Consider the following 72,089-nt stretch of genomic DNA (forward strand, 5'->3'; position numbering starts at 1 on the left):
TGCAAGCTACATAGGACATAATCAATCCTGCTAGAATGTCGACCATTGTCAAAGGTCTTCGCCCCTTGCTTATCACCTGTCGTCCTCCCATTCAGGGCCCTCAAACCATACTCAAAACAGAGAGCATTGGTCCGGACAATAATCTCAGTCCACCTTTTGATTGGACTGAGGTCAAGCGCAGGTACCCCCCACAATTGGTCTTCCACAGCTTCGTTGCCCCACCCAGAATCAGGGTCTAGGAGCGGTTCAAAGGTGATATTAAAGTCCCCAGCTACCACTATACTCCTCCCACCTGAGTGCTGGTCGATAATGGAGACCAAGAGAGCCAAAACCTGGGAGCCTGTCCTATTCGGGTCCCTCAAATACAAATTGTAGATATCTAAATCGCCAAGGGTTCCAAATGTCACCCTGACTAATTGAATATCTTCGGACCCAGTAGGTATTGCAGAAGCCTTTGAAAATATGGCCTGTCGGACCCAGATTGTCAGTCCTCCCTTTGGACGTCCCCTTAGACCCTGAATTGCGGGGACATAAAAGTTCAAAAATCCCTGTAGGAACTGAGGCTCACATGTCCAGGTTTCCTGAAAAAGGCAGACATCAAAGTTGCCTATATAGCCTAGCCAATCCGGTGAATCCATTTTTGATTTTAAGCCTGCAATGTTCCAAGAGACCATAGACCCCCCCTCCCTTCCTTGGCCTTGGACGTGGGCAGAGTTCGCACACAACTGCACGAGTCCAGATTGTGATCCCATAGGAAGATCAGGGGTTGCTATAACTACATCTACTATCTTATCCACCCCGATAACAGGGGAGTAACGTAGAGGTTCGTTGAACTTAGGCCTTCCAACAGGGATACTTGGATTGGGAGGCGTAGTAAATAACTGCGGCCCAGGTGTCGGTCAGGCAAAAGCTACTGGGGGGCACAGATCATTTGCTTCCCAATTTTCCAGAGATGGACTAAGTCCTACAGGGCAAGAGTTGTAAAAAAACCCTAGATCATGTACCCTAATTTTTGACTGGTCGCAAGCCAGTCGGGAGCCACAAATATAATGCACTGTACGACTATCTCCAAAGTTGACAATAATGGAGTCCCCTGGGACATCTTTGGGTCTTGGACCTACCCAACTAACCCTTCTAGTAAAGAGGATCTTTCCATCTAAGTGGTTAGGTAGCGGTCTGTTCCTATTTAACCAAAACGTAACTTTGTTCTTTAGTTGCTGGTACGATTCCGAAACACCTTCCTGTAGTTCAGGGACTCCAGTCAGAACAGCAACATAGGGTGAACAGGCAGGGGGCAGATGAATATGAGTCCTAGGCAATATGCTGCTTTTGACCCCAGGTTCCGAGGACCTTATTTTGTTTATAGACTTTTTTCCAGCATTAACACTGGGCACACTCGAAAAATTGTCTCCCAAATTATCTATACATCGGTTAGTAAAGTTAGAGTTATCAATAACCTGTACCTTGGGGAGAGCGGCCTCAGGTAAAACCCCATGCACTACTTCATTAGCAGGGGATGCCAGCGGGGGAGTAGGAAGGGTAGAGGACACCCCTACAGGATTGTCCCTTGCCTTGGTAGCTAGTTTAATAACATTTTTAAGTGAGCAGAAATTATCCAGAACAGTTTGTTCTAATCTATCTACCTTCTCACTAACTAGCTTAACTCTTTCCAAAACGGGGAGAATCAGAGAACGGAACATTTTTTCTATTTCAAGAACCATATTACTCAACTGAGGCTGCTCACTATGGCAAGTAATATTCCCACCAGGAGATAGTGGAACATCTCCCTGTGTTGCCCCCATTGGAGATTTTTCCGTAACATTAGGGTGTTTGGCCTTCCTCCCTCCCTGGGACCCCCCTACTCGTTTCCTCTTAGCATTAGGGGGATTTACAATTCTTTTGCTAGCCCTAGTCTGTGGGTGGGTTAAAACTAATTTATTAGAGATAGGGGGGCTACGAGTTGTTGTCGCAAAGTCAACACGAGATTCCCCAGGGGCATCACACACGATACTGCAGGACTGCGATGTGGAAGGACTTATCCCAACATTCTCCTGCAGAGCTAGTTCGCCCTCGTTCTGGCCCACTATCTTCAAAGGAGATTTGGCCCCCGCCAAAATTCCCAAAGAAGAGCGTCTAGCTTGTGCTAACTCTACTGACAAGCGACGCTCAGTAATAGCCAGTTCGTGCTCTAGACATGATACAGCTCTTGTAATAAAATGGTCGAGTGTACCTGTCACAGACCCACCCCCGCATGTACGTTTACCTTTGGACGCCATTTATACTAAGCATACAATACCAGAGCCAATGCGCTCGTTAGCCTAAAAGGACAATTACCAGAAGATAAAATACAACTCCACTAGAACAAAATGCTAGCTGTACAGAATGGGCAACTATGAAGCAAAGCAAGTGGATGCAACAATCTCTTCCGAGACCAAACAAGGATGAGTAAGTCCTTCTACCTTGGATATAATGTCACAGCAGCGTTAGAGATGTTGCCCAGTCCGGTCAGGATCGGTCAGAGATGGGCAAGGACGGGCCCGCCCTTGGCCCGGGCTTCGCCCGGGCGCTGCCCGCGCGCGTCCCGCGCTGCGTGAGCGCCTGTACGATTTTAAGCAGGTCCGGCGCAGGGTGGCGTCGTCATCGGCAGGCGCCGGTACAGGGAATGCCGGGATTAGTAGTTTTCTTGAGCCGTTCCCCTCACGGCAATGAAGGTCCGCCAAAATACAGCCAGCGACCCCACAGCAGGCCGTTCCCCTCACAGCAGGTAGGTAAATGGCACAGCGTTCAACCTCTGATAGGAGCGTCCCGCGCTGCGTGAGCGCCTGTACGATTTTAAGCAGGTCCGGCGCAGGGTGGCGTCGTCATCGGCAGGCGCCGGTACAGGGAATGCCGGGATTAGTAGTTTTCTTGAGCCGTTCCCCTCACGGCAATGAAGGTCCGCCAAAATGCAGCCAGCGACCCCACAGCAGGCCGTTCCCCTCACGGCAGGTAGGTAAATGGCACAGCGTTCAACCTCTGATAGGAGCGTTTTTATATTAAAAATAAGGATTCTTTATATAGAGTTACCACAAGACAATTAAATAACAAAAATACACAATACTGTTACTTTAGATGGTAGAAGTTTGCTTAGTTCTCTTAAGTTCTTAAATGCGACACTTTAAGTCAATGTACCTTAGATGCGACATGCAGGGCAACGAAAGTGTTGCAACGATGCTGATGCGATGAAGTTTTTGGTGCAAAGAAATAAAGACGTGAAGATCTTCCAGATGCATTACGCTTCTCCGATGTTGCGAGAAGACTCGACTCGATGCTTCAGCTACAGCGGCGTCACCACTTTACGCGATGCGACGACAGCGGCCTTGGCAGCGGCACTCTTCTCCGACGTTTGCGAGACGCTTCCGCTCGATGCGATGCTGCTGCAGCGTCACCCCTTTACGCGATGCGACGACAGCAGCTCCGACGGCGGCACGCTTCTCCGTCTCGAGTCGCGCTTCCAGCTCCTTGCGACACACAGTCCCTCAGAAGGCCCAACAACAGCAGCAGGCACTTCCAAAAGACTCTGGGGAGCTGGGGGTGAAGTCCACTGGTCCTGGGACTTCGTTCAGGGGGCAAGCTCAGCACAAGCCCTTGGAGATCTTTTAAGCACAAGTTGAATTAAAGTCTTTGTAGTCTTTTCTCCTCTCCTTTCAGCAGCAAGGCAACCACTGCAGGCCAATCCCCCAGGTCAGGGACAGTACTCCTCCTTACAGCTTTCCCAGTTCCTTCTCCTCAGGCAGAGGTTCTTCTTGTCAAGCAGGATCTAATTTCTTGGGAGCAGGGTCCCAATACTTATACCCCTAATTCCTTTGTTCCTCTGAGGTAGAGGGGCCTTTGCCCAGTCCAAACCAGTTCTTGAGCACTTTGTTGACATGACTCTGCCTTTCTATTAACCCCTTCCATGCTCATGACGGAACGGTTCCGTCATGAGCCACGGTTGAGCTGTGCTCATGACGGAACCGTTCCGTCATGAGCCCGCCCGCGCTCGAACCCTTCAGCACCGCGGCGGAATTCGCCCAGCGCTGAAGGGGTTAAGGGTGCAGGGCAGAGACATCAGTCACTCCACAGGAGGTGGAGCCAGCATTGTGGTGGCAGAGCACAGCTCTATTCAGAGTCCAGGTGCACTCCTCCCACCCATCTGGATGTCAATCTCTCTATTCAACACCAGGCTACCTAGCCCTGCCCCTCTGGGTTTCCCCAGCCATGTCACTCACACAAACCAGACAGGCAGATACACATCATAGCAGATGTGGGCTGAAATGGTTAGGCAAGCAAATACCAATGTTCTAAAAGTGGTATTTGCAAACACAGAATATTAAAATAAACTTTACTAAAAGATGTATTTTATTATTCTGAGTTCAGGCATACTAAACTCGATTTTCTACCATGTTCCCTGGGTCTGTTAGGATCATAGGATGTAACAATTCTAACAGCCCATTCTGGCCTGTGGAGAACAGGTAGCCTTACAATAGTGAAAAACGAAAATGGCTGTAATTCACTATTAGGACATGCCACACACATCAGGGCTTGCCCTACCTTATGCTTACAATGCACCCTGCCCTTGGGCCTACCATAGGGGTAAGTAACATGAAGTTAAGGGAAGGTTTAGGGACTGGGAAGTGGGTACACTTGCCCAGTCAGCATGACAGTACCAGACTGCACGCAGGTTCTGCAATGGCAGACCTTAGACACATTTTACTATGCCGCTTCTGTGGGTGGCACAACCAGTGCTACAAGCCCACTAGCAGCATTTGGATTTACAAGCCCTGGGCACTCCTGGTGCACTTTACTGGGGTCTGATAGTAAACCAAATAAGCCAATCATGGAATCCAACCAACATATACATTCTAAATAGGGAGCACTTGCACTGTGGCACTGGTTGGCAGTGGCACAGTGCTCTGAGCAGCTAACACCAGCAAAACACATGAGGCACAGCGACAAAAAGTGGAAGGGAGACCCATGCCAAGGTGCCAGGTCTAACAAAGGTTTTAAGACTTTAGTTACATTATAAATCATTTGTTGATGGTACCATACTCATTTTAGGAATTGTGGTATGTTCTAAGGTGATTTTACCATGTGAAAAAGCCTTCTGCTGGGATATCATAAATCATGATTGAGAGAAAAATATTTTCTAATGCTTTTCCCACAGAGGTTTGGAAGGTGATCTATAAGCTAAACTGAGAGCATATTTTCTGTAAATTGACATTATCTTTCTCAGTGTTAGGCCTTCACTCACCTGAAAAAGCAGGGCATTCAACTTGAGAGATGTGAGGATTGTTCTCGTCTTCCCCCAAGGATTTACACCTGGACAGAACTGAATTTACAAACACAGCTTGCCCAGGGCAAATTCCTAAGGGAAAGGGGAATTGGGACAAAATAATAAACAGAAAAGACACTCCGAATCTCGGCTCGCTTCGGTTTTAAACAATCAGCCTTCTTTTGACCATGTGTCTATAATTTAAACAAACAACAGAAAATAGCATTAGCAAGGGCGTTTAAGAACTTACTGTAATTATTTCGAATTTTAGAACACGTTATGTGTTACCTTTCTTTATTCTGGTTTTGTCTTCACCAGAATATCTTTTATAATTATCAAAAGCAAAGTATCTTTCTACAACGACAATAAATACACCCTAGTTCAAATGCCTTGTCGTTAACACGATTGCAATAATTATTGACCTTTACCAGCTCAACACTAACACTCTTGGTCTTATTTTAATGTCTTTCTTTTCTGTACACAGATCCCGTGCTGAGAAGATTCTGCCAAAAACACCTGTATATTCAAGAATTAAGATAAGACTGTTCTTTCAGTTTGTTGCACGTCTTGCTGGATTGCTTAATAATATCCTGTGTAACTTTGGCCAAGTTGCAAGTTCTATTGCGCAAAATAAATGAAAGGAGACTTACTGGAATCCTCTGCAATGCCAGACGACTACTCACAGGTTTGTTTTCTCTGTTTTTGTTTCCTGTTTAGGTCGGGATGCCTTTTGATGCAACTCCGGAAGGACGAGGGCGAGTTTCCAGCATGAAGAGGGAAGGATTTGTAGACCGGACAGGAACCGCTTGTTCAATGCGGAAGCAGCGCCTAGATCATGGACGGGGAGACTCCGAAGACGAATCTTTGCTCTCTGGTGAGTGAAGAATCAACGAGCGTAAGCGCGTCTTCATGCTCGTTTAGGGTTTAAATAGTTTCCAGGAGGGTGGGGTTGTCACAGGGGAGAAAAGGAATTACACGTGCAGTACTTGCCTTGAGTGTGAGCATTCAAGCAACGTGACTCGCAACTGCCAATACGGAACATGTCAAATAACGTGCTTACTGAGGAGAGGCAGGGTAAATAAACAACGTGACTCAGAAGTTTTTTGCCAATTACGGAACGTGTAAAAATAACGTGCTTGCTGAGGAGGGACAGGCTGAATGAACAACACGGCTCATATGTCTTACAAATTGTTAACAAGCATTGGTAAATACATTGGCAAACATAATTATTATACAGCAGTAAATATAAACAAAACATTGTTTTACCATAACAGTGACCTTCATTGCAAGACTTCCTACATTTAGTGCAAACTGGTAATTATCCGTACTTAGTCACTGCTCTTCTAGATGGGTCTGAGCACGATTGTTGCAACAAACCCTAACAGTCGCTCCCCTCAAAGGCCGCCCCACAGGGCGAGGTTTTTGTGGGAATCGTAAATGAAATTGTCTCATTAATCGTGGGGAATGAACAAATGATGCTGGCTCCCATGAATTCTCTGTAGCATCAAATCCTTTCCATGCTATAAGATAATAGAGTTTGCCTTGCATTCTTTTTGCATCTAATATTTTCTGTACTTCATATTCCAAATGACCATTGACTTGAATGGGGGGAGGTGGGGGTTCAGGCCTGGTTTGTGGATTATAGGGTTTCAACAAAGAGACATGAAAAGCAGGATGTACTGAATTTTCTGGAGGTAAATCTAATTGAACCGTTAGTGGATTTATAAGTTTATTTACAGAGAATGGTCCTATGTATCTTGGTAGCAACTTTTTAGATCACATTAAATTCAAATTTTTAGTTGAGAGCCATACTTTATCTCCTAACTGATATTGCTGAACATCTACTCTATGCTTATCTGCTTGTTTTTTCATTGATTCTTTATACTTGTTTAGATGTTTTATAGCTCTCTCTTGAACGTTCAATAGTGTGGAAAGTCGTTCAGTAACTCCAGGAGTTAAAGAGGGAGTTACTGCTATAGGCAATGCTTGTGGATGATATCCTTGTAAAAAATAAAAGGGAGTGCACTTTGTTGTAGAATGTACATTATTGTTATAAACAAACTCCGCAACTGGTAACACCTTATCCCATTCAGTGGAAAATTCTTTCATTAAGCAGCGTAAAGTTTGCAATAATGTTTGATTCACTCTTTCCGTCTGACCGTCAGTTTCTGGGTGGAAGGCTGTGGAAAGAGCTATTTCCATCTTAAGACTTTTTCCCAAATTTGTCCAGAATTTAGAGGTGAATTGACTCCCTCTGTCCGAAAGGATCTTGGTTGGTAAACCATGTAATCTCACAATTTCTTTAAGAAAAATCTCAGTCAATTCTGCAGCAGTAGGAAGTTTAACCAATGGTATAAAATGTGCCATTTTTGATAAATAGTCCACTACCACTAATATACTTGTATAATTACTGGCTTTAGGTAAATTAGTTATGAAGTCTAAACTAATTGTATGCCAAGGACTTGGGGGAGTTGGTAACGGTTGCAATAAACCCCTAGGTGCTTTGTGCAAGAATTTATTTCTTGCACAAATAGGACAAGTATTGACATATTCTTTAATGTCGGAGATCATTGAAGACCACCAGTAATGTTTTTTACAATTATCCAGGATCTTTTGATACCCTGGATGGCCTGCTAAGATTGAGTCATGATGCCAGGTTATAATTTTTTCTTGTAAGTTCTTGGTTGGTACATATAACAGAGATTTATGATAAAACAAACCATCCTGTATAGTATTGTGAGGATTTTTTAACCAATCTTGGGTCTGTAGTTTTAAATGTTCCTCCCTGATAGTTTTTAGAAAATCTTGTTGAGTGATTGGTGCCAAGATCTTTTGTGGTGGAATTATGGGGGGGGTCTGATACTTCTTTTTTAGCCTCAGTAGTGTACCCATATCTAGATAAAACATCTGACTGTGTCTGCTTTGCTCCTGGTTGATAGGTTATAACAAAATCAAAGGCACTAAAGAAATTTAACCAGCGCATTTGTCTTGGTGTCAATGCCTTTACAGAACTAAAAAACTGTACATTTTTGTGATCACTAAATATAGTGACAGGAAATGTTGTTCCCATTAAATGATGCCTCCATTCTGTGAAGGCCAATTTTATAGCCAAGAGCTCCCTCTCAGCTACAGTATAATTCTGTTCAGCCGGCAAGAGCTTTTTTGAATAGTAAGCTACAGGATGAAGTTGCCCATCCTGAATGTCTCTCTGAGAGAGCACAGCTCCCACCGCCGTCTGTGAAGCATCTGCCTCAACAAAGAACGGAAGATCTGGGTCTGGATGTTTTAACAAAGGTGCAGAGGTGAATTTTTGTTTGAGTAACTCAAACGCTTGAGCTGTTTGTTCTGACCAGATAAACCTCTGCCCTTTGTGCAATAATTTGGTAAGAGGTACTACTGTCTCAGCAAAATGAGGAATAATGCGCCTGTAAAAATTGGCGAAACCCAAAACCTTTTGCACTTCTTTCACGGTTGTGGGTTCTGGCCAGTCCGTAATTGCATTCACCTTCTTTAGATCCATCATAATTCCTGCTGGAGATAAACAATACCCAAGGAAATCAACTGTATCAGTATTGAAAATACATTTTTCAAGCTTAGCGAATAAATGATTGGTTAACAATTTCTGTAATACTGCTCTGACTTGATGTATATGTTCTTCTCTTGTTTTAGAATAAATAAGTATATCATCAATATATACTATTACACAAACATCAAGAAATCCATGCAACACCTCATTAATAAAAAATTGAAATGCTGCAGGCGCATTACACAAGCCGAAGGGCATCACTGTATATTCAAATAAACCAAATTTAGTTTTAAAAGCAGTTTTCCACTCATCGTTTTCTTTTACTCTGACAAGGTGATATGCACCTCTCAAATCTAGTTTTGTATAACTATTTGAATGGCGTAATTGGTCTAATAGAACTGGTATCAAAGGCAACGGGTATTTATTTTTAATTGTAGCCTTGTTTAATCCGCGATAGTCTATACAAGCGCGGAGACTTCCGTCGGGTTTGGGAATGAAAAATAGTGGCGAGGATACAGGAGAGGTGGAATGTCTTATAAAACCTGACGCCAATAAATCATCTAGATAAGTTCTCAAATACTTAGTTTCTTCTTCTGTAAGAGCATAAACTCTAGAGTTAGGCAACGTAGCTCCAGGTATTAAGTCTATACGACAATCATATGACCTGTGTGGTGGCAAAGCACCAGCCTTCACAGGATCAAACACATCTTTAAAGTCCTGATATTCAGATGGTAAACTAGGAACATGTGTTTTTGTAGTTGCACAATGTACAATTGTCATAGATTCGTTTAGTGCTTCTTGGTAACAAGATTCTCGACAATGGGAAGAATCTAAAGTTACCGTTCGCAAAGTCCAATTAATTTTAGGGTTATGCAAGGTTAACCATGGTACCCCTAAAATAAGACCAAACGTGGGTGTGTCTATTAAATCAAAACCAATCTTTTCAGTATGACCATTTTGACAAACCATGATAAGAGGACTAGTTCTTTTTGTTATCATTCCTGAAGATAATGCAGACCCATCTACCGCACAAACTGACTCAGGCTGCGTTTTCCACTCAGTGGGTATCTGTAACTTTTCTGCCATCTTAATGTCCATAAAATTCCCAGTGGCTCCACAATCTAATAAGACGGGGACTGAGTGTCGTACATGGGTACTAATTATCAAGATTAACTGTATTACAAAATGTCGAGGTATTCTTGGTACCATATTAGTTGAAATATTGGAGGTCAATAAAGTCTTCCCACTCGTGCAAGAGACCCCCTTTCTTGACGAGTCTCTTAGTTTTCCTGCTCCAAAGAGTTTATCATGACAGAATTTACTTTCTTAGGCCCTTTTGGATTTATTGGACAATCTTTTGCAAAATGCCCAGACTTAGCACAATATAAACATAAGTTTAATTTTCTCCTTCTTTCCTTCTCCTCTACTGATAAGGGCCCCTTGATTGTCCCAATCTGCATTGGCTCGGATTCCGAAATTTTGGTATCAGATTCCTTTTTGTCACTTTTTAATACTGAAAACCTTGTCTCAAATCGTATTTTATCTCCCTTTCTTTCTCCTAAACGGTGGTCTAGTTTAACTACTAAATCCACAAATTCTGAATAATCCTCTGGAAGATCTACAATATGAGCCAAGGCATCCTTTAACTCATCTCGCAGACCTCTGTAAAACAAAGATGTGCACTTTTCCTCCGGCCACTGAGTTTCCATCAGAAGTCTATTAAACATGGTAACATATGTTAATAAGTCTTGTTTGCCTTGTTTTAAATTTAGCAACTCATTGTCGCTAGCTTGAATGTAAGTATGTCTTGCAAATAGTTTAGTCATGGTGCCTTTAATCTGAGGCCAATTATGTAAAATGGGGTAATTTCTGTCAATATAGGGTATAGACCAATTTGCTGCCGTGCCACCCAAATAAGAACGCACAAAAGCCACTTTTGTCGCATCAGTAGGATATAACTGTGGTTTACAAATAAAGTGCAATTGGCATTGACTAATAAACACATTAAACTTATTAGAATCGCCAAATAAGCGTTCTGGGGCTGCTAAGGGAACACCATTAGGAACAGCTACTGTAACTTGTACTGGTGGTGAATTAGAATCTGAACTCATGAACACTTTAGAGGATTTTGATTTACTTCCAAACACTGAAGGATCTGGATTTAGTGACGAAACAGGAGTACCCCATAAAGACTCTCTAGGCTTGTAACGAAGGACTTCTTGCCGTAAAATTGTATTCTCCTGTTTTAGCGTATTAATTTCCAATTGCATCTTCTGCAACATATCAGTTATAGATTTGTCTCTTTCCAAATCCTCTGCAAGTGCGTGCGCCATTGCTTGGCCATCAATCCCTTCGTTATCTGAATCCATATCTCTCAAGGAGAACCTTATTTATTGTGAAGGCTTACGCTTCTGTTAGGCCTTCACTCACCTGAAAAAGCAGGGCGTTCAACTTGAGAGATGTGAGGATTGTTCTCGTCTTCCCCCAAGGATTTACACCTGGACAGAACTGAATTTACAAACACAGCTTGCCCAGGGCAAATTCCTAAGGGAAGGGGGAATTGGGACAAAATAATAAACAGAAAAGACACTCCGAATCTCAGCTCGCTTCGGTTTTAAACAATCAGCCTTCTTTTGACCATGTGTCTATAATTTAAACAAACAACAGAAAATAGCATTAGCAAGGGCGTTTAAGAACTACTGTAATTATTTCGAATTTTAGAACACATGATGTGTTACCTTTCTTTATTCTGGTTTTGTCTTCGCCAGAATATCTTTTATAATTATCAAAAGCAAAGTATTTTTCTGCAACGACAATAAATAAACCAAAGTTCAAATGCCTTGTCATTAACACGATTGCAATAATTATTGACCTTTACCAGCTCAACACTAACCCTCTTGGTCTTATTTTAATGTCTTTCTTTTCTGTACACAGATCCCGTGCTGAGAAGATTCTGCCAAAAACACCTGTATATTCAACAATTAAGATAAGACTGTTCTTTCAGTTTGTTGCACGTCTTGCTGGATTGCTTAATAATATCCTGTGTAACTTTGGCCAAGTTTCAAGTTCTATTGCGCAAAATAAATGAAAGGAGACTTACTGAAATGTTCTGCAATGCCAGACGACTACTCACAGGTTTGTTTTCTCTGTTTTTGTTTCCTTTTTCGGTCGGGATGCCTTTTGATGCAACTCCGGAAGGACGAGGGCGAGTTTCCAGCATGAAGAGGGAAGGATTTGTAGACCGGACAGGAACCGCTTGTTCAATGCGGAAGCAGCGCCTAGATCATGGACGGGGAGGCTCCGAAGACGAATCTCTGCTCTCAGGTGAGTAAAGAATCAACTAGCGTAAGCGCGTCTTCATGCTCGTTTAGGGTTTAAATAGTTTCCAGGAGGGTGGGGTTGTCACAGAGGGGAAAAGGAATTACACGTGCAGTACTTGCCTTGAGTGTGAGCATGCAAGCAACGTGACTCGCAACTGCCAATACGGAACATGTCAAATAACGTGCTTACTGAGGAGAGGCAGGGTAAATAAACAACGTGACTCAGAAGTTTTTTGCCAATTACGGAACGTGTAAAAATAACGTGCTTGCTGAGGAGGGACAGGCTGAATGAACAACACGGCTCATATGTCTTACAAATTGTTAATAAGCATTGGTAAATACATTGGCAAACATAATTATTATACAGCAGTAAATATAAACAAAACATTGTTTTACCATAACAGTTACCTTCATTGCAAGACTTCCTACATTTAGTGCAAACTGCTAATTATCCGTACTTAGTCACTGCTCTTCTAGATGGGTCTGAGCACGATTGTTGCAACAAACCCTAACACTCAGTCATGTGAGAATGAAGTCTGACATTCTCAGTAAAACATGTACATCCAACAAGGGCAGAAACTGTCAGTTGATTCCTTTGTGTTTTACTGCAGCTTCCCTGAGTGTTCCAAAGAACAACTAGAGCGCTAACAGTCCTACTTATGATAAATGTATGGCACACCTGAAGCCATCTTGATTGGAATAAAGTGGTAACTCTTAAAACATTTAATTTAAAAAGGAACAACATGAGGGGGTTCATTTTGCCAGATTTACAAGCCCTGGGCACTCCTGGTGCACTTTACTGGGGTCTGATAGTAAACCAAATAAGCCAATCATGGAATCCAACCAACATATACATTCTAAATAGGGAGCACTTGCACTGTGGCACTGGGTGGCAGTGACACAGTGCTCTGAGCAGCTAACACCAGCAAAACACATGAGACACAGCAACAAAAAGTGGAAGGGAGACCCACGCCAAGGTGCCAGGTCTAACAAAGGTTTTAAGACTTTAGTTACATTATAAATCATTTGTTGATGGTACCATACTCATTTTAGGAATTGTGGTATGTTCTAAGGTGATTTTACCATGTGAAAAAGCCTTCTGCTGGGATATCATAAATCATGATTGAGAGAAAAATATTTTCTCATGCTTTTCCCACAGAGGTTTGGAAGGTGATCTATAAGCTAAACAGAGAGGATATTTTCTGTAAATTCACATTATCTTTCTCAGTCATGTGAGAATGAAGTCTGAAATTCTTAGTAAAACATGTACATCCAACAAGGACAGAAACTGTCAGTTGATTCCTTTGTGTTCTACTGCAGCTTCCCAGAGTGTTCCAAAGAACAACTAGAGCGCTTACTGTCTTACTTATGACAAAACTATGGCACACCTGAAGCCATCTTGATTGGAATAAACTGGTAACACTTAAAACATTTAATTGAAAAAGGAACACAATGAGGGGGTTCATTTTGCCATAGAAATTATGATTAGTGCTGAAGAAAGATAAATTAGGGCACATTTTGAGTGACTTCTCAAATCCTCTTCTATTTCATTAAAAAATTCTGACATGCAGACTGAAACATGCACTTTTAATACCAGCAGCAGACTTCCGTGGTGAACAGTAGCTTTACTACAGTGATCTAATGAGCAACTAGAGTGCTAACATTCAGAATTTATGGCAAATGTGTGACATATCTGAATACCTTCTTGATGGAATTAAAGTAAAAAACTGAAAGCATTTCCTACTGAGGAGACTGCAGTAGATGAGGAAATTAGGAAACTTCATAACAAATAAATCTCCCAAGATGGCCACCAGAGACAATAGAGCCCAAATGTAGCCCAAATATTACCCAGATGTAGCCCAAGTATAGCTCAATGACAGAAGGGTGCAAAACACTTATTTTGTGTGTTTTTGCAGTTTTATCTAGTGCAGACTTGTCAGGTATTGGAGTGCTTTACATAAGCATTGGTTACATCACACAAGAACAAATTCATTTTGGTTGTAGACATGGGGAGATTAAGTGATTTGACCAGAATCACAGAATTTCGAGCTGAAGCAGAAACTCCAACCTGGTTCCCCAGTTGCAAAGTCTGCAGCTCTGGAAGTAACACCACATCCTCTCCCCTAAGTGCAACATTTAATCAAGTGGTCAGCTGTATAAAAAAACATAAAGATAACAAATAATTTAAAAGTGCTTTGTCGCTATTTGAAAACTCAGAAAATATGTCCTCATTTTAGTTTTTTACAGTACTAACCATAATTTTGATGCAAATAAGACCCTCTCATATATGTAATTTCTAAAGGAAATGCTCTAGGTATTACTGTTTTGATTACATCAAGATGACATCAGGCGTTCAAAACTTTTGTAATAAATATAGAATGTTAGCAATCTAGTTGTTCATTAGGATACTGTTGAGAGGCAGAGGCCAGGGGCACGGACTCTGAACATTGAAGGCAGGTAGGAGAGTGCAGAGGCAACAATCTGACCACACTGGGCAGGCAGGAAGGGCCGTGGCAGCACAACAGACTATGGGGGCAGTGGAAAGGGGGGCAGGGGCAACAAACCAACAATACAGGACTGGCAAGAGAGGCTGTTGCAATATAATAGACCATTGTGGGCAAAAGGAAGAGGCAGTGGTAGTACAACCATACATGCCAACAGACCCGATTCAGCCAGGAAACGTCCAATGTTTTTAAGTTCAAATGGGCTTTATTTGATCTGTCTCCTGTTTACAATCTCCTCTTTTTCAATGTAACTCAAAGGGGAAAATCAATACCTCAGTTTTTTTTCAAAATCTCCGTCTTACCAAGTTCAAAATGTTCGCAAGTATGGTACATTGGATCATGGAAGGCAGGGGGAATTGGGGTAGGGACATGGACTTGGATAACAGAGGACAGGAGGGACATGGAGAGGTGCACCAAACTGACCCTACAGGGCAGGCATCAGGGTTTGCAGCAGCACAATACACCACACAGGGCATGCAGGACAGGAGTGCAGCACAACAATCCATAGAAAGCAATAGGGAGGGGACAGGACCATGCACATGGACAACAGTGAACAGAGGGGAAAGAGGCAATGGTAGCTAGCTGACCATAATGGACAGACAGGAGAGAAAGCTGCAGCATAACAGACCATAAAGGGGAGGAGGGGCGGATCAGGGGCATTGCAATGGAACAGACAAGCCAGGAGGGAGGGAATAGGGGTCTGCACATGGAAACAGAGGGCTGGGGGCAAGGGGGCAGGGCAGGAGCAGCAAGATACACCATGGAGAGCAACAGTGAGACTATGATGGCATACACACAGACCATGGAGGGAAGGTGGGAGGGGGTCAGGTGCAGCTAGCTGACCACACAGGGAAGATGGGAGGGGCTGTGGCAGCACAGAAGACCATGCATGGCAAGCGGGAAGGTTAGTGGCAGCACAATGGCTATGATGGGCAAGAAGGAGGGTGCAGGGGCAGGCACAAAGGACCATGGAGGATAGAAGGGAGGGTCAGGACCTGGGCACAGACAAGAGAGTTCAGGGGAAGGGGACTCAAAACAAACCACGCGGGGCAGGCAGGAGCAGTTGCAGCACAACAGAACAGGGAGGGCAGAAGGGTGTGGCAGTAAAATGGACCATGGAGGACAGGAGGAAGGGGATAGGGGCATGACATGTGGACAGGCAAGGTGGAGGTGTCAGGGACAGGTTACAGTCATCTGACAATGCTAGGCAGATTGGAGGGGAGTGGCAGCTCAACAGAACACTCAGAGTAGATAGGAGTGGCAGGTCCATGGAACATGGTGGGCAAAAAGGATGGATCAGGGGCATGCACAAAGACATCGGAGGGCAGGGGGAAGGAGAATAGGGGCAGCAAGCTAAGCACAGAGGCTAAGCAGGAGGTCAATGATGGGGCATAGAATTGGGCAATGGAGGGCAGGAGAAGTGGACTGGTACATTATGCTAAATGGAGGGCAGCGGCAGCACATCAGACCATGAATGGCAGGAGGGAGGAGGCTAGTCCATGGATTCAGACAACAGAGGATAGGGAGGAGGGGGATGGGACAGCAAGCTAACTGTTCAGAGAATGTGGGTATTAGGAACTTTATTGTTTTTAAAACGTGTGTCTGTGCGAACTACTTAAAATATGAATAAGTATGCAGCATAATCTCACTTTTATTCAGGAAGAAGAGGATGTTTGTGACTGTAACTCCGGGCTCACTTGGCAGAAACACCCCCTGACCCTCCACCCCCATCGCAAAATGTAATGCCCGTGAATAGGGTAGGTGAACGCAGTGTTATATAGAACATAGTCCTGAGAGCACGATTGAAAATGAAAACTAGATATAGTGTATGGTATAAACAATGCACCAAAAAGTGTGATATAAGATGAACCGGGCATGAAATATAATATGCAATACATTGTGCGCAATGACAGATTCATTGGAGAGTGCGAAATAGCACAGGCACTTGCGCGTGCTATGCGATATGCGCCTTGGAGTGTAATATGCACAGGGCAGTGTTGTGTAACCTAACTAGTCTCTAAAGTTGTAATATAAAATATGTGCTGGGGAGTGTAACGTTGCATATGCACTGTGACAAAGATATGGATCCCAGATTGTAATATGTATGGCATAGCGCTGTGCGTTATAACATAGGCATCGAGGAAGGCACATTAGTTGGGGAATATAACCCGTGCGAAGGCAAGTTTGCCATGACATATTCAGGGGCGGTGTTACAGTGCACATGGGCTAGAGAGTGTCATAGCAAATGCACTAGCTGGTGGAATACAACACAGAGGTGTGTGGCACTCGGCGGGCACTGGTGGGTGTAACACAGCATTGGGCTCAGCCAGGAGCGCGCTGTGAATCTCAAGTGAGGTTTGTCTCCTTTCCAGAGAGTAAAATAAAAAGTATTACACATCTGGCGGTGGATGTGTGTTTTATTAACCGTGAGGGGGGTTTCTTGCATAGTTTTGGTCGAATTTTTGTCGAATCCCCTGTGAATGGCTTGGTGCGCGTGTGTATTAAATGTCCCGTCAATAGCTACCCGTGTTTGTATAAATAAATGACAAGGGTGTCTACTTGGAGAGTACCCATCAGCGGGGGCGCCGGGATTAGGCACGGTAGGGCGTCAGGCATGTCAGAGCTTCACTAGCAGTGTAAATACATTCCACGTGGATTCATTGTATGCATAGTCGCCTTTTAATGAATATCACGCAAATCGTCATGGTGATAGGTACGTACGGTTTGTCCAGCATGTCCTAGGTGTTTCTATAAATATATTTTTTTTTTTAAATAATAAAAAACAATGGCCGGCCCCGGGGAATGGGGTCCCCGGGGCCATAAGTGGCCTGAGGAGGGGGGCAATGCAGCCCCCTCCTAAAGAATTAAAAAAAAAAAAAAAAAAAACCATGACCCGGGGGTTGGGGTCCCTGGGGCCGATTAAAGCCTTGGGAGGGGGGCCAGGTGGCCCACTTCCAATTTTTTTTTTTTTTTTTAAATTAGGAGGCATGCCTTGGGGGATGGGGTCCCCAGGGCCAATAAATAAGAAAAAGAAGGGAGGCCACACAGCCCCCTTCTTAAAAAAAATAAATAAAAGACCGGCATCATGCCAGAGGCCACGCCCCCTCCTTGCAGCACTCTTCAAACACGCCCCCTGGCGAGTTGTAAGTTGGGGAGTTAATTGCCCTTCAATACTGAGGGTCCCTGAGGGCCAACTAACCCAACAGGTATCTCCAGTATGCGCCAGTGAGCTGCGTTGCAGACAGGTGTTCTGAGGCCACGCCCCTTTTTACACCTCTTTGCAACGCAGCTCTGTGGCGCTTACTGGAGGTACCTAGTGGGCTAGTTTGACCCTAGGGACCCTTAGGATTCAAGGGGACTTAATCTCTCAACTTAGAACAGCCACAGGGCGCGTTTACACAGTGGTGAAGGAAGGGGACGGGGCCTGAGGTGACGTGTGCAAACACACCCTGTGGCATGTTTTCAATTGGGGAAATAATTCCCTTTCAATCTGGAAGGACCCTGGGGGGCAAATAGCACACCAGGTGCTTCCAATAAGCACCACTGTGCTGCGTTGCAGAGAGGTGGTGCAGGCCGTGCCCCTTTTTACACCTCTCTGCAATGGCGCTTACTGGACGTACCTGGTGGGCTATTTTGCCCCTAGGGACCCTCAGGATTTAAGGGGACTTAATCTCCCAACTTAAAACGGCCACAGGGCGTGTTTACACAGTGGGGAAAGGAGGGGAAGGGGCCTGAGTTGACGTGTGCAAACATGCCCTATGGCACGTTTTAAGTTGGGGATATAATTCCCCTTCAATCCTGAGGGCCCCAGGGGGCTAACTAGCCCACCAGGTGCTTTCAGTAAGCGCCACTGAGCTGTATTGCAGAGAGGTGGTCCAGGCCGTGCAACTTTTTACACATGTTATCAGTGATGTCATGAGTGATGTCTCTGACCATGTCATGAGTGATATAATATGTGATGTCATCAGCAGTGCATTGCGGGCGCGCGAGATATAGTTAACTGAACTAACTATAACGGGGGAATTTCAATGGTTTTGTACGAGTGAAAATTCCAGCTAACTATAACACCCCTAAAACCTATGGTTTATTCAGTGAATTTTTAAGGTTTTTTAAATGGTAATTCCTAACTATAACGTGCCTGAAACCAATGTTTTTTTCAGTGAATTTCAAAGGTTTTTTAAATGCTAATTTCTAACTATGCCTACAGAGATAGGACATGTGAAAAAAAAAGAAATGCAGAAAGAAAAACTCCTCCATATACTTAGACTTCTTCCTCTGTGATTATGTTTTTAACTTACCATCTTATTTTAGGGATACTATGGACTTCCTTTCTAAAATACCGGGTATTCCCTGGAAATCCTCGTATGTGCTAGCCACTATTGGTGTGATGTCATTGTACACTTGTATCTAACATGATCTAGGGTTAGAAGCATGCAAATATTTCTTACGTGACAGACCCATCTCTATGTTTGACCATACTGTGTTACTCTTGGATATGCTACACTTCTGTTTGCACAATAACTGTTTTCTATTTGGTGACACTTGGCACAAACAATACACAGGTACTGCGATGGGAAGTTGCTTCGCACCTAGTTATGCCTGTATCTTTATGGGATGATGGGAGGGGGAACATCTCTGGCATCAAGGCAACGAGTGTTATTCAGACAATGTAATCCTGTGGACACGCTACATTGACGATATTTTTCTAATATGGGACGGTCCACAGGATTCCTTACAAGACTTTTATTGCCGGACTTTCCAATAACAGCCTTAATCTCAGGTTTACCAGTAAGATCAATACAACTACCATTGAATTTCTGGATGTTTTAGTGGAAGTTCTTGATGACACCATTCACACAAGCTTGTTCAGAAAGGCTACTGCCGGGAACAGCATCCTACATGCGCGGAGTCACCATCCAGAAGGCCTTAAGAGAAGCATCCCTTATGGAGAGCTACTCAGAGCTAGACGTAATTGTAGCACCCCTCAGGCACTGTCCAAGGAACAAATCAACATGGCTGCCCATTTTAGAACACGGGGCTACTCAGGCAAAACCATTAGAGCAACCCTTGAGAAATCTTGCATTAAGCAGTCTTCTGATCCCGAAAACACGAGGAAAGGATAAACAGGAGGTCAGGCTTATCACCACTTTCTCAAATGCATCTCAGGCGCTGCATAAAATTGTTAGCAAGCATTGGCACCTGGTCGGACAGGACTCAGTGATAGGTAAGTTGGTTAGTCCCAAACCACATATCACTTACCGTAGATGTAAATCTTTACAGGACACACTGGTACACAGTCATCTTACACAACAAGCCAAGAAAACATGCACATGGCTTAAGGAACTCCCTGGTTTCCACAAATGTGGCCGTTGTAAGGCTTGCGCGAACAGCCAGAATGTAAAAAATTATTTGTTACCAATTGGCAGGAATGAGAAAATTCTTTCTTTTATCAACTGCAATACTGAATATGTTGTCTATGTTGTGACCTGCATTTGTGGCTTGCACTATGTTGGTAGCACAGTGTTTCCAGTTAAAAAGCGTATACTGGAGCATCTCTGTGCCATTAGGAATAGGGATCTTACCTATATTATTGCCAAACATTGCGTGCTAGAGCATGGAGAGATTTCTGACGTTAGCTCTAAGATCTCGTTTTTTGGAATTGACAGGGTTGCAGTACATCCACGTGGAGGTGACCGAGAACGCCGCCTGCGACGTTTGGAGTCTGAATATATCATCCGCCTACAGAGTAAGGCACCTGGTGGACTGAATCGAGAGGAAGATCTTCATGTTCACCTAAGATGAGGGGATATCATATACCTGTAGTGCTCCAACAAATCTGGACACTGTATTGATACACTCTGGTTCCCCTTCAGGCGCTCTCTCTTAGTTTCCCCACCTCCTGCCATACCACCTCTTTCATAGACATCTTGCCTTTGCAAATGTTCATTTTATTTCTCCCTACTTGTTCCATTTCACCGCCATTTCGCCCAAGCGGCTGCTTGGTCGATGGGTGGGCATAGCCGCCACGCCTTGGTTTTTTAACACACTGGGGGAGGGTTTTTTCTTTCCCCGGCATGATCCAAGCTTCTCCTTAGATATTTTTGTTATTACACTTTTTGTGTGCCTTTTTATTTTTGTTTTTGTTATTTGTGTCTGTACTTTATAATTGTAGCCTAGCCGTCCCTTGCCTATCCAGGGTAGTTGGTTGCTGTTGCCACTTGGCAGTTCCACTTGCTTTGTATGTGCACCATTTCACTGTGGTACACATTTGATGGGATCGCATTTCTTCTCTTGCAATTGGCGGCTTTTAGCACAAGCTAAATATATCCTTTTCACATTAAGCATTTATAAGTGAGGAATTTAAATTCACTAATTTGTTGTTATATATAGGAAAAAAGAAAAAAGAAAAATTATTATAATTTTTTATTGATGGCAGCCTTAATGTGTTGAGAGTCTGTTTTTTATATGTACTCATGACTCTTTTTTCTATGTCTTTTCTTAAATTTGCTTGGTCATGCTTGGATGTAAAAAATGCCTTTATATGTAGCCACTTCCTTTTTACGAAGTAACTTTGACAAAGACCGTGAGGTTGAAACGCGTCAGTCGTTAAACCTTTCTTTTCCTGCAATCCTGAGTGCGACTCCTACCTTTTTTGTTGGGAAGCAAGAGGGTTTTCTTTCACATATATATATATATATATATATATATATATATATATAGGTAAGTGAGCCAAAAACACTTTATTGCAAAAATGAAGATGGTCTTCCGCCCGTTATTTGAATCCTTAAGCCTACGCGTTTCGGAGCTGAGCGCTCCTTCTTCTTGGGCTGGTTGGTGAATGCGGAGTCAGCAGTCGTCGATAGTGTCCCATGGGTCGCTTCACCTTTAGTAGTACGCGAATCCCGTTTCAGCTGTGGTAGCTGTGGTTCGCTTCAACTTTAGTAGTGCGCGAATCCCGTTTCAGCTGTGGTAGCTGCAATGTGCACTGGGACCGGTAGTCTCTATCAGCTGCATTACTACCCACAGTGGGTCCCGCACTCTCCAACAATTAAAAGGTTTCCGAGGTTCAGTACAAGTCCTCTGAATTACAGGAACTCCAGTGCGCCCCGGCTGAAAGGTGACACCTTCATTAGTGTAATGCCCCTGCTGTGCCGGTTAAAAAAGGAAAGTTCCTGCTTTCACAGCCCCTTGCTCCATGGGCTCCTGCCTTCTGTTTCTGGTGGTGCTTCTTCCACGACCGAGCCGTCGTGTAAACATTTCCCTCCAAATCGCTCCTGCAGCTTGAAGAAGCACTCGACAGCCAGGTAAATGAACCAACACTTTATTGCAAAAATGAAGATGGTCTTTCTCCCATTATTTGAATCCTTAAGCCTACGCGTTTCGGAGCTGAGCGCTCCTTCTTCTTGGGCTGGTTGGTGAATGCGGAGACAGCAGTCGTCGATAGTGTCCCATGGTTCGCTTCACCTTTAGTAGTACACGAATCCCGTTTCAGCTGTGGTAGCTGTGGTTCGCTTCAACTTTAGTAGTACGCGAATCCCGTTTCAGCTGTGGTAGCTGCAATGTGCACTGGGACCGGTAGTCTCTATCAGCTGCATTACCACCCACAGTGGGTCCCGCACTCTCCAACAATTAAAAGGTTTCCGAGGTTCAGTACAAGTCCTCTGAATTACAGGAACTCCAGTGCGCCCCGGATGAAAGGTGACACCTTCATTAGTGTAATGCCCCTGATGTGCCGGTTAAAAAAGGAAAGTTCCTGCTTTCACAGCCCCTTACTCCATGGGCTCCTGCCTTCTGTTTCTGGTGGTGCTTCTTCCACGACCGAGCCGTCGTGTAAACATTTCCCTCCAAATCGCTCCTGCAGCTTGAAGAAGCACTCGACAGCCAGGTAAGTGAACCAACACTTTATTGCAAAAATGAAGATGGTCTTCCGCCCGTTATTTGAATCCTTAAGCCTACGCATTTCGGAGCTGAGCGCTCCTTCTTCTTGGGCTGGTTGGTGAATGCGGAGTCAGCAGTCGTCGATAGTGTCCCATGGTTCGCTTCACCTTTAGTAGTACGTGAATCCCGTTTCAGCTGTGGTAGCTGTGGTTCGCTTCAACTTTAATAGTACGCGAATCCCGTTTCAGCTGTGGTAGCTGCAATGTGCACTGGGACCGGTAGTCTCTATCAGCTGCATTACCACCCACAGTGGGTCCCGCACTCTCCAACAATTAAAAGGTTTCCGAGGTTCAGTACAAGTCCTCTGAATTACAGGAACTCCAGTGCGCCCCGGATGAAAGGTGACACCTTCATTAGTGTAAGTTTTTTTTAAATGCTAAGTTACTTTACGCCATTTGTGGCGTGCGCGCCCACTTAAAGCAGTTCGTTCCGTGCGCACCGTGCGCACATGGAGGTCATATGATGAGCATCGTTGTGACAGGTAAAATATAGGTTTTGTTTATCTCTGATGAGCCATGCACAAAAGGTGCCCTTCGGGCACCTTTTGCACACAGGGTGGGGAGAATGTGGATATTTTTTTTTTAAAATTATTTCTTACCGTACGCGTACGGTAAGCGTAATCGGCGAAATTTTCGAAAAAATTAAAATTGCTTTTTTTCACTTGGGGGATCGTTGGGGACTCCCTCGACATGGCTAGGTGCTTGGGAGCTGTGTAAACAGCCCCTTTACATGATTTGCACTTTGTTTTTCAACCCCCTGTCAGAGTGCGAGAGAGAAAATGGCGGCCGCCGCTTCCTGGTTTTGACCGATTCGAATGTTTACTAAGACCTAAGGGCCAATCAGAATCGCGCTCGCGCACGCCACCGTACGCGTACGGTAAGCGCACCGTAAGCGCACCGTAAGCTGGCTCAGATATATATATTGATTTAAAGGCTATTTTCTCAGAATCTACTGAACAGATTTACACCAAACCTACAAAAGGCACTTCCTTGACCTGAGGACTACCTCTCTGCCAAATTTCAAGTAATTCTGTTCAGCCGTTCGGGCTGTAGCTGTGTCTAAAGGTCCTATGGAAAAATGCATGGGAAAAACGCGTTTTGGGACCCCCCTTTTATCTCAGCCCCGCTTGACGAATCCCCCCGAGAATTTGCGAGGATTCGTCAACCGGCGCCAAAGTTATTCAAAATAGAATGTTGCGGATTTCCTATGGAAACGTGGTCCTAACTATAACTACCTACTGGCGACCGCCAGTAGGTAATATATTATCTACTGGCGGTCGCCAGTAGATAGTTATAGTTAGAACCGTGTTTCCATAGGAAATCTGCAACATTCTATTTGGAATAACTTTGGCGGCGGTTGACGAATCCTCGCGAAATTCTCAAAATAGGTGGGGCGCTCCGCTCCGCTCCTACCCTGAAAGTCTCGGGGGGATTCGTCAAGCGGGGGCTGAGAAAAAAGGGGGTCCCAAAACGCGTTTTCCCCATGCAATTTTCCATAGGGACCTTTAGTCCAAGGTACAGCCCGAACGGCTGAACAGAATTACTTGAAATTTGGCAGAGAGGTAGTCCTCAGCTCAGGGATGTGCCTTTTGCATATATGGAGTCAATCTGTTCAGTAGTTCCTGAGAAAATCAAAAGTAAAATCATATATATATATGTGGGCGGAGCCTAACCACACATCTCATCCTGAGATCTGATTGGCTGTCAGCACTTCATCCAAGAAGTATTGGCAGCCATCTTGGGACCAATATGCATGATAGCACCTCATTAAAAAGCATTGCAGTTAATAGAAGGTTTTAAGACTTTAGTTACATTATAAATCATTTGTTGATGGTACCATACTCATTTTAGGAATTGTGGTATGTTCTAAGGTGATTTCACCATGTGAAACAGCCTTCTGCTGGGATATCATGATTGAGAGAAAAATATTTTCTCATGCTTTTCCCACAGAGGTTTGGAAGGTGATCTATAAGCTAAACTGAGAGCTTATTTTCTGTAAATTCACATTATCTTTCTCAGTCATCTGAGAATGAAGTCTGACATTCTCAGTAAAACATGTACATTCAAAAAGGGCAGAGACTGTCAGATGATTCCTTTGTGTTCTACTGCAGCTTCCCAGAGTGTTCCAAAGAACAACTAGAGCGCTAACAGTCCTACTTATGATAAACGTATGGCACACCTGAAGCCATCTTGCTTGGATTAAAGTGGTAACTCTTAAAACATTTAATTTAAAAAGGAACAAAATGAGGGGGTTCATTTTTCCATAAAAAGTATGATTAGTGCTGCAGAAAGAAAAATTAGGGCACATTTTGAGTGACTTCTCAAATCCTCTTCTATTTCATTAAAAAATTCTGACATGGAGACTGAAACATGCACTTTCAATACCAGCAGCAGTTTTCCCTGGTGAGCAGTAGCTTTACTACAGTGATCTAATGAGCAACTAGAGTGCTAACATTCAGAATTTATGGCAAATGTGTGACATATCTGAATACCTTCATAATGGAATCAAAGTCAAAAACTGAAAGCCTACTGAGGAGACTACAGTACATGAGGAATTTAGGAAACTTCATAACAAATAAATCTCCCAAGATGGCCACCGGAGACAAAAGAGCCCAAATGTAGCCCAAAATCACCCAGATGTAGCCCAAATATAGCTTAATGACAGAAGTGTGCAAAACACTTATTATTTTGTGTTTTTGCAGTGTTATATAGTGCAGACTTGTCAGGTATTGGAGTGCTTTACATGAGCATTGGTTACATCACACAAGAACAAATTCATTTTGGTTGTAGACATGGGGAGACTAAGTGATTTGACCAGAATCACAGAATGTTGAGCTGAAGCAGAAACTCCAACCTGGTTCCCCAGTTGCAAAGTCTGCAGTTCTGGAGGTAACACCACATCCTCTCCCCTAAGTGCAACATTTAATCAAGTGGTCAACTGGATAAAAAAACATAAAGATAACAAATAATTTAAAAGTGCTTTGTCGCTATTTGAAAACTCAGAAAATATGTCCTTATTTTAGTCTTTTAGAGCACTAACCATGATTTTGATGCCAATAAGACCCTCTCATATATGTAATTTCTAAAGGAAATGCTCTAGGTATTACAGTTTTGATTACATCAAGATGACGTCAGGCGTTCCACACTTTTGTAATAAATATAGAATGTTAGCAATCTAGTTGTTCAGTAGGATACTGTTGAGAGGCCGAGGCCAGGGGCACGGACTCTGAAAATTTAAGGCAGGTAGGAGGGTGCAAAGACAACAATTTAACCACACTGAGCAGGCAGGAAGGGTCGTGGCAGTGCTGGAGCAGAGTTTTCTGTTGAAAATGTATCGAGTTTTAAGCTCCGGTTTCGTCTATATGTTATGATTTAAATTACTAATTTAAAAACATTAATTAATAGTTTGTTTTTGTCCGGATTAACCAACATTACTAATAAGAGAAACAACACGTGGGATGCATATATGTTGCTTAATAATAATGTGCGGTTTTATTAAATAAGTGTTGCAAAAGTGCTATTTGTCTTGTGTTTGTGTGTTTAAGATAACGTGTGCTAATGCTTTATTGCGTTGCAGAAGGCTAGATAAATACATACACATAAGGGTATTAGTGGGGTTTAACACTGTACAATCATTATGATGTGGTAACGTTATTTTGTGTTTCTTTTAATTAAGATGGTCTGTTTTGGCCTAAAACAAGATGGCTGCCATTTACAGCCTGCACTCGAGTGATCGAATTTTGATGAGAGGCTTTGCTGAACATGGTCGAGAGTCACCTGATCACAGCCTCTGCCTGGGTAGAAAGTTTTCCGTGAGGACAGCAGCTCTGGGAATGATTCCAACTGTCCTTGGAGAAGGATAAAGCCACAATGAACAGTGACCAGTCTGCGGTGGCTCTGCTAAGATATCAAGGAAGAGCATTTATGAAAGAAACATTTGCAAACTTGAGTTTCCTTCTTCCGTGTTTTTATTTTGTGATTTTTCCTGAGCGGAGGTTTTCTAAATGTAACCAAGAGACTTCCTTTCCTGCTCGCTCTGCTCAGCGGCTCAATGGATATCCAAAGATTGTTTGTAACTTTTAATTTGTTATTTTCCCTATAAATATGTTAGACTAGAGAGTGTCCGGGTTCTTCTTCTTACTTTTGCGCTCATTACATTCATCGCGTCCCTTGCGTCTTGGACTTCCTATGCTGAGGACGGCGGCTCGAGAGACTTTACCGAGAGACCTGTCCTGACCCTTTAGCTAGAATAGGTAATTATGAGAATAACAATTTTGCTAATGATTGACTTTCCATTTGAATCAATTTAGATAAACAAGCATTTGTTTGAATTCTAGTGTTTATTTCTTGTCATTTATTGAGTATCAAATGTATTTCTTATGTTTAAAATCATGACTCAGGACAATGTCATTAAGGTCGCATTGACCTCATTATAAATGCAGATTGGTTTAGGTTTTCTTTCCTATATTCAGTGTGGATAGAGTAATAGTGTGAATTTAGTGTGATGGGCCCTAGCGTATGATGTGTGATTGTGTGTGTGACTGTAGGTTTAATCTGTCCGTGGAAGCAGGGAGAATTTATATGCGCCGATCTGCAGCAGTTTCCTGGTAGCAGTATGATAGTTTGATTATTGTCTTGATCTGATTAGATTGCTAGTATATAGGTTTTGTTGATTTATTGATTATTGATTGATGTTGGTATATGTACTAATACTATATGTTGAAGTCGTCGTGTTGAGTTCTATGTAGTGTTTACGGCTTCTGGAACTTGGGAGCTGGTGACGGTTCCGTAGTAGGGCAGAGGGAAGTGAGTGCTGCTCTCGGGAAAGACGGGATTGTTGGCCCTGTACGTATGCGGGGAAAAACGTGTGACAATTGAAGTTGCGCGTCACATTGTCTGGGTTCGGAATCAGTGACATCGTCGTGTGTTACTATTAGGGACATATTTTCGGTATAAAAGGAGTGTGTATGGTAGCGAAGGTTATCTGTGAAACTCTGGTCTTAAGTCCCAGGGATCCGTAAGGTTCGCCGTTAAAGCTCATCGCTGGAGAGGTAATAGGTATTCTCTGAGCTTGTCTGAAGGACTTGGCAGGGGTAGGCGCTGCTTGGTTAACGCGTGTTATGATTCTGTAATGGGACAGACTGTTCGCTGTTCTCGGGAAAGGCAGGATTCTGTGTGCATGTGCTATATTTCCTAGTGTGAAAGTGCGTGAATGTATGAGCATTTAGTTGATTGTAAGACTCTTTGGAGCAGTCCAAGAGGAAGCAGTTAATGGATGCATGTTAGAAGGGCAGAGTAGAGGGATGTGCTACTGTGTCAACGAAAGTAATTATTCCGTAGTGGAGCAGAGGTAAGCGCTGGTCTAGAGAGAAGCGGGATTCTTGTGAGTAAGATTTTCTTCACTATTCTGTGGTTAGCGAAGCAGACAATGGAGATGTTTATAAGTTGTAACTAATAGATTTTGTAGAATCTGAAACGAAGTCTACTGAGAAGGCTTTGTAAAGGAGGGGTAGACGAGTGACAGGAGACAGAGCAGAAGCGGCTGCAGCGACTGCTGACGTCATTCAGACCGCGCACTGATTGGGTAGTGGATCAGAACAGTGCTCGAGCTAGGATTGGTTCGTTGGTGTGAGCCGCGTAGGGATTGGAAGGAATACAGGGTGACGTAGACGCTCCAGGATTGGTGTGTTGGTGTGAGTCGCGCTGTTATTGGACAAAAGATTGTACAGTTGCGGAAGGGACTAGAGAACATTGGTAAACGTTAAAATGTATTACCAACCGGAGGAAAAGAAGAAAAAACCCTTGTTCGGTAAAATAAAAGGGTGGTTCGACAAGGATAAAAACGTAGTAACTAGAGAGGGTGAATTGCTACCTCCGACGAGAACACCTGCATCCTTTATGGTTGCGAAATATGGGTATCATACCTGTATATGGTTGGATAACTGGGCTAAGTATACTAAAGAGGATGGTGTCTTAGCCTTCCCGGAACATGGTTCATTTAATTTGGCCTTGTTGAGAAATTTACGGGAAAAAATGATGTGTCTAGAGCCTAGACCAAGGCCAACACAGTTCGAGGCGTTGGTGGAATGTGAAGATGAGGTGCATGAGCGAGAAAAGCAGAGGAGTGGAGGCAATTATAGGTATATGTTCGGGAGAAAATATGATCGTGAAACTCATAATGATCGAATGAGAAGATGGCGAGATGCTAGTATGTCAGAGGGATTATATCCTATGAGGACAGTTGATGAGAAGGAAGAGAGGAAGGCTACAGAAAGGGTGCCTGATGCAGAAGTAAGAAGGTATGGAGTTAATGATTATGAGGATGAGGTCTTAGATGACATGATTTACAAGAGACCACCTCCGTATAGACCTGAACCAGAAGAGAGTACGCCAGTTGCTACTCCAATAAGAGATACTTTGCGAATTGTGAAAACTGAGGTTGTGACACCTGATCTGAAAAGTGGTAGCTCTTTCACGGAAAGGGAAAGAGAGAGAGAGCGAGAGAGAGAGAATCGAGTCAGTGACGAGAAAACAAGAGAATTAGCCAGAACCACATCCGAGCTGACTGAGAAAATCCGAGAGCTGACGAAAAATCTTTAAGCAGTTACAGTGCCTGTAACGATTGGTCCAGTTGTGCGAAGAATGGGTGAAAATGGTTTGACAGTTCCCTATGTGGGAAATGGTTTGGTTGGTACTTGTACTTTGGAGGAATCAAGAATGAGAACAGGAGAAAATAATTTGAGACAGTCGCAGTTGAGACATAACACCGGTAGTGGAGGATTAGATGTGCAGCCTAATTCAGGATTGAATACTGGTTGTTTGGGAGGAACGATTTTGGAGCCACAGAGGATGACAGAACAAGTGGGTGCAGTGAAAAAGTCTACTGAAATAACAGCTGAAGATTTGAATGATTGGTTGAAAGTTCTTCAAAAGAAGGATAAAGATTCACAGCCAATTGATGTAGCCAGGTTGCGCATAGAATTGGAGGAGCTTATTGCAGGGACAATTCCTACAGATATACTCAAAAACCATCATCATGGAGAGTTGTTATTTATGTGTAAAAGTATCACCTGGAGGGCTAAGAGTACACATGACAGGTTAAGAGCAATAGCGAGTGAACAAGGAGTTGACATGGATAAGGTGAAAGCTTTGCAGAAACCTTACAGGGTGGATTTCTCTGACAAAGATATTGAAAATCTAAATGGTGCTGGCACAACAGGACAGATTAAGGAAATGATTGCCTTATTGCGAAAATGGGGTGATGTGGAAAAGTGGAAGGAGAGGTGGTACAAGAAAAGGGAAGATTCAGTGGACAGGACTTACTCAGCTTTTCCCATGAGAGAAAAAGAGAAAACAGTGGATGCTTATCCTATGAGAGAGATTCCTGGAGGGGGATACGTACATGTCCCATGGACTAGACAGGATATTTTATCATTTACGAATGATTTCCCTCGACTGAGAGAAAAGCCCGTCGAGTGGTATAGGCAGGTAGACAGGTTTGTGAAATTGTCAAAAGTGCTGTGGATTGACCTGAATAGTCTGTTTGATATAATTGTTCCAGCAGACTTGTGGGCAGAGTGTAAAATAGTTGTAGATTGGCCTGCTAAAGAGTATCCAAGAGATCCGAGAACAGGAGCACCAGATCCAGAGGTAATGAAAAAATACGATCAGGTAATTGTGTTCCTGAAAAATAAAGTACCCCCGAAAGAGACAGACTGGGTTAAGATAGATCGAACACATCAGGAAGCAAAAGAATCAGTTCATGCTTTTTACGAAAGGGTGATACTGGCTTTTAAACAGTTCAGTGGAGATGAACACCTGGGTGACAAGGATTTGAGTCATTTTGTATACAGATTTGTATATGGCCTGAGACCTGAAATCAGTGAAAGAATACGTGAGCATACAGTTGATTGGAAGAGTAAAAAAATTGATGAAATCTTGCGACATGCAAAGTACTTCAGTGATGAGATTGAGGCAAAACAGAGAAAGCTGAAAGAGAAAGCAATGTGGGCACAGGTGAAAGTTGCTGAGAGACAAGAAGCACAGTTGATGGAACAGGCAGATAATCCAGGAATTAGACCCAGATATGCGGGAAAAGGAAAGGGGAATTTAGAGGAGGCCAAAAAGAAGTTCCCTTGTCACAACTGTGGACAATTGGGGCATTGGAGATCCGAGTGTACCAATCCACCATTGGTGAGTAATGAGAATAAACCCTTAAATCAACAGGTGCAGAACGAGGGGTGTAATCAACAGCAGCAACAGCAGAAGGTTGTCAGACAGCAGAGTCAAGAGTCAAAACCGCCCTTGCCGCAGAATAGAGGGTCCCAAAAGTATAACCAGGACTCAGGATTCTACAATGATGAGCAGGTAAACAAACCGAGACGTTCTAACCTGGTACAGCAGTACTGGTTAAAGAATGAGGGGAGTGAGTCTGAAGGGGACTATTGACGGTGCCGAAGAGAGGAGGAAGAGTGCATACTTGGTGCAACTCTAGAAATAGACCAGGCAGGACCATTTGTAGATGGGAAAATAAATGGGGAAAGTGTTACTTTTTTAGTAGACACAGGAGCGACGAGATCAACTGTCAGGTCAGCAGATATTAGAAATCTTCCTCTTTCGGACGAAGCAATCCAAGTAGTTGGTGTAGCCAATACACAGATTAAGACTCGTCTTACCGAACCAGTAAGGGTAAGAATAGGGAAATTCTCAGACATGCACAGGTTTGTAGTCTGTGACACTAGTCCAGTGAATTTGTTAGGTAGGGACCTATTGTGCAAGATGAATTGTACAATTTTCTGTACTCCGGATGGAATAGCTTTTGAGACACCAGATGAGGATGTTTTGTACCGGATGACTCTAGATAATAGGGAGAGTGAGATTGTTGGTACATATGCTGTGTTTAATCCAGATGATTTGCCTCAGGAGTTGAGACACACAGTGAAAACAGCAGTTTGGGATTTTACTGGAGAAGATGTGGGATTGATGAATAATGTAGATCCAGTGAAGATTTCAGTGAAAGAGGGGATTGTTTATCCTAATATCCCACAGTATAGATTGACACCGGAAATAATTGAGGGAATAACTCCCATAATTGACAAGATGATTCAACAGGGTGTTTTGAGAGAGTTACTGAGTAGCCCGTGTAATTCACCGATAATGGGGCTGAAGAAACCTAATGGAAAGTTCAGGATTGTGCAAGATTTGAGAAAAGTTAACAAAATTGTGGTGGCATGTTGTCCCATTGTGCCAAATCCTTCAGTGATTTTGTATCAGATTCCTCATGATGCTCAGTGGTACACAGTGATTGATTTGTGTCATGCTTTCTTTTCAATTCCATTGCATCATGACAGCCAGCCGATTTTTGCATTCCGGTTTGGCCAGCGTATTTTAGCATGGTGTCGTATCCCACAGGGGTATACGGAGAGTCCTTCGATATTCAATCAGTTGTTGAAAAAGTCATTGGAGAGTTTGATTATGCCTGAAAGCTCAGTGCTAGTGCAGTATATCGATGACTTACTTGTGGCATCGAAGACACGTGAAGCTTGTGAAGTAGATACCATAGCTTTACTGAATCATCTGGCAGATGGAGGGTTAAAGGTGTCTCCGGCCAAATTGCAATTTTGCAAGAAAGAGGTGCATTATCTTGGACACAATATTGAAAAGGGTCTGAGAAAGGTGACCGATGACAGGATCAAAATTATCAGAGGAATGAGAGCCCCGATGACCCAGAGAGAAGTGAGGATGTTTTTGGGGATGGTGGGTTATTGTCGTCAATGGATAAGTAATTTCTCCCTGATAGCGAAGCCACTGATTAAATTGACCAAAAGTGAGGTGAGAGACCCATTGGAATTGGATGGAGAACAGATGGCAGCATTTGAGGAGTTAAAGAGCAGAATGTGTGAAGCCCCTGCCTTGGGTATGCCAGACTATGAGAAAGAGTTTGAGTTGTACTGCAGTGAGAGAAATGGGTGTGCACTTTCAGTGTTAATTCAGAAGCACGGACAACTGAGAAGGCCGATTGCGTACTTCTCATCGACACTTGACCCCGTAGCTGTGGGTTTGCCAGGTTGCCTGAAAGCAGTAGCTGCTACATGCAGAAGCTTGGAACAGAGTGAGGGTATAATAATGGGATATCCTGTAAGGGTATTCGTACCTCATGATGTGGCAATTCTTTTGACAAGAAGCAGGACTCAATATATGTCACACAGTCGGCTGACTAAATATGAGAAAACCATTCTGGGAGCATCAAATGTGACTCTTGAGAGATGTGTGAATGTGAATCCAGCAACGTTGTTACCAGATGCTGACAATGTGAATGTGGGAGATGATGTTGATCACGATTGTTTGGATGTGCTTGATTATTGCACGAAACCAAGACCAGACATAAGAGATTTGCCATTGCCTGAGAGTGATCATGTGTTGTTTGTGGATGGATCATGTCTAAGAACTGATGATGGTGTGCTGAGTGCAGCATATGCGGTGTGCAAGGTTTCAGAAGTTATGGAAGCTTCGCCTTTGAAAGGAGTGAGATCTGCTCAAGTGGCTGAATTGGTGGCATTGACAAAAGCTTGCAAGATTGGGAAGAATCTGAGAGTGACTGTAATGACTGATAGTCAGTACGGATTTGGAGTCGTTCATGATTCCGGCCAGCTTTGGCTACAGAGAGGTGTCTTGACGTTGAGTGGGACTCCAATAAAAAATGCTGAAGTGATTGGAAGATTGCTTGAGGCGATACAGCTGCCTAGAGAGTTAGCAGTTGTGAAGTGTGCTGCTCATGGACAAGGAGATGATTTTGTTACTCTTGGTAATCGTTTTGCCAATGACATAGCACAATATTGTGCCAAAAACAATCATTCGATTAATAGGGCACGAGAAAGGGAAATGTCTTTTTGTTCTGTGATGTTTACTAATGTCCTGGAAACGTGGGATGAAGTGAAACAGTTGCAGGATGAGGCAGGAGATGAGGAAATGAGAGATTGGATTAAGGCAGGTTGTGCCCCAAGAGAAACAGATCATGTTTGGATCTATAGAGATGGTAGACCAGTCATGCCCAATTCAATGCTGTCGACAATGGCAAGAATGTATCATGGTCAGGGACATCTGGGAAGGGATGCAATGATTAGGTCTTTTAAACAAACCTGGTACAATGCAAAGTTCAGGTTGATTGCAGAGAGCATCTGTCAGAGATGTCAGGGACATCTGGGAAGGGATGCAATGATTAGGTCTTTTAAACAAACCTGGTACAATGCAAAGTTCAGGTTGATTGCAGAGAGCATCTGTCAGAGATGTTTGATTTGTCAACAGTTCAATACTGGGAAAAAGACAGTGGTGAGCCTAGGAACAATAGGCAGAGAAGGAGGTCCTTTTGCCAGAATGCAAATAGATTTCATTGAAATGCCCCAAGTGAATAAATTGAGGTATGTTCTAGTGGTAGTCTGTTTGTTCTCAAGATGGGTGGAGGCCTATCCGACTAGGAGAAATGATGGAATAACAGTTGCAAAGTTACTGTTAAGAGAGTTGATTCCTAGGTACGGGTTCCCAGTGACAATTGAGTCTGATAGAGGTGGACACTTCTACAATGAGCTCATGGGTTTAATTTGTGAAGCATTGAGCATACAGCAGAAGCTACATTGTGCATACAGACCAGAGGCTTCTGGCGTCGTTGAACAGATGAATGGCACAATAAAAAACCGAATTGGTAAGATGTGTTTAGCCACTGGAATGAAATGGCCTGATGTCTTGCCTCTAGTGCTGATGACTATTAGGTCTACTCCAGATAGAACCACAGGTTTGAGTCCGCACGAAATATTAATGGGACGTGCGATGAGACATGCATTTGTGCCTGTCAACAAATTGATGACAATAACTGATGACATGATTTTGGATTACTGTAAAGGCCTGGCTGACGCAGTTCATTCTGTGTTTCACCAGGTTGGAGAAGACGCTACCACACTTGAGAAGAAGCAAGCCCATGATCTGAGTCCAGGGGACTGGGTGAGGATTAAGGTGCACAGGAGAAGAAATTGCTTGGTTCCAAGGTGGGGAAGGCCAAGACAAGTCATTCTGACTACGACAACTGCAGTAAAGTGTGCTGGTGTGAAAAACTGGGTGCATGCGAGTCATACTCTGAGAATTCCAAATCCAAAAGATGGGACTGGTAAGGAGTATTTTGAAGAGTCAGATTCCAGTGATGATGCAGAAACTGAACCAGTGAGAAGGGGGAAAAATCCTGAAAGGGGTGAAGGAGAAAGAGAGTTGAGTGATTCTTTCTCTTTTCCGAGAGAGGCTTCAAGAGAAACATTGAGAGTCTCAGAGGAGAGATCAGATTCTGTAAGAGTGCCTGAAGTTCCAACAAGCAGTGGAGGAGAAAGGAGAGAAAAGAGCAGTTCCACAGAAATTTCACCTGAATCAGATGAAGAGGTTGAAAATCCACTTGAGATTACACCTGAAGAAGCAGGGTCAGAAGAAGATAGAGAGGGACAGATTGCGGAAGACCCCCGAGGAGGTGTAGGGAACATTCCTGATAAGCTAGGTGAAGGGACAAGTAGACAGCAAGAAGATTGCGTGTCGGAGACCCGAGGAGGGACAGAATTAGGGAAATCGGTGGTGGAAAAGACTGTGGAGTGAAAGAAAATTGTTGAAGAACAAGAGGCAAATGAAACGGAATCAGATGAGAGTGAGAATGAGAAATCAGAAGGTCGAGTTCTGAGAAAGAGAACTTGGATCGGAGAAAGAAATAATAAAGAAGTGAGACCAAAGAGGGTTGTAAGAGGAGATCTTTGGCCCAACAAGATAAAGAGACTGAGGTACAGACTGACACGAGCAAATTCATCGAAAGCTGAACAGGTGAACGAGGTGTCTAGTCAGAATCAAGCAAAAGGTGAAAAACAAAAGGTCTCAAAAGAACCAGAGGAGATCAAGAGAATCAGAAAACCTAACCAGAAGTATAGGTCACCGGAATGGACGTACGTGGCACTGTCTGAAGGTGAAGAGGCAGAGAGTCAAGGAAATCCAGAGGGGACCGTACGAGAAGTGGTTGAGGATAAAACTGTTGGAATCCTGAAAGTAATCCTGACTGACATTGGAGAAGAGTCAGATGCACAGGATGTTGTTGATGATCTGATACAATTTGATGTTGCTGAAGAAGAAGTGAAAAGTGATGAAAATCCAAACTGAGTGAACTGAAGGAGTCACTTGGAGAAAAGTGAAAAGGAAAAATCTGAAATTAGTTGTGTGAAATAATCTAGAGTTCTAAAACTCAGTAGTGGGGTAGAAGAGGCTAAGTCAAAAGACACTGCCAAAGTAGTAAAATGGCTAACACAAAGAATAAACAAAGTAGATGTGCCTTTTTGAAAAGATGGTGTAAAATGTGCTGCTGCTGTACTGGATTATTAATGCTATTATGGGGTGTATTAGCTTTATTAGTTACTTTTAGAGTTACAATAGACGCTTTTGGAATACATACTGAAAATGTGACTAATATAGAGAAGAGTTCACAGAAAGTAGTTCCAACTAGAATTAGTAACATTTACGTACATAAAGATAGGTCAATTAATGATTTTTCTAGCAATGTTTTTTCAAAGTTGTTGTATGAATATGTAAAGACAATGGAAGTTAGGGATTGCTACGTCTGTATGCAATTACCTGCATCCGTTTCAGAGGGTGTTACTTATCACCATTTACCAGCTACGTATGGAATTTCATGTAGTGTGTTAAGTAGTGTTTTTTATTTGTTAGGGAAAATAGATTATGAGATGTCTAACAAAGATAACATATTTGGGCAATTGCCTATGGACAAAAAGCTGAATCGAGCTAAAGAAGCTAACATTTTTGGTGAGATTTTTATTGAGAAAGAAGAATTAACATTAGATTACATTTTTAGAAACAATTTAACTTGCAGTTTGAAAGAAGAGGAGAAGGCTTTCCTAAACATGGTAGAGGAAAGAAGAATGAGCATGAATGAGAAGGCGGGGAAATATAAAGTGAGTGAGACAATTTGGGATATTGAGATGGGAAAGGAATTGAGGAATGGGGCCAGTCCGACTTTGGCTTTAGATGCACCACAGAAGGGTAAACTATGCATTACTAGAAAGAAATCCCAATATGATACATATTTTGTTGGGACTAGTGAGTGTCATGATACATACTTCATTGCGACAGGATGGGGTTTTAAAGGTGGAGAAGATCCGGTTTTCCCAGGAGTATATTATGTTTGTGGGAACAAGGCTTATTACAAGTTGCCTGACCATTGGTATGGCACGTGTTATGTGGGCCTGGTCTTTCCAAAGATTTTTCATATAGATAGAATAGAAGATGTAGAACACATTAATTTACTAACACGTTTTAAGAGAGAAACTTGGTCAGAAATCGTAGGTGACATTTTTGGTGCTTTAATTCCAGCAGTGGGAATTTCTTTAAATGCATATGGGATTCGGAAACTGTCAACAGTGGTGGATCGTTTATCGACAAGTACCGCTGGAGGGTTTCTTTTGGTAAATACGGAGATGATTGCCGTACGTGCCATGTCTATGCAAAATCGACTTGGCCTTGATATTCTATTGGCCAAAGAGGGTGGAGTCTGTGGAATGCTGAAAGTTCAACATTGTTGCACTTACATTCCTGACGAAAGCAGAGATCTAAAGGTCTATATCAAAAATATTACTGATTTACATGAAGAATTAGTACCACTAGAAGCTGAAAGTATCTGGACTAAAATAGCTAATAAGAAAATTGCTGTTAAAAGTTTTATTGCTAAGATAGGTAGTACCATTATTGGTAAAATATTGTTTCCTTTGACATGTGTAATTGTTGCTTTATTGATACTAAGATTGGGGTGTTTGTGTTGTAAAAACAGGGGAGGGAAAAAGAGAGTAATTAGAGGAAATGCTGAAAAGAAACAAAAGAGGTCAAGGAGAGACCCACAAGAAATAGAATTAGAAGAATTGAGGGAGAGTGTGTACTTGGAGTCGAAGAGGGATGATGTGAGAGAGTCTGGTGTTTAATGTTGTGTCATAAAAGACATTTTCAATTTCTCCTAAAAATTGGGACTATATTTTTCCTTTTGGGTGGTTTTGTGGTGATAAGATATCACCAAAGGGAGCATTGCTGGAGCAGAGTTTTCTGTTGAAAATTTATCGAGTTTTAAGCTCCGGTTTCGTCTATATGTTATGATTTAAATTACTAATTTAAAAACATTAATTAATAGTTTGTTTTTGTCCGGATTAACCAACATTACTAATAAGAGAAACAACACGTGGGATGCATATATGTTGCTTAATAATAATGTGCGGTTTTATTAAATAAGTGTTGCAAAAGTGCTATTTGTCTTGTGTTTGTGTGTTTAAGATAACGTGTGCTAATGCTTTATTGCGTTGCAGAAGGCTAGATAAATACATACACATAAGGGTATTAGTGGGGTTTAACACTGTACAATCATTATGATGTGGTAACGTTGTTTTGTGTTTCTTTTAATTAAGATGGTCTGTTTTGGCCTAAAACAAGATGGCTGCCATTTACAGCCTGCACTCGAGTGATCAAATTTTGATGAGAGGCTTTGCTGAACATGGTCGAGAGTCACCTGATCACAGCCTCTGCCTGGGTAGAAAGTTTTCCGTGAGGACAGCAGCTCTGGGAATGATTCCAACTGTCCTTGGAGAAGGATAAAGCCACAATGAACAATGACCAGTCTGCGGTGGCTCTGCTAAGATATCAAGGAAGAGCATTTACGAAAGAAACATTTGCAAACTTGAGTTTCCTTCTTCCGTGTTTTTATTTTGTGATTTTTCCTGAGCGGAGGTTTTCTAAATGTAACCAAGAGACTTCCTTTCCTGCTCGCTCTGCTCAGCGGCTCAATGGATATCCAAAGATTGTTTGTAACTTTTAATTTGTTATTTTCCCTATAAATATGTTAGACTAGAGAGGGTCCGGGTTCTTCTTCTTACTTTTGCGCTCATTACATTCATCGCGTCCCTTGCGTCTTGGACTTCCTATGCTGAGGACGGCGGCTCGAGAGACTTTACCGAGAGACCTGTCCTGACCCTTTAGCTAGAATAGGTAATTATGAGAATAACAATTTTGCTAATGATTGACTTTCCATTTGAATCAATTTAGATAAACAAGCATTTGTTTGAATTCTAGTGTCGGGTGTTTATTTCTTGTCATTTATTGAGTATCAAATGTATTTCTTATGTTTAAAATCATGACTCAGGACAATGTCATTAAGGTCGCATTGACCTCATTATAGATGCAGATTGGTTTAGGTTTTCTTTCCTATATTCAGTGTGGATAGAGTAATAGTGTGAGTTTAGTGTGATGGGCCCTAGCATATGATGTGTGATTGTGTGTGTGACTGTAGGTTTACTCTGTCCGTGGAAGCAGGGAGAATTTATATGCGCCGATCTGCAGCAGCAGCACAACAGACTATGGAGGGCAGTGGAAAGGGGGGCAGGGGCAACAAACCAAATGTAAATGTAAATGTGGGTGTACTTGTAAAGCGCACTGTCACTCCATGGAGTATCCTGGCGCTGAAGACCACTGGGGAACCCGTCCTGGTTTTCCCTGTGAGAGGGTCCCTTTCTGGGTATCTCCAAGGTGAAACCAGGCATCCCCGTCGTCTGTGGTGGGCCGTTGTAGAGATGAGGCAAGCTTAATGCCCAAAGTTGCCGAGTGTGTTCCTGGTTAGAGTAAGTACCAAGGTGAGAATTATCGAGTCCGTTTTGACCCTGGTCCACGACCCTGCCGCATCGGGAATTGAACCCTGGTCCCTGGCCGATTCTCTGCTTACGGGTCGGCTGCCTCTAACCAGTGAGCCACACCTCTCCACCAACAATACAGGACTTGCAAGAGAGGCTGTGGCAATGTAATAGACCATTGTGGGCAGAAGGAAGAGGCAATGGTAGTACAACCATACATGCCAACAGACCCGATTCAGCCAGGAAACGTCCAATGTTTTTAAGCTCAGGTGGGCTTTATTTGATCTGTCTCCTGTCTACAATCTCCTCTTTTTCAATGTACCTCAAAGGGGAAAATCAATACCCCAGTTTTTTTCAAAATCTCCCTCTTACCAAGTTCAAAATGTTCGCAAGTATGGTACATTGGATCATGGAAGGAAATGGGGTAGGGACATGGACTTGGACAACAGAGGACAGGAGGGACATGGAGAGGTGCACCAAACTGACCCTGCAGGGCAGGCATCAGGGTTTGCAGCAGCACAATACACCACACAGGGCATGCGGGACGGGAGTGCAGCACAACAATCCATAGAAAGCAAGAGGGAGGGGACAGGACCATGCACATGGACAACAGAGAACAGAGGGGCAAGAGGCAATGGTAGCTAGCTGACCATAATGGACAGACAGGAGAGAAAGCTGCAGCACAACAGACCATAAAGGGCAGGAGGGACGGATCAGGGGCATTACAATGGAACAGACAAGCCAGGAGGGAGGGAGTAGGGGTCTGCACATGTAAACAGAGGGCTGGGGGCAAGGGGGCAGGGCAGGAGCAGCAAGATAGCCATGGAGGCCAGGCAGGATGGGCACTAGAAGCAAGACACACCATGAAGAGCAACAGTGAGACTGTGATGGCATACACACAGACCATGGAGGGAAGGTGGGAGGGGGTCAGGGGCAGCTAACTGACCACACAGGGAAGGTGGGAGGGGCCATGGCAGCACAGCAGACCATGCATGGCAAGTGGGAGGGTTAGTGGCAGCACAATGGCTATGATGGGCAAGAAGGAGGGTGCAGGGGCATGCACAAAGGACGATGGAGGATAGAAGGGAGGGTCAGGACCTGTGCACAGACAAGAAAGTTCAGGGGAAGGGGCCTCACAACAGACCGCATGGGGCAGGCAGGAGGAGCAGTTGCAGCACAACAGACCAGGGAGGGCAGAAGGGTGTGGCAGTGCAATGGACCATGTAGGACAGGAGGAAGAGGATAGGGGCATGGCATGTGGACAGGCAGGGTGGAGGTGGCAGGGACAGGTTACAGTCATCTGACAATGCTAGGCAGGTGGGAGGGGAGTGGCAGCTCAACAGAACACTCAGAGTAGATAGGAGTGGCAGGTCCATGGAACATGGTGGGCAAAAAGGATGGAGCAGGGACATGCACAAAGACATCGGAGGGCAGGGGGAAGGAGAATAGGGGCAGCAAGTTAAGCACAGAGTTTAAGCAGGAGGTCAATGATGAGGCATAGAATTGGGCAATGGAGGGCAGGAGGAGTGGACTGGTACATCATACTAAATTGAGGGCAGTGGCAGCACATCAGACCATGCATGGCAGGAGGGAGGAGGCTAGTCAATGGATTCAACAACAGAGGATAGGGAGGAGGGGGATGGGGCAGCAAGCTAACTGTTCAGAGAAGGCGGGTATTAAGAACTTTATTGTTTTTAAAACGTGTGTCTGTGCGAACTACTTAAAATATGAACAAGTATGCAGCATAATCTCACTTTTATTCAGGAAGAAGAGGACGTTTGTGACTGTGACTCCGGGCTCACTTGGCAGAAACACCCCCTGACCCTCCACCCCCTATCGCAAAATGTAATGCCCGTGAAAAGGGTAGGTGAACACAGTGTTATATAGAACATAGTCCTGAGAGCACGATTGAAAATGAAAACTAGATATAGTGTATGGTATAAACTATGCACCAAAAAGTGTGATATAAGATGAACCAGGCGTGAAATATAATATACAATACATTGTGCGCAATGACAGATTCATTGGAGAGCGCGAGATAGCACAGGCACTAGCGCGTGCTATGCGATATGCGCCTTGGAGTGTAATATGCACAAGGCAGTGTTGTGTAACCTAACTAGTCTATAAAGTTGTAATATAAAATATGTGCTGGGGAGTGTAACGTTGCAAATGCACTGTGACAAAGATATGGATCCCAGATTGTAATATGTATGGCATAGCACTGTGCGTTATAACATAGGCATCGAGGAAGGCACGTTAGATGGGGCAATATAACCCGTGCGAAGACAAGTGTGGCATGACATATTCACGGGGTGGTGTTACAGTGCACATGGGCTAGAGAGTGTCATAGCATATGCACTAGCTAGTGGAATACAACACAGAGGTGTGTGGCACTCAGCAGGCAATGGTGGGTGTAACACAGCATTGGGCTCTGCCAGGAGCGTGCTGTGACTCTCAAGTGATGTTCGTCCCCTTTCCAGAGAGTAAAATAAAAAGTATTACACATCCGGCAGTGGATGTGTGTTTTAATAACCGTGAGGGGGGTTTCTTGCATAGTTTTGGTCGAATTTTTGTCGAATCCCCTTTGAATGGCTTGGTGTGCATGTGTATTAAATGTGCCCGTCAATAGCTACCCATGTTTGTATAAATAAACAACAAGGGTGTCTACCGGGATTAGGCACGGTAGGGCATCAGACATGTCAGAGCTTCACTAGTGGTGTAAATACATTCCACGTGGATTCATTGTATGCATAGTCGCCTTTTAATGAATATCACGCAAATCGTCATGGTGATAGGTACGTACGGTTTGTCCAGCATGTCCTAGGTGTGTCTATAAATATATATTTTTTAAAAATATTAAAAAACAGTGGCCGGCACTGGGGATTGGGGTCAAAAAAATATAATTAGGAGACAGGCCCTGGGGGATGGGGTCTTCAGGGCCAATAAATTAGAATAAGAAGGGGAACCACACAGCCCCCCTTCTTAAAAAATTAAAATAAATAAAAGACTGGCATCGCGCCGGAGGCCACGCCCCCTCCTTGCAGCACTCTGCAAACGCGCCCCCTGGCGAGTTGTAAGTTGGGGAATTAATTCCTCTTCAATACTGAGGGTCCCTGAGGGCCAACTAGCCCAACAGGCATCTCCAGTATGCGCCAGGGAGCTGCGCTGCAGACAGGTGTTCTGAGGCCAAGCCCCTTTTTACACCTCTCTGCAACGCAGCTCTGTGGCGCTTACTGGAGGTACCTAGTGGTCTAGTTTGACCCTAGGGACCCTTAGGATTCAAGGGGACTTAATCTCTCAACTTAGAACAGCCACAGGGCGCGTTTACACAGTGGTGAAGGGAGGGGACGGGGCCTGAGGTGACGTGTGCAAACACGCACTATGGCACGTTTTAAATTGGGGATATAATTTCCCTTCAATACTGATGGCCCCTGGGGGCTAACTAGCCCACCAAGTGCTTCCAGTAAGCGCCACTGAGCTGCATTGCAGAGAGGTGGTCCAGGCCGTGCCACTTTTTACACCTCTCTGCAACGCAGCTCTGTGGCACTTACTGGAGGTACCTAGTGGGCTAGTTGGACCCTAGGGACCCTCAGGATTCAAATGAACTTAATCACCCAACTAAAAACGGACACAGGGCGTGTTTACACAGTGGTGAAGGGAGGGGACGGGGCCTGAGTTAACGTGTACAAAAACGCCCTGTGGCCTGTTTTAAGAGGTAGTTTTAATCCCCCTGCCCTATTATATACTAGGGGCTTACAGAGGAGGTCATGCTAATCACTGGGGGACCCCAACGCATAATGTTCCCTAGTGTATGTAGGTGTTTTCACTGTATTCTAAGTGTCTTTTAACATAGCACTGGCTCTAGGACTGGTTAGTCAGACTCAGTTACCACCAGAATCCGTCTGAAAAAGTTGAGGGTACAGGATGATTTTGCAACAAGGCTTCTTTCTGCTCTTCTTTTTGTTCTTTCTGCACGGTATCCTTCTTCCTGCACTTTTCTTCGTCTTTGAGGACTTCTGTTGCTTCTTTCTGCACTTCTTTTTTTTCTTTCTGTGCATTTTTCTTCTTTCTTCACATGTCCTATCTCTGTAGACATAGTTAGAAATTAGCATTTAAAAAACCTTTGAAATTTACAGAAAAAACCATAGGTTTCAGGCACGTTATAGTTAGGAATTAGCATTTAAAAAACCTCAGAAATTCACTGAAAAAACCATAGGTTTCAGGGGTGTTATAGTTAGCTGGACTTTTTACTTGTACAAAACCATTGAAATTCCCCAGTTATAGTTAGTTCAGCTAACTATAACTCGCGCGCCCGCAATGCACTGCTGATGACGTCACATATTACATCACTCATGACATGGTCAGTGACATCACTCATGACATCACTGATGACATCTCAAATGACATCACTGATGACATCACTGATGACATCATCCTTGTGATAGAGTGGCAGACCTCCTCTCACCCTAATATCACCTTTAATACACACATTCAAAAATAGAGACTAAAATGTTCAAAACAATGGACATACCAATACCAGTTACAACAACCTCTTCAGTAATTCTAAGATCCACATACACATCCACTCATTCATCAACAGTCCTATACAGTCACTCATACATGTACTCACTCATCATATGTACTCATACACCTCTACATCCTGTTACACAATGCCACTCATCCATAGAGTTACTCACACACATAGTCACTCATGCTAATAAAGAATCAAACATACATTTACTTGCATATACAGTTATACACACACCACCACACTTACTTCTACGGAAACTTACACATACTTAGTCATTTAAACAATCACTTATAGAAACACATACTTATTCATACAGGAATTCTTTCAATCTCTCACTCTCACATATACTCACTTACATACACCAATAGTCACATATACTAGTTTAAAACATATGTAGTTACTCATAAAGACACTATTGAGACAGTCATTCACTCACTAACACACCCTTACACACACTCATCCACGCATACAATCCTGCACACATGCTGTCTTCAACACATACAAACAGTGAGTCACTCATTCATGCACCTATGCAGTACGTAATACCCCTCACCGAACCATGCAGACACTCAGACTGATACTCAAAAAACCAACTAATAACCTATATAGACACCCATGTAGCTACTCACCAACCCATGCAGCCACTTATACACAAAGTGAGAGACTGATAAAGATATTTACATATTTAAACATTACTCACTAAGCCATGTATTCACTATGATACACTTAATCAGTCAGTTACACAATCAATTTTTCAAAAACAAATCATCCATTTAGACACTTATAGACCCATTTATTCTTCCATCGACCTTGAGATATACATATATAAAACATATTTAATTTTCAGAAAAACACACATTCACTGGATGATGTCATCAGTGATGTCATTTGAAATGTCATCAGTGATGTCATGAGTGATGTCACTGACCATGTCATGAGTGATGTAATATGTGACGTCATCAGCAGTGCATTGCGGGCGCGCGAGTTATAGTTAGCTGAACTATAACGGTGGAATTTCAATGGTTTTGTACAAGTGAAAAGGCTAGCTAACTATAACACCCCTGAAACCTATGGTTTTTTCAGCGAATTTCTGAGGTTTTTTAAATGCTAATTCCTAACTATAACGTGCCTGAAACCTATGGTTTTTTCTGTGAATATATATATATATATATATATATATATATTTCTATATATATATATATATATACGCATATATATCACCTACTGGCGGTATAGTTAGGACCTATTTTCCATAGGAAATCCGCAACATTCTATTTCGAATAACTTTGGTGCCCGTTGACGAATCTTCGCAACATTTTCAAAACTTTTGGCCAGCTCTGGTCCGCTCCTATCCTGAAAGTCTCGGGATGATTCATGTAGCGGGGGCTGAGAAAAAAGGGGGGTCCCAAAATGTATTTTCCCCATGCAATTTCCCATAGGACCTTTAGCCGCAGCTACAGCCCGAACTGCTGAACGGAAATACCCCAAATTTGGCAGAAAGGTAGACCTTGGTTCAGAGTCATGCCTTTTGCTTAAATGGTGTAAATACGTTCAGTAGTTCCTGAGAAAATCAAAAGTAAAATCACATATATCTGGGCGGAACCTAACCACACATCTCATCGTGAGATCTGATTGGCTGTCAGCACTTCATTCAAGAAGCGTTGGCAGCCATCTTGGGACCAATATACATGATAGCAACTCATTAAAAAGCATTGCAGTTAATAGAAGGTTGTTAGAATCCGGGTTCTCTGGTTGGCACAGGTAGGTACTTGTGACAAGCAGGGAACCTTTCCTCTAGTCAGGGTAAGGGGTTACACTCCTAAAATAACCCCTGCTCACCCTCTAGGTAGCTTGGCGCGAGCCGTCAAGGCTTATCTCAGAGTGTCATAGGTTAAGCATTTGTGAACACATACAGTAACCCAGTGACAACAATACAAATGGACACCACACAGGTTTTATTTTAAAAATAAGGATTCTTTATATAGAGTTACCACAAGACCATTAAACGACAAAAATACACAATACTGTTACTTTAGATGGTAGAATTTTGCTTAGTTCTCTTAAATTCTTAAATACGACACTTTAACCCCTTCAGCGCGGCGCGGATTACCGCGCTGTGCTGAAGGGTTCGTGCGCGGGTGGGGCCATGACGGAGCGGTTCCGTCATCCGCACAGCGCGACCGACGCGCATGACGGAACCGCTCCGTCACAAGCATCGAAAGGGTTAAGTCAATGTACCTTTTAGATGCGACACGCAGGGCAACGAAAGTGTTGCAACGATGTTGATGCGATGAAGTTTTTGGTGCAAAGAAATAAAGACGTGAAGATCTTCCAGATGCGTTACGCTTCTCCGATGTTGCGAGAAGAGTCGACTCGATGCGTCAGCTACAGCGGCGTCACCCTTTACGCGATGCGACGACAGCGGCCTTGGCAGCGGCACTCTTCTCCGTCGTTTGCGAGACGCTTCCGCTCGATGCGATGTTGAAGTGACGACACCCCTTTACGCGATGTGACAACAGCAGCTCCGACGGCGGCACGCTTCTCCATGGATGTGAGGCGCATGTCTTGATGCGGTGCAATGCGACAGCTGCGATGGCTGCGATGGTGACACGCTTCTTCCTCGATGCGAGACTCTTCTCTTGATGCGGTGCAATGCGTCAGCCATGATGGCTGCGATGGCGACACGCTTCTTCGGCATTGCGAGACACTTCTTGGATGATGCGAGACGCTTCCGCTCGATGCGATGCTGCAGCGGCGACACTCTTTACGAGAGGCGACGACAGCAGCTCCGACGGCGGCACGCTTCTCCTCCTTGAGTCACACTTCCGGCTCCTTGTGATACGCAGTCCCTCAGAAGGCCCAACAACAGCAGCAGGCACTTCCAAAGAACTCTGGGGGGTGAAGTCTGTTGTTCCTGAGACTTCAGCAGGAGGCAAGCTCTATTCCAAGCCCTTGGAGATCTTTTTAAGCACAAGATGAAGTAAAGTCTTTGTAGTCTTTCTCCTCTCCTTCAGCAGCAAGGCAACCACTGCAGGCCAATCCCCCAGGTCAGGGACAGTACTCCTCCTTACAGCTTTCCCAGTTCCTTTTCCTCAGGCAGAGGTTCTTCTTGTCAAGCAGGATCTAATTTCTTGGGAGCAGGGTCCCAATACCTATACCCCTAATTCCTTTGTTCCTCTGGGGTAGAGGCGCCTTTGCCCAGTCCAAACCAGTTCCTGATCACTTTGTTGACATGACTCTGACTTTCTATTCAGGGTGCAGGGCAGAGACATCAGCCGCTCCACAGGAGGTGGAGCCAGCATTGTGGTGGCAGAGCACAGCCCTATTAAGAGTCCAGGTGCACTCCTCCCACCCATCTGGATGTCAATCTCTCTATTCACCACCAGGCTACCTAGCCCTGCCCCTCTGGGTTTCCCCAGCCCTGTCACTCACACAAACCAGACAGGCAGATACACATCATAGCAGATGTGGGCTGAAATGGTTAGGCAAGCAAATACCAACGTTCTAAAAGTGGCATTTGCAAACACAGAATATTAAAATAACCTTTACTAAAAGATGTATTTTATTATTCTGAGTTCAGGCATACTAAACTCGAATTTCTACCATGTTCCCTGGGTCTGTTAGGATCATAGGATGTAACAATTCTACCAGCCCATTCTGGCCTGTGGAGAACAGGTAGCCTTACAATAGTGAAAAACGAAAATGGCTGTAATTCACTATTAGGACATGCCACACACATCAGGGCTTGTCCTACCTTATGCTTACAATGCACCCTGCCCTTGGGCCTACCATAGGGGTAAGTAACATGAAGTTAAGAGAAGGTTTAGGGACTGGCAAGTGGGTGCACTTGCCCAGTCAGCATGACAGTACCAGACTGCACGCAGGTTCTGCAATGGCAGACCTTAGACACATTTTACTATGCCGCTTCTGTGGGTGGCACAACCAGTGCTGCAAGCCCACTAGCAGCATTTGGATTTACAAGCCCTGGGCACTCCTGGTGCACTTTACTGGGGTCTGATAGTAAACCAAATAAGCCAATCATGGAATCCAACCAACATATACATTCTAAATAGGGAGCGCTTGCACTGTGGCACTGGTTGGCAGTGGCACAGTGCTCTGAGCAGCTAACACCAGCAAAACACATGAGGCACAGCGACAAAAAGTGGAAGGGAGACCCATGCCAAGGTGCCAGGTCTAACAAAGGTTTTAAGACTTTAGTTACATTATAAATCATTTGTTGATGGTACCATACTCATTTTAGGAATTGTGGTATGTTCTAAGGTGATTTTACCATGTGAAAAAGCCTTCTGCTGGGATATCATAAATCATGATTGAGAGAAAAATATTTTCTCATGCTTTTCCCACAGAGGTTTGGAAGGTGATCTATAAGCTAAACAGAGAGCATATTTTCTGTAAATTCACATTATCTTTCTCAGTCATGTGAGAATGAAGTCTGAAATTCTTAGTAAAACATGTACATCCAACAAGGGCAGAAACTGTCAGTTGATTCCTTTGTGTTCTACTGCAGCTTCCCAGAGTGTTCCAAAGAACAACTAGAGCGCTAACAGTCCTACTTATGATAAACGTATGGCACACATGAAGCCATCTTGATTGGAATAAAGTGATAACTCTTAAAACATTTAATTTAAAAAGGAACAAAATGAGGGGGTTCATTTTGCCATAGAAAGTATGATTAGTGCTGCAGAAAGAAAAAGTAGGGCACATTTTGAGTGACTTCTCAACTCCTCTTCTATTTCATTAAAAAGTTCTGACATGCAGACTGAAACATGCACTTTCAATACCAGTAGCAGACTTCCCTGGTGAGCAGTAGCTTTACTACAGTGATCTAAAGAGCAACTAGAGTGCTAACATTCTGAATGTATGGCAAATGTGTGACACATCTGAATGCCTTCTTGATGGAATCAAAGTAAAAAACTGAAAGTATTCCTACTGAGGAGACTGTAGTAAATGAGGAAATTAGGAAACTTCATAACAAATAAGTCTCCCAAGATGGCCAGCAGAGACAAAAGAGCCCATATGTAGCCCAAATATCACCCAGATGTAGCCCAAGTAAAGCCCTATGACAGAATGTCCCAGAGTGTTCTTAAGAACAACTAGAGCGCTTACTGTCTTACTTATGACAAAACTATGGCACATCTGAAGCCATCTTGATTGGAATAAACTGGTAACACTTAAAACATTTAATTTAAAAAGGAACACAATGAGGGGGTTCATTTTGCCATAGAAATTATGATTAGTGCTGAAGAAAGATAAATTAGGGCACATTTTGAGTGACTTCTCAATTCCTCTTCTATTTCATTAAAAAATTCTGACATGCAGACTGAAACATGCACTTTTAATACCAGCAGCAGACTTCCGTGGTGAACAGTAGCTTTACTACAGTGATCTAATGAGCAACTAGAGTGCTAACATTCAGAATTTATGGCAAATGTGTGACATATCTGAATACCTTCTTGATGGAATCAAAGTAAAAAACTGAAAGCATTTCCTACTGAGGAGACTGCAGTAGATGAGGAAATTAGGAAACTTCATAACAAATAAATCTCCCAAGATGGCCACCAGAGACAATAGAGCCCAAATGTAGCCCAAATATCACCCAGATGTAGCCCAAGTATAGCTCAATGACAGAAGGGTGCAAAACACTTATATTTTGTGTTTTTGAAGTCTTATCTAGTGCAGGCTTGTCAGGTATTGGAGTGCTTTACATAAACATTGGTTACATCACACAAGGACAAATTCATTTTGGTTGTAGACATGGGGAGATTAAGTGATTTGACCAGAATCACAGAATTTCGAGCTGAAGCAGAAACTCCAACCTGGTTCCCCAGTTGCAAAGTCTGCAGCTCTGGAAGTAACACCACATCCTCTCCCCTAAGTGCAACATTTAATCAAGTGGTCAGCTGTATAAAAAAACATAAAGATAACAAATACTTTAAAATTGCTTTGTCGCTATTTGAAAACTCAGAAAATATGTCCTCATTTTAGTTTTTTAGAGCACTAACCATAATTTTGAAGCAAATAAGACCCTCTCATATATGTAATTTCTAAAGGAAATGCTCTAGGTATTACAGTTTTGATTACATCAAGATGACGTCAGGCGTTCCACACTTTTGTAATAAATATAGAATGTAAGCAAAATAGTTGTTCATTAGGATACTGTTGAGAGGCAGAGGCCAGGGGCACGGACTCTGAAAATTGAAGGCAGGTAGGAGGGTGCAGAGGCAACAATTTGACCACACTGGGCAGGCAGGAAGGGCCGTGGCAGCACAACAGACTATGGAGGGCAGTGGAAAGGGGGGCAGGGGCAACAAACCAACAATACAGGACTGGCAAGAGAGGCTGTGGCAATATAATAGACCATTGTGGGCAAAAGGAAGAGGCAGTGGTAGTACAACCATACATGCCAACAGACCCGACTCAGCCAGGAAACGTCCAATGTTTTTAAGCTCAAATGGGCTTTATTTGATCTGTCTCCTGTTTACAATCTCCTCTTTTTCAATGTAACTCAAAGGGGAAAATCAATACCCCCGTTTTTTTTCAAAATCTCCCTCTTTCCAAGTTCAAAATGTTCGCAAGTATGGTACATTGGATCATGGAAGGCAGGAGGAATTGGGGTAGGGACATGTACTTGGATAACAGAGGACAGGAGGGACATGGAGAGGTGCACCAAACTGACCCTACAGGGCAGGCATCAGGGTTTGCAGCATTACAATACACCACACAGGGCATGCGGGACAGGAGTGCAGCACAACAATCCATAGAAAGCAATAGGGAGGGGACAGGACCATGCACATGGACAACAGTGAACAGAGGGGAAAGAGGCAATGGTAGCTAGCTGACCATAATGGACAGACAGGAGAGAAAGCTGCAGCATAACAGACCATAAAGGGTAGGAGGGACGGATCAAGGGCATTACAATGGAACAGACAAGGCAGGAGGGAGAGAATAGGGTCTGCACATGGAAACAGAGGGCTGGGGGCAAGGGGGCAGGGCAGGAGCAGCAAGATGACCATGGAGGTCAGGCAGGATAGGCATAAGAAGCAAGATACACCATGGAGAGCAACAGTGTGACTATGATGGCATACACACAGACCATGGAGGGAAGGTGGGAGGGGGTCAGGTGCAGCTACCTGACCACACAGGGAAGGTGGGAGGGGCTGTGGCAGCACAGAAGACCATGCATGGCAAGCGGGAGGGTTAGTGGCAGCACAATGGCTATGATGGGCAAGAAGGAGGGTGCAGGGGCATGCACAAAGGACCATGGAGGATAGAAGGGAGGGTCAGGACCTGGGCACAGACAAGAGAGTTCAAGGGAAGGGGCCTCAAAACAGACCACGCGGGCAGGCAGTAGCAGTTGCAGCACAACAGAACAGGGAGGGCAGAAGTGTGTGGCAGTAAAATGGACCATGGAGGACAGGAGGAAGGGGATAGGGGCATGGCATGTGGACAGGCAAGGTGGAGGTGGCAGGGACAGGTTACAGTCATCTGACAATGCTAGGCAGGTGGGAGGGGAGTGGCAGCGCAACAGAACACTCAGAGTAGATAGGAGTGGCAGGACCATAGAACATGGTGGGCAAAAAGGATGGAGCAGGGGCATGCACAAAGACATCGGAGGGCAGGGGGAAGGAGAATAGGGGCAGCAAGCTAAGCACAGAGGCTCAGCAGGAGGTCAATGATGGGCCATAGAATTGGGCAATGGAGGGCAGGAGGAGTGGACTGGTACATCATGCTAAATGGAGGGCAGTGGCAGCACATCAGACCATGCATGGCAGGAGGGAGGAGGCTAGTCCATGGATTCAGACAACAGAGGATAGGGAGGAGGTGGATGGGGCAGCAAGCTAACTGTTCAGAGAATGTGGGTATTAGGACCTTTATTGTTTTTAAAACGTGTGTCTGTGCGAACTACTTAAAATATGAACAAGTATGCAGCATAATCTCACTTTTATTCAGGAAGAAGAGGACGTTTGTGACTGTAACTACGGGCTCACTTGGCAGAAACACCCCCTGACCCTCCACCCCCCATCGCAAAATGTAATGCCTGTGAAAAGGGTAGATGAAGGCAGTGTTATATAGAACATAGTCCTGAGAGCACGATTGAAAATGAAAACTAGATATAGTGTATGGTATAAACTATGCACCAAAAAGTGTGATATAAGATGAACCGTGGCGTGAAATATAATATGCAGTACATTGTGCGCAATGACAGATTCATTGGAGAGCGTGAAATAGCACAGGCACTAGCGCGTGCTATGTGATATGCGCCTTGGAGTGTAATATGCACAGGGCAGTGTTGTGTAACCTAACTAGTCTCTAAAGTTGTAATATAAAATATGTGCTGGGGAGTGTAAAGTTGCATATGCACTGTGACAAAGATATGGATCCCAGATTGTAATATGTATGGCATAGCGCTGTGCGTTATAACATAGGCATCGAGGAAGGCACATTAGTTGGGGGAATATAACCCGTGCGAAGGCAAGTGTGGTATGACATATTCACGGGGTGGTGTTACAGTGCACATGGGCTAGAGAGTGTCATAGCATACGCACTAGCTGGTGGAATACAACACAGAGGTGTGTGGCACTTGGTGGGCACTGGTGAATGTAACACAGCATTGGGCTTAGCCAGGAGCATGCTGTGACTCTCAAGTGAAGTTCGTCTCCTTTTAATATTAGAAACTTCTGAATGGATTTACACCATTTAAGCAAAAGGCACCAGTCTAAACTGAGGACTACCTCTTTGCCAAATTTGGTGTAATTCCGTTCAGCAGTTCGGGCTGTAGCTGCGTCAACAGGTCCTATGGGAAAATGCATGGGGAAAATGCGTTTTTTTCGGCCCCCGCTTTACGAATCACTGTCAGTAGGTAATATATATATATATATATATACATATATATACATATATATATATTATCTACTGGCGGTCGCCAGTAGATAGTTATAGTTAGGACCGTGTTTCCATAGGAAATCCGCAACATTCTATTTGGAATAACTTTGGTATCGATTGACGAATCCTCGCGAAATTCTCAAAATAGGTGGGGCGCTCCGCTCCGCTCCTTCCCTGAAAGTCTCGGGGGGATTCGTCAAGCAGGGGCTGAGAAAAAGGGGGGTCCCAAAACGCGTTTTCCCCATGCATTTTTCCATAGGACCTTTAGTCCGAGCTACAGCCCGAACGGCTGAACAGAATTACTTGAAATTTGGCAGAGAGGTAGCCCTCAGGTCAGGGATGTGCCTTTTGAAGGTCTCGTGTAAATCTGTTCAGTATTTCCTGAGAAAATAGCATTTAAATCAATCTATATATCTATAGGCGCGCTCTGAGCGCGTACCGTAAGCTTACAGTACGCGCACGCCGCCGTGCACAAGCGCGATTCTGATTGGTTGTTAGATCTTAGTAAACATTCGAATCGGTCGAAACCAGGAAGTGTCGGCCGCCATTATGTCTCTCGCAGTCTGAGGGGGAGAAAAACAAAGGTGGAGAACGTGAAAAGGGGGCAGGGTGGACAGTTCCTGACCCCCTAGCCTTTGTCAGGGGGTCCCAGAAGGACCCCCAAGGGCAAAAATTAATTGTAATTTTTTTTCGAAAAATCGCCGAATGCGCGTAGCGTACGCGCACGGCGTAAACGGAAAAATTCCGTGAACTTAGCGTAACGATTCCGCGACTACGCGTACCGTGCGCACACGGCAAAAAAATTTAAAAACATAAATAAAAAAAACATAACTTAGCATTTAAAAAAACGTACAAATTCACTGAAAAAACCATAGGTTTCACACACGTTATTGTTAGGAATTAGCATTTAAAAAACCTTGCAAATTCACTTAAAAAACCATAGGTTTCACACATGTTATAGTTAGTAGGACATTTCACTCGTGAAAAACCAATGAAATTCCCCCGTTATAGTTAGTGCAGGCAACTATAACTCACACGACCGCAATCCTCTGCTGATGACGTCAGATATTACATCACTGATGACATATGTGTTTTTCTGAAAAAAAAATATTTGTAATATATGTATAGCTAAAAATTAATGGAAGAAGACATGGGCAAATAAGTGTCTAAATACAGTGATGTAATATCTGACGTCATCAGCAGAGGATTGCGGTCGCGTGAGTTATAGTTGCCTGCACTAACTATAACGGGGGAATTTCATTGGTTTTTCACGAGTGAAATGTCCTACTAACTATAACATGTGTGAAACCTATGGTTTTTTAAGTGAATATATATATATATATATTACCTACTGGCGGTCGCCAGTAGGTAGTTATAGTTAGGACCCCTTTTCCATAGGAAATCCGCAACATTCTATTTTGAATAACTTTGGCGCCGGTCGACGAATCCTCGCGAATTTCTCAAAATAGGTGGGGCGCTACGCTCCGCTCCTACCCTGAAAGTCTCGGGGGAATTCGTCAAGCGGGGGCTGAGATAAAAGGGGGGTCCCAAAACGCGTTTTTCCCATGCATTTTTCCATAGGACCTTTAGACAGGGCTACAGCCCGAACGGCTGAACAGAATTACTAGAAATTTGGCAGAGAGGTAGTCCCTAGGTCAAGGAAGTGCCTTTTGTAGGTTTGGTGTAAATCTGTTCAGTAGATTCTGAGAAAATAGCCTTTAAATCAATATATATATCCGAGCCAGCTTACGGTACGCTTACCGTAAGCTTACCGTACGCGTACGGTGGCGTGCGCGAGCGCGATTCTGATTGGCTGTTAGATCTTAGTAAACATTCGAATCGGCCGAAACCAGGAAGCGGCAGCCGCCATTTTGTGTGTTTCACTCAGAAAAAAAAGAGTGAAAACAAGAAAAGGGGGCAAGGAGGAGAGTTACAGACCCCCTTACATTTGTGAGGGGGTCAAAGAAGGACAGAAAAGTACAAAGAAAACATTTATTGATTTTTAAAAAAATCACGGGGTACGCGTACGGTAAGCTTACGGTAAGCGTACGGAAGAAAAAAAAAATTAAAAAAGAAATGAAATGCAGATTTAAGAGTTTAGATATTAGGGGGCTCTAAAAAGAGCCGTTGTGTTTATGAAGTGATTTTTTAAGTGGTACCTACAAGTAAGTACCGATGCAGAGTCTAAGGTTCAAGAGGAAGACTCTGTTCCCTTCATCATTGAAGTGCACACCATCTCCTCTATAAATGTCTTGCATGTCATAACGCAAGTTGTTGTGGTAAATGGCACCCATACCATAGTCACGGAGGAAAGCAGAAACAGATTTGTTGACGTGCTTTCTTGCTTTGTCAATTTGCGGACAGAAATGATTGGACCAGTTCCATTTTTGCCTTTGGCATATGTTGGAAAACACAAAGGCAGTTTTAGGGAAAAGTGAAAACAGTTGTGCAAAGGTGTCCTTCATAAGCATTTCCAGACCTACCCCAGTCAAAGTGCCTAGGTCATTGCCACCACAGTGCACTATTATGAGGTCAGGGTGTTGGATTTGCATGAAGGATTTCACCAATGGCATCAATTGGTGCCACTTTAACCCTCTCTGACCAATCCATTTAATGTCTACATTTGGCAAAGCAAGGTCTCTCACCATACCTGTTTTCTCTGCAAACTTTTCACTCCAGAAGACATAGCTGTGCCCTACAATCCACACTGTGAACATCTTCAAAGGAGAACTGGATGCACTCAGGAGGTGTCTTTCAGTAGAATGGCAATATGAAAAGAAAGACAGTTTGGAAATGGAGGCATACATATTTTTTTCAAAACAAAAAGAACTGATTGGCTGTTTCATACCATTCTAGAATAAAAACTAGGCTGTATGTGTAAATTAATAGAAGCATGTTTTGTATTGGTACAAAAAAATATGTTACCAAAGAACAGTACTATGGATTTGCTGTTAGGTTTGAAAAGTCAAGCACTCTTGCTCTGTGGAATTGAAACATTGTGTGGCGAACTTCTGACCTAACTCCACACAGCAGTGTTCCATGAGCTGTTGCTATGGTAGCAGGCAGAAGTCAAGTTGGGGGAAGGGTACTAGGCAGAAGTCAAGTTGGGGGCAGGGTACTTTTGGAAAAGGGTTGGTTTTCAACCAATAGAAATGTGTGATTACATTTGAAAAAAAGGGGGAAGCACTGAGATTTGAAACTTACATGTATATGTGTGGAAAAATAGAGGGAAAGTTTGCCATTATCTGGTTCTGCTGAGAGGAGAGAGGTGTAGAGAACAGAGATCCTGGCTCTGATAATCTGCTGTTTGAGTGCCACATTTCTTTCACAACTAACTAATTTTAAAGGTGAGTTTAGAGTTTGAGAGGGGATGTATATGGTAAATTAAGAAATGAATAATAGAATTGGAATTCCTTTTGTAGAAGTTGTGTTTATTATTTTCTGTTTTGGGAGAAATTTAAATGTGAGGAACATGTAAAATAATATGGACTATTTTTTCATGATAAATTAAGGTGTACTGGTAAAAATAAGGAATACTTTAAGGGTTTGAGGTTGCAGTCAGTAATGCAAATACATTCAGCATCACTAAGGCTGGTTGCCCTTGCTGGAGTGTAGGCAGTCACCGAGGATACACATGGTGGTGGTCTCAAAAAGCAGTTTGGACATGGGCTTTTTAAAAAAATCTAAAAAGTGGATTCATAATGTGTCAGTCTGTAAAAGTGATTTTCACTTGCCAAAAAAAAAGAGCAGTAAGTGTGCATTTAAATTGGCAAAGAAATTTCGTTTTGTGACTAATGTGAAAACATGACTCTGTGTGCAAATAGGAATTACAGGCAGAGATTTATTGCGTTTTGCTCTGGTGATTTCACAGTTGCATTAGTAGGAAAAAGGGGGAGCGATTTTTTGGGGGAAGAAGCAGACTCTTAGCACACACCCAGCTCCTTTCCATGTATAATCATGCACAGTATTTAGAAGCGAGTGGGGTTTTGAGGTTTCAGTCTGTAATGCAAATACATTCAGCATCACTAAGGCTGGTTGCCCTTGCTGGAGTGTAGGCAGTCACCGAGGATACACATGGTGGTGGTCTGAAAAAGCAGTCTGGACATGTGCAATTAAAAAAATCTAAAAAGTGGATTCATAATGTGTCAGTCTGTAAAAGTGATTTTCACTTGCCAAAAAAAAAGAGCAGTAAGTGTGCATTTAAATTGGCAAAGAAATTTCGTTTTGGGACTAATGTGAAAACATGACTCTGTGTGCAAATAGGAATTACAGGCAGAGATTTATTGCGTTTTGCTCTGGTGATTTCACAGTTGCATTAGTAGGAAAAAGGGGGAGCGATTTTTTGGGGGAAGAAGCAGACTCTTAGCACACACCCAGCTCCTTTCTATGTATAATCATGCACAGTATTTAGAAGCGAGTGGGGTTTTGAGGTTTCAGTCTGTAATGCAAATACATTCAGCATCACTAAGGCTGGTTGCCCTTGCTGGAGTGTAGGCAGTCACCGAGGATACACATGGTGGTGGTCTGAAAAAGCAGTCTGGACATGGGCTTTTTTAAAAAAATCTGAAAAGTGGTTTCATAATGTGTCAGTCTGTAAAAGTGATTTTCACTTGCCAAAAAAAAAGAGCAGTAAGTGTGCATTCAAATTGGCAAAGAAATTTAGTTTTGGGACTAATGTGAAAACATGACTCTGTGTGCAAATAGGAATTACAGGCAGAGATTTATTGCGTTTTGCTCTGGTGATTTCACAGTTGCATTAGTAGGAAAAAGGGGGAGCGATTTTTTGGGGGAAGAAGCAGACTCTTAGCACACACCCAGCTGCTTGCCATGTGGAATCATGCACAGTATTTAGAAGCGAGTGGGGTTTTGAGGTTTCAGTCTGTAATACAAATACATTCAGCATCACTAAGGCTGGTTGCCCTTGCTGGAGTGAAGGCAGTCACCGAGGATACACATGGTGGTGGTCTGAAAAAGCAGTCTGGACATGGGCTTTTTTTAAAAAATCTGAAAAGTGGTTTCATAATGTGTCAGTCTGTAAAAGTGATTTTCACTTGCCAAAAAAAAAGAGCAGTAAGTGTGCATTTAAATTGGCAAAGAAATTTCGTTTTGGGACTAATGTGAAAACATGACTCTGTGTGCAAATAGGAATTACAGGCAGAGATTTATTGTGTTTTGCTCTGGTGATTTCACAGTTGCATTAGTAGGAAAAAGGGGGAGCGATTTTTTGGGGGAAGAAGCAGACTCTTAGCACACACTCAGCTGCTTACCATGTGGAATCATGCACAGTATTTATAAGCGAGTGGGGTTTTGAGGTTTCAGTCTGTAATGCAAATACATTCAGCATCACTAAGGCTGGTTGCCCTTGCTGGAGTGTAGGCAGTCACTGAGGATACACATGGTGGTGGTCTGAAAAAGCAGTCTGGACATGGGCTTTTTAAAAAAATCTAAAAAGTGGATTCATAATGTGTCAGTCTGTAAAAGTGATTTTCACTTGCCAAAAAAAAAGAGCAGTAAGTGTGCATTCAAATTGGCAAAGAAATTTCGTTTTGTGACTAATGTGAAAACATGACTCTGTGTGCAAATAGGAATTACAGGCAGAGATTTATTGTGTTTTGCTCTGGTGATTTCACAGTTGCATTAGTAGGAAAAAGGGGGAGCGATTTTTTGGGGGAAGAAGCAGACTCTTAGCACACACTCAGCTGCTTACCATGTGGAATCATGCACAGTATTTAGAAGCGAGTGGGGTTTTGAGGTTTCAGTCTGTAATGCAAATACATTCAGCATCACTAAGGCTGGTTGCCCTTGCTGGAGTGTAGGCAGTCACCGAGGATACACATGGTGGTGGTCTGAAAAAGCAGTCTGGACATGGGCTTTTTAAAAAAACTGAAAAGTGGTTTCATAATGTGTCAGTCTGTAAAAGTGATTTTCACTTGCCCAAAAAAAAGAGCAGTAAGTGTGCTTTCAAATTGGCAAAGAAATTTCGTTTTGGGACTAATGTGAAAACATGACTCTGTGTGCAAATAGGAATTACAGGCAGAGATTTATTGCGTTTTGCTCTGGTGATTTCACAGTTGCATTAGTAGGAAAAAGGGGGAGCGATTTTTTGGGGGAAGAAGCAGACTCTTAGCACACACCCAGCTGCTTGCCATGTGGAATCATGCACAGTATTTAGAAGCGAGTGGGGTTTTGAGGTTTCAGTCTGTAATGCAAATACATTCAGCATCACTAAGGCTGGTTGCCCTTGCTGGAGTGAAGGCAGTCACCGAGGAAACACATGGTGGTGGTCTGAAAAAGCAGTCTGGACATGGGCTTTTTAAAAAAAATCTGAAAAGTGGTTTCATAATGTGTCAGTCTGTAAAAGTGATTTTCACTTGCCAAAAAAAAAGAGCAGTAAGTGTGCATTCAAATTGGCAAAGAAATTTCGTTTTGTGACTAATGTGAAAACATGACTCTGTGTGCAAATAGGATTTACAGGCAGAGATTTATTGCGTTTTGCTCTGGTGATTTCACAGTTGCATTAGTAGGAAAAAGGGGGAGCGATTTTTTGGGGGAAGAAGCAGACTCTTAGCACACACCCAGCTCCTTTCCATGTATAATCATGCACAGTATTTACAAGCGAGTGGGGTTTTCAGGTTTCAGTCTGTAATGCAAATACATTCAGCATCACTAAGGCTGGTTGCCCTTGCTGGAGTGTAGGCAGTCACCGAGGATACACATGGTGGTGGTCTGAAAAAGCAGTCTGGACATGGGCTTTTTAAAAAAACTGAAAAGTGGTTTCATAATGTGTCAGTCTGTAAAAGTGATTTTCACTTGCCCAAAAAAAAGAGCAGTAAGTGTGCTTTCAAATTGGCAAAGAAATTTCGTTTTGGGACTAATGTGAAAACATGACTCTGTGTGGAAATAGGAATTACAGGCAGAGATTTATTGCGTTTTGCTCTGGTGATTTCACAGTTGCATTAGTAGGAAAAAGGGGGAGCGATTTTTTGGGGGAAGAAGCAGACTCTTAGCACACACCCAGCTCCTTTCCATGTATAATCATGCACAGTATTTAGAAGCGAGTGGGGTTTTGAGGTTTCAGTCTGTAATGCAAATACATTCAGCATCACTAAGGCTGGTTGCCCTTGCTGGAGTGTAGGCAGTCACCGAGGATACACATGGTGGTGGTCTGAAAAAGCAGTCTGGACATGGGCTTTTTAAAAAAACTGAAAAGTGGTTTCATAATGTGTCAGTCTGTAAAAGGGATTTTAACTTGCCAAAAAAAAAGAGCAGTAAGTGTGCATTCAAATTGGCAAAGAAATTACGTTTTGTGACTATTGTGAAAAGAAATGTAGTAATATATTTAAATAAAATAAAGGAATTTTTTTTTAGTTTTTTTCAGGTATTGCTGAAGAGCAGTGGACAAAATTTAAGATGCCTACAAAATCCAGAGTTCAAAAAACGCAAAAAAAAAAACTATATTTGAAGACAACTAGAGGACCAAAGTTAGTAGAAGATGCTCATGTTGGGAAAAAGAAAAAATCTTCTGGTAAGCAGAAAAAACAATTTCTAAAAAATATATTCAAAAGAATGAAAAATGTACAAAATGTCTGTACTCGAAAGGATGTTTTGAAAAAAAAAGGAGAGGAAAAAATTGACAATTTAGTTAATGCAAATATACCTTCAGCAACTGAAAAGATTTATATAAATAGAAAAACAGCGTTTAAAGAGATACGTAGAAAAATGTTTCAGAGAAGAGTTATGTCCAATTTGATGAAGGATTTGAAGAAATATAAGAAAAAGACAAAGTTTTATAAAAGAAAAAAAGAAATAGAAGCCATTGCAGCAAAGGCATTAGAATTAAAAAGGAAACTATTCATTTTAATTTTGAATAGGATGCGTACATTAGACAAAATGGTTAATGTACTGAAATCACATAGCAAAAGGAAAAGAGTAGTGAACAGAACAAACTTTTGTAAAGTGTTTTTAGGAAAGTGGATGCATAGTTCAAGTAGTGAACCTTTTTTTAATGAAGAGAGCTATTTTCAAAGTAATAGTTTTCTGCATGCAGTTGACACCAGAGGTCGTTCTTACGAAGTAAAAAATGGTTGCATAATGGAGAAGGAGATAATGGTTCCAAGAGATGAGGTACAAGTGATGGCAGATGAGGCTATGGGGAGACGTCCTAAAGCCCCAGTGTACACTTGGAATTGTAGTAGTATTTGCACTGTGCGTCAGGAATCTATTGACAAATTTCGAGAGTTTCTAAGAGAATATAGTAAAAAAAGTATAAAACAGAAGATTAAGGTGCTTCAAAGTCTGGATCCATGCAGAGTGAGAGAGAATACTGGTTTGCAGGGTCATTCTCTGGCTTGTCTATCTAGAAAAGTGTGCAATAGTGTTTTCCATCATTTTAGGATGCTGGCTGTTCATCATACTGAAATGAGAAAGTTTGAGAGACGGTTGTATTTTGCCAAAAGTCCAGCAATAAAGTTAAATGAATTGAATAGGGCTCTGTTCCGAGGAACGGTATCAGATGTAGAGAAGGTTGTTGATGAAATTCAGTTTTGTTACTTTGGTCCTGAACAAAACAGTGCAGAGAAGGACACAGTAAATGAGGAAGAAGTGGAAGAGAATGTAGAACCCTCTGTAAGTAACACATTTAATGATCACATAACAAAATTTGCAATAGTCTCTAATGAAAGACCAAATTTTACTTGTATTTGTTGCCGCAGAACTCATTATAGAAAACAAACTAGGAATGTTGATCTCTACAGAAAGAGTGAAAATGAAGATAATTATAAGTGGAAGGATTTTGCCACATATATATTTCTAGAAAATTGTTTTGATTTGGGTGAAGATCAGCGTATTTGTAAATACTGTTACAACAAGTTAGAGGAAAATAGAATGCCGACCAGAGCTGTACATAATAATTTAGAATTGGATGCTATTCCTGCTGAACTTTCTGAATTAAATACATATGAGTCTATACTCATTCAATGTGTTCATCCGTTCCAGACCATAGTACGTATGGAGCCCAAAACTGGTAAATTACCTCCTTCTGATTTACTGAGAGGTTTAAAAGGAAGAGTGGTGTATTTGCCCTTGGATTTGAAAAAAAATATGGAAACTATTGATGCGGATACTTTGGAAACTGAACCATTAGTTATTCTGGTTAATGGTGTACCTACAAAGAATAAGAAGATTTGGCAGGAGCTGGTAGATGTGCGGAAAGTACAAAGAGCAAATTTGTATTTGAAAAGGAATAACAAATGGTATGAATCAATTTATATAGAAGAAGAAGAAGAAGAAGATTTACAAGAAGACACAGAAACACCAACTGGACAAATAGAAAAAGTGGACAAGTCAAAGGAAGAAGAAATTTATGAACATTTTAGCATACATCCTCTTCATTCAAAAGAAGTTATGGGAGATAATATTGATCTCTTTCAGATGAAGAAAGCAAAAGGAACTCCCGTGAGTGTATGGGAGGAGAGCTTGGAAGCTCGATGTTTTCCCCAGCTGTTTCCTAAAGGAAAAGGAGGACGATACGATGAACGTCCAGAACAGATTCCAGCTTCTGAGTATCGGACTACAAGACTATATGCTGAAGATCCCAGATTTCGACAAAGTATTCCTTATTTGTTCCATCTTTTATTTGAAAGCGACTTGTCTGCACTGTCTTATGCAGTAAATCACATTTTAAAAAGTGGAGTACATTTACAAAATGTGTCTGCTAAGGATTTTATGGAGAAAGTGCAGCACCGAGATGATCATTTGGAAACACAACTGATCAATCTGATGGCTTGTCAGCGTGGGACAAATGAATATTGGTACCGATGCCATGGTGAATTAAAATGCATGTTACGGAATTTAGGAACACCAACATGGTTCGTTACCCTAAGCTGTGCGGAGTACGCTTGGGATGATTTACTGGATTTTCTACGAGAGGCAAATTCAAACATTAAAAACATCGAATACAAGACAGCAGGAGAACTGTGCTCATTGGATCCGGTTAATGTTTGCAGATATTTCAATCATAGATTTGAGGCTATGATGTCCTTCATCTGCAATAAAAAAAATCCACCTCTTGGAGAAGTAGTAGATTTCTTTTGGAGAAAAGAGTACCAGGCAAGAGGTGCTCCTCATATTCATATGCTGTTGTGGATCAAGGATGCCCCAAAGTTTGGAACAGATACTGATGAAGCAGTGTTATCTTTCATTGAAGAATATGCAACATGTGCTATACCAAAAAGCACAGAAGAGAAAAAGTTAAAGGAGCAAGTTTTACGTTTCCAAAGTCATCGGTGTGGAAAATACTGTCGACGGAAATACAAGAGCAAAGATAAATACTACACTAAATGTCGATTTGGATTTCCTAGACCTGTTCTTTCAAATGGAAGAGTCAACAGTTTTATGTCAGCTGTGAGACATACTATCACAAGAAAATCACCTAAGAATACCTACAACCTAAAAAGAAAAGAAGAATCAAAAAATATAAATGACTACAACCCAGTCATTTTATCCATGTGGAACGCTAACATGGATATACAGTATGTAGCTGACAATTCCATTGCTGTTGCTCGATATGTAACGTCTTACATTACGAAATCAGAAAAAACCGAATTGAAGGAAATGTGGGAAGAGATTTCTCACGAGAAGACTGTCAGTAAGAAGCTGTACAGTTTCAGTTTGAAGATGTTATCGCATCGAGAAATTGGATCCTACGAATGTTCAGATAGGTTATCTTCTGCAAGTCTCTACTCGAAGTCAAGAAGAATAATTTGGGCAAGTTTAGGCCTTGCAGCAATGAGAAATCGGGTACTGAAATCTGTTGGAGAAATTGAATATTTGGCCGAGAATGACCCAGAAAGTACAGATATTTTGAAATCAAACATGTTGGACACATATTATCCCAAGAGAAGTCAACATCTGGAGAACATGTGTCTCTATGAAATGCTGCAGAACTACATTTATTCACGGAAAGCCGCAGAAGACATCAACAATGGAAAATATAAAGTCGTTGGTGAGGAAGGATGTTTGGTGAAGCAAACAAAAGGAAGTTTGATAAATCACAGGAAGCTGAGTTGCGACACTACTGACAAGAAGGAATTTTACTACTTGGCTCTTTTACAGTTGTTTAAACCATGGCGTACAGAGGATGAACTACTGGGAGAATTTCAAAGCTATGAAGATTCTTTTAATGCTTGCAAAGACAGCATACAATGCAGTACATTCTCAAGTTATCTGCAAATGTTAAATGAAGAAATTGAACAGGAAACTACAATTGCAGCAGAAATAGCTAGAGACAGTTCTCAGGACAGCCAAAGTTCAGGAACACTCAGTCAAGATCCCCTAGGACAACCAATCGTTGAAAATGAAGCATCAATAGCCATGAATGAAGTGGAAACGGCTATGAATCAAGCTCAAGAAGAATTTATAGACTTAGAAAATTTGGAAAGACAACTGAATCAAGAGCAGCAACAAATTTATGAAGAGATCAGAAACAAAATTGATCACGGATTTCTACATGAAAAAAAAGAGTGCTCATGCACATCATTTCATCCAATCAGGATGTATGTAAGCGGACAAGCTGGAACTGGAAAAAGTTTCCTTATAAAAGTCATCAGAAGCTACCTACAGCAAAAAACAGATTCTACTTTGTCTTGTGTGGTTACTGCTCCAACTGGGTTAGCAGCATATAACATAAAAGGAATCACTTTACATCGTTTGCTAATGTTACCAGTGGAGCATGAGAACAAAATACAATACAACAAGCTAACTGGAGAAGCATCCTTGGAAGTTTCAAGAGTATTGAAGAAGATGCAAGTTCTCATTATTGATGAGGTGATCATGGTATCAAACTTAATGCTTGCCTTTGTGCATTTAAGAATGCAGCAAATTTTGAAGACAGACTATGACATGTTATTTGGTGGAAAACACGTCATAGTTTTTGGAGATCTTTTGCAACTTACTCCAGTTAAAGGACAACCAGTGTTTAATACTGTCACACATGAAGACACGAAGAAGTCATTGGGAAGCATCGGAAATACAAATATTTGGTCCTTCTTTGAGTACAAGGAACTTACTACTAATATGAGGCAAGCAAGCGATGAAGAATATGGAAGTATTCTGAAAGATATCAGAATTGGACTACTCACAGAAGTTGGCAAAAAAGCATTACAGAGTCGGCTGCTACATAATTTATCTCCAAAGGAAGAAATAGTTGCAGAGAAAATATACAAGAACATTGCAGAAAACAAAAGTGTCATCTGCTTAATGCCAACTCTACGTGAATGCTCAATATTTAATGAGGAGCTTTTGAAATTGGAAAAGGAAGAGATCAGGAAATTGGAAGCAGTGGACAAAATTGAGGATGGAAGAATTACTGTCACAGTAACAGGCAAACTGAAAAATAAATTGGATTCACTAGAGAAGAACATCTCCAAAACAGCTGGATTAGAAAAAAATCTATATGTTTGCATGAACTGTAGAGTATTTTTAAGAAGAAATTTGGATGTTGAAAAAGGTTTAGTTAATGGAGCTATGGGAAGAGTTGTGGGTTTTATTAATTATCAGAAAAAAGATGGAATTGAATGTTTAAAAATAAAATTTGATCAGATAGAAGAAGTTAAAGATATTTGTCGTTGTACAGTTCGTTTCATGCTTGTGAAAGACTTATATGTACGTAGGAAGCAGTTTCCGTTTTCTCTAGCATATGCTGTAACTATTCACAAGTCTCAAGGATTGACTGTAGATTGTGCATTTGTGAACATTGGTTCAACTGTGTTCAAAGAAGGTATGGCATATGTTGCTTTGTCACGAGTGAAAACATTATCAGGTTTATTCATGATAGACTTTGATGATTCAAAAGTTAGTGCTGATACAAACTGTGTAAAGGAGTATAATAGATTAAGAAGAAGCTATGCTCCTCATTTAGGTCAGTATCCTGTGTTGGAGAAACGTGTAGTTTCTCGTAAAAGAAAAAATGAGAATATCTGTAATGAAGATGTAGAGAAGAGGAAAAAAAAGAGGAGTGATGTAATTGCAAGCAAAAAGAAAAAGGAAAATGAAGAACAGGTTGTAGGATGTCATTTTGAAAATAGCTCTGGTGTCAACTGCTACGCAAATGTCGTGCTGAATGTTGCATTTTATCTGGAAAGTTTGCAAGAGCAGATAATAGTAAATCAGGGAAAAAGATTCTGTTCTGAGCTGAGTCTCCTTTTTCAAAAGCTGAGTAAAGATAAAACTCAAATAGAAAGTGCTACTGAAATTAGAAAACTTTTAGATATATGTTCAGGACGAACACAGTTTTCTCAAAATGAACAGCAAGATGCACACGAATTTTTGATGTATTTTCTTCAAGTACTGGAAGAAGAAGAAGTTGCAATTGATATTTTATTTGGTCTCTCTTATAAATGCGAACATAGTTGTGAAAACTGTTATAATATATGTGGCTCTAATGTTGATAATGAAAGGTTTATTTATTTGACATTGCCAGAGAGTAAAACAGTCACTTTTGCAAAATTAGTTAAAGATGCTAATCATAGCATGAAATGCGGTGAGTGTAAATCTGACATGTTTTCAACATTAATTTTAAAGGAATACGGACAGTATGTAATTTTAATGATGCAACGATGTAGAGCTGATGGTTCAAAATTGGATACTTTAATAAAGAAGTTTACAGGACAGCAATTATCAATTTCAGGAAAAACTTTTGTAACTGTTGCAATAATTTTCCATGATGGACCTACTGTTACTTCTGGACATTACACAGTTTATCTTAAATGTGAAAAAGGCTGGACACTGTGTAATGATTCCCAATTGATTTTCAAACAACGTTTGCCTTTTGATTTAGCAAATTCCTATCTAATCTTCCTGAAACCTAAATTTTAGAGAGACTTGGCAAGATCTGGACAAAATAATTTTACCATTTTACTGGATTACCATTGGAATTTTCTTAAAAAAAGATTTTTTAAATTATCATTTGGCCTAATGGAAAGATAACCAATTGTAATGTGGACTTTTTTAATTTTTAATGAAACTTTCAAAAACCAATAATTTAGAGAAAATCGGTAACATCTGCACAATTTAAATTTTGGAATGTTATTGGAGTGCCATTGGAAATTTTTTCAAAAAAGATTTTCAAAATTACTATTTGGCCATGCAGAAAAGTAACCAATTCTATTGTGGACTTAATAAATTATTAAAAAAAATTTCGGGAACCAAAATGTTACAGAGAATCGGTGAGATCTGGACAAATTAAACTTTAGAATTTTATTGGATTACCATTGGAAATTTAATCCCAAAAAAAATTTAAAATTACTATTTGGCCTAAAGGAAATGGAATCAGATGTATTGTGGAGTTATTTGAGATAAAATATTGTGATTATACTTCTGAAACAAAAATATCAGACGGTATTTTAAAGAAATAAGTATTGTTTTTTGATGATATTTTTTTTAGAATATTATGCATTTCTGTAATGTTAAGTTTAAGTGATAAGAGATTCTGGGCTTTTTTAATACAATCTTTGAGATTGTTATTTTTTTTTTGCCCGCTGTTAAATGATGAATGCAATTGCTTTCACAATTTAAAGTGAAATGCAATATATTCTGAAAACAGCAAAAATAAGGCAAAAATATTTTTTGGTAAATATGTAAATACGTGTACTGTATTTTAAAATGTTTAAAAAATATTAATACTTTTTTCTTTTTTTTCAGATTGATATAGAAAATTTTCGAAAACTAGAACCATTTTTAAAGCAATTTTTTTTAAAAAAAACAAATGAATAAATATTTTTTTGAGTGTGTATGGTAAGTCAATAATAATAATTGTAGTGTTTCAAAGTCCTTGTAATGTGATTATTGATTTTTAGTGTTTTTAAAAAAAAAAAAAAAAATTACGCGCACCGTACGCGTACGGTAAAAAAAAAAAAAAAAGTTTTTAAAAACATCTATAAAAAAAAGATGAAAGATAAGGTTGGCTCTTAAAAGAGCCGTTGTGTTCATGCAGGGAGAGAGGAAAGAAAGAATGGGAAAATTAGTCTCTGTGACAAGTGTGCTGATCTATTTTGAGGTTCACTAGGGAAACACTGGTCTCCCTATGACAAATTAGATCATGACAAGAGGCACATCGAATATCAACCCTCAGAAATCGAGGGTTAATTTCCAGAGGGCCAGCAAAAGGAGATGCTCCCCCCACAGATGAAGGGCTCACCTGACCTGCAGAAGAAGGAGTCAGCCCTGCAGATGATGGTCCAGGCTGAGCTGCTGTGGATGTGCTTGGTTGACTTTCTGAAGGGTTACCTCCAAAAAGTCGAGCATGTGTCCTTTTGTGTACATCCTTGAGGTGCCTCATCATGGTATGATTCCCAAAGGAATACTTCCTGTCAGGATTACCTCTTGAAAGTACACGCTGACACAGCTTGCAAGTCACTAAGGGTGCATTTACCTTTAGCTGGCCTTCAGGAAAAGTAAAATAATCCCATACATAAGAGGTCTTTTGTTTCCTCGCTCTCTGCCTCAAGGTAGTGCTGCTAGTGCTAGCCTCACTCTCAGAAGAGCTCTGCTGTTCTGCCATCGTATCACAAAGACAACCCAGCTCCTTCTCCTAAGGGATCACAAGCAGAAATGAGGGGAATGGGTGTGGTGTAGGAGAGTTCTAGAACTGAAAGTAGTTTCAACCAATCAAAAGTTGTGTTTCATGATCACATGACCTACCGTACGCTTACGGTACGCTTACGGTACGCTTACGGCAAAAGTGCGCATGCGCGTAAAAAAGACACGCGCTTGTGCGCATGCGCATAACAGTCACTACCCGACACTTCCGCGTAACGTGCGCGTGTAGCGTACACGCGTACGCGTCCCACGCGGAGTACGCGCGGCTACGCAAATTGCGTAACTATACGCAAACAGCGTAGATAAATTACGGGCGTTGCGTAAACCGTACGCTTACCGTAAGCTTACGGTACGCGTACTAAAAAAAAAGGAAAAAATGTACTGCAAAAAATTATAACATGTTTATTTTATGAAATATATTTAAAAAAACATATAAAAGAATTTTAAAAATTTAACCATAGTCTTTATAAAAGGTTAGAACATTAAATTAAAAATATGTTTAAAAAAATAGAAGAAAAAAAAAAAATAGCATTTAAAAAACCTTGCAAATTCACTGAAAAAACCATGGGTTTCACACACGTTATAGTTAGGAATTAGCATTTAAAAAACCTTGCTAATTCAATGAAAAAACCATAGGTTTCACACACGTTATAGTTAGGAATTAGCATTTAAAAAACCTTAGAAATTCAATGAAAAAACCAAAGGTTTCACACACGTTATAGTTAGCTGGACATTTTACTCGTAAAAAACCATTGAAATTCCCCCGTTATAGTTAGTTAAGCTAACTATAACTCGCGCGCCCGCAATGCACTGCTGATGATGTCACATATTACATCACTCATGACATGGTCAGTGACATCACTCATGACATCACTGATGACATCTCAAATGACATCACTGATGACATCACTGATGACATCATCCTTGTGATAGAGTGGCAGACCTCCTCTCACCCTAATATAACCTTTGATACACACATTTATAAATAGAGACTAAACTTTTCAAAACAATGGACATACCAATACCAGTTACAACAACCTCTTCAGTAATTCTAAGATCCACATACACATCCACTCATTCACCAACAGTCCTATACAGTCACTCATACATGTACTCACTCATCATATGTACTCATACACCTATACATCCTGTTACACAATGCCACTCATCCGTAGAGTTACTCACACACATAGTCACTCATGCTAATAAAGAATCAAACATCCATTTACTTGCATATAGTTATACACACACCACCACACTTACTTCTACAAAAACTTACACATACTTAGTCTTTTAAACAATCACTTATAGAAACACATACTTATTCATACAGGAACTCTTTCAATCTCTCACTCTCACATATACTCACTTATATACACCAATAGTCACATATACTAGTTTAAAACATATGTAGTTACTCATAAAGACACTGTAGAGACAGTCATTCACTCACTAACACACCCATACACACACTCATCCACCCATGCAGTCCTGCATACATACTATCTTCAACACATACAAACAGTGAGTCACTCATTCATGCACCTATGCACTACGTAATACCCCCCACCGAACCATACAGACACTCAGACTGATACTCAAAAAAACAACTAATAACCCATATAAACACTCATGTAGCTGCTCACCAACCCATGCAGCCACTTATACACAAAGTGAAAGACTGATACAGATATATACATATTTAAACATTACTCACTAAGCCATGTATTCACTATGATACACCTAATCAGTCAGTTACACAATCAATTTTTCAAAAACAAATCATCCATTTAGACACTTATATACCCATTTATTCTTCCATCGACCTTGAGATATACATATATAAAACATATTTAATTTTCAGAAAAACACACATTCACGGGATGATGTCATCAGTGATGTCATCAGTGATGTCATTTGAGATGTCATGAGTGATGTCATGAGTGATGTCACTGACCATGTCATGAGTGATGTAATATGTGACGTCATCAGCAGTGCATTGCGGGCGCGCGAGTTATAGTTAGCTTAACTAACTATAACGGGGGAATTTCAATGGTTTTTTACGAGTAAAATGTCCAGCTAACTATAACGTGTGTGAAACCTTTGGTTTTTTCATTGAATTTCTAAGGTTTTTTAAATGCTAATTCCTAACTATAACGTGTGTGAAACCTATGGTTTTTTCATTGAATATATATATACATATATATATATATATTCACTGAAAAAACCATAGGTTTCACACATGTTATAGTTAGCGGAAATTTTACTGATAAAAAACCAATGAAATTCCCCCGTTATAGTTAGTGCAGGCAACTATAACTCACGCGACCGCAATCTTCTGCTGATGACATATGTGTCTTTATGAAAAAAAAATATTTGTAATATATGTATAGCTAAAAATGTATGGAAGAAGACATGGGCAAATAAGTGTCTAAATACAGTATTAGCATCAGCAGAGGATTGCGGTCGCGTGAGTTATAGTTGCCTGCACTAACTATAACGGGGGAATTTCATTGGTTTTTTATCAGTAAAATTTCCGCTAACTATAACATGTGTGAAACCTATGGTTTTTTCAGTGAATTTGCAAGGTTTTTTAAATGCTAATTCCTAACTATAACGTGTGTGAAACCTATGGTTTTTTCAGTGAATTTGTACGGTTTTTTAAATGCTAAGTTACTTTACGCCATTCGTGGCGTGCGCGCCCACTTAACGCAGTTCGTTCCGTGCGCGCACGGTGCGCTTCGCGCACCGTGTGCGCACAGTGAGCACGCGGTGCGCTTCGCGCACCGCGCGCCCACTTTACGCAGTTAGTGCCGTGCACGCACGGTGGGCACGCGGTGCGATGACAAAGCAAGAAAGCACGTCAACAAATCTGTTTCTGCTTTCCTCCGTGACTATGGTATGGGTGCCATTTACCACAACAACTTGCGTTATGACATGCAAGACATTTATAGAGGAGATGGTGTGCACTTCAATGATGAAGGGAACAGAGTCTTCCTCTTGAACCTTAGACTCTGCATCGGCACTTACTTGTAGGTACCACTAAAAAATCATTTCATAAACACAACGGCTCTTTTTAGAGCCCCTAATATCTAAACACTTAAATCTGATTTTCATTTTTTTTTTTTTTTTTTTCTACCGTACGCTTACCGTAAGCTTACCGTACGCGTACCCCGTGATTTTTTTTAAAATCAATAAATGTTTTTTTTGTACTTTTCTGTCCTTCTTTGACCCCCTTACAAATGTTAGGGGGTCTGTAACTCTCCTCATTGCCCCCTTTCCTTGTTTTCACTCTTTTTTTTCAGAGTGAAATACACAAAATGGCGGCCGCCGCTTCCTGGTTTCGGCCGATTCGAATGTTTACTAAGATCTAAGAGCCAATCAGAATCGCGCTCGCGCACGCCACCGTACGCTTACCGTAAGCGTACGGTAAGCGTACCGTAAGCGGGCTCAGATATATATATTGATTTAAAGGCTATTTTCTCAGAATCTACTGAACAGATTTACACCAAACCTACAAAAGGCACTTCCTTGACCTAGGGACTACCTCTCTGCCAAATTTTGAGTAATTCTGTTCAGCCGTTCGGGCTGTAGCTCGTTCTAAAGGTCCTATGGAAAAATGCATGGGAAAAACGCGTTTTGGGACCCCCCTTTTATCTCAGCCCCCGCTTGACGGATCCCCCCGAGACTTTCAGGGTAGGAGCGGAGCGTAGCGCCCCACCTATTTTGAGAAATTCGCGAGGATTCGTCGACCGGCGCCAAAGTTATTCAAAATAGAATGTTGAGGTT

Source organism: Triturus cristatus, chromosome 2_1, assembly GCF_964204655.1.
Source record: "Triturus cristatus chromosome 2_1, aTriCri1.1, whole genome shotgun sequence".
Lineage (NCBI taxonomy): Eukaryota > Metazoa > Chordata > Amphibia > Caudata > Salamandridae > Triturus > Triturus cristatus.